Source organism: Amblyraja radiata, chromosome 1 (assembly GCF_010909765.2).
Source record: "Amblyraja radiata isolate CabotCenter1 chromosome 1, sAmbRad1.1.pri, whole genome shotgun sequence".
In the NCBI taxonomy this organism is placed as follows: domain Eukaryota; kingdom Metazoa; phylum Chordata; class Chondrichthyes; order Rajiformes; family Rajidae; genus Amblyraja; species Amblyraja radiata.
In genome coordinates, this window is record NC_045956.1 from 66,946,370 (window position 1) to 67,018,458 (window position 72,089).

General features: G+C 44.2%; 1 protein-coding gene across 1 annotated transcript; it reads left to right on the forward strand.

The window, feature by feature from the left end:
• Nucleotides 1–1,033: 1,033 nt before the first annotated feature.
• On the forward strand, nucleotides 1,034–29,597 carry myoz2 (myozenin 2). The gene is made up of 6 exons (XM_033023552.1): nucleotides 1,034–1,234; nucleotides 1,946–2,048; nucleotides 8,901–9,067; nucleotides 9,721–9,874; nucleotides 10,653–10,836; nucleotides 28,401–29,597. Exons 2-6 carry the CDS (start codon nucleotides 1,973–1,975, stop codon nucleotides 28,633–28,635), a joined length of 816 nt encoding a protein of 271 aa, XP_032879443.1. The 5' UTR covers nucleotides 1,034–1,234; nucleotides 1,946–1,972; the 3' UTR covers nucleotides 28,636–29,597.
• The last annotated feature ends 42,492 nt before the right edge of the window (nucleotides 29,598–72,089 follow it).

Sequence of the window (72,089 nt, forward strand, 5' to 3'; positions counted from 1 at the left end):
GACAGAGGGGAAAAGCCATGTTCCCAGAAGAATGAGAATATCTTGGATGTCCTAGTATGGAATACCTCATCTTGGGAGCAGATGCGGCAGAGACGGAGGAATTGAGAGTAGGGAATAGCATCTTGCGAGATAGACACAACATGCTGGAGTAACTCAGCGGGTGAGGCAGATCTCTGGAGAGAAAGAATGGCCGACATTTCAGGTCGAGACCCAACCTCAGACAAGAGGCCGTTATGGTCTGCTAATACATACCCATGTTTGCAAGCTGAAATGCATTATCAATACATTGGGAAGATACTGAATACCCTACCCCACCAAAATTGTTCATTTTTTTAATGTTTCCCCTCCTAAACTTAGAAGTTGTCCACCTCCCTGTTGGCTTTAATGAAGTCAGTTGATGATCACTGTTATTTTTAAAAGTAAGTTCAAAAGTTTACATCTTCATTATAAAGTGCAAGTAATATCTAAATGGATTAACCTGAACATAAAACATTCTTAATGCTAGGGAGCGGATTGAAATGAATATATTCCTGACACAGTGCTTTCAATTTAGGAAAAGAGAAGGCAGAACAGCATTGTAAAGGATTTTGAGACAAGTTAAGAACACAGGGTTAGTTTCCTCAGTGTCATCAAAAAGAAGCAAAACAATTGTTGAGATCATGAAAGCCTGCAGAGGATGTTAATAAAAAAGCTTTGGCAATTATGGATGACCATTTGGAATTAAAAGGCTAAATATAATAACTTGAAATTGAAAGGCTATATTTGAAATGAAAATTCTAAATACATAATCACAGTATTTATTTTAACTGGATACTGGTAGCTTCTGAATTGAAAAATTAAAGAACACTATCTGCATCTTTGCAATGTTTAATTAACTATCTTTTACATGATCGTTTTTGCCCTATTTATATATAAAAGCCCCGTAAAATTGTGATCAGACATTACTCCAGATAATTTCTACAGTGAATGTCCTCTACGTTCAACCTTTCGATGGAAGAGAATGGAGTGACTGAATTGCTGAACACTAAATATAGCTGTTTGATGTAAAGTGGATGCCCGTCCTTGAGACCAGTTAATCTCCACTTTGGGGGCTGTGCAGACCACGGCAGATGTGAGCCTGGAAAGCTTGAAAACCTGCTGAGCAAAAAGGGACAACTCCAACCAAGTCACTGGAAACTTATTTGAAGGGGACAATATTTAAGATTTCATTAAGGATCTGCACTCTTCATCACAGGTAACGTTATTTATTAATGGAAATGTTTCAGAGGCTTACTGTTTAATGATGAGGGCCATGAGAAGATATTGTTGTGCACTTGAAGAGATACCAAAATAAAGTATTTACTTTCTTACTCAAAGTACAGTTTGAAATTATATAACAATCAAAAAAAGTTATATTTCAAACTTTGCTTACTATTGTTATAAATGCATGGTTGGCTGGTAATGTGCATGACTTCAATGTTATTTGCCAAGAGAACAAGGCTTGCTTCCATAACATTCTTGCTTGTATGTAAGAGACAATGATACAAAGAATTCATAAAGTTTTAAATTAGCAGATCTAAAATAGGAAGATGGAATGCAGCAGAAGCATCAAGTTATGGGTAAAATGCACACAATTCCTGTGGATCAATTTCAATGCAAAAGTGATAACGACGGTAATAGAAAAATAAAGTAATAGGAAATTTCTGGTAGAGACGTATTGTCTCACTAATATCTGACAACACACTCTATTAACTTGCTTCTGAATTAGCATCTGATTATAGATTAAATTAAAGTACACATTATTTGACTTTATATTTGACTTTAAGGTACAGGTTGTATGACTTCATACTTAAGTTATTAAAATTGACTTGGTTACATTAAGTTGGTATTAAAAGTTGTAATTATTATTTTTGATAATGAAGAAATGGTAAATCAGATTTTCATCTGTGTATTGTGTTAAATACAGCTCTCAGTAGGAAGAAAAAGATACAACATGCAATTGCACAGCACCCTCACCAAAGAACTGAAGCAGCAAGCATCAGCCATTGTAAAAGAAATCCAAGGAAATGGTAGGAAGCTTCTGAAATGCCATCTCTAAAATCACACGTCATTAAAATGTTTTATCGTGTGATGCAGTCCAATATCAAATGCTAGTTAGAGTGTAATTTAACAATACAAATTAAAATAATACATTACAGCCTATGGTAAGTAATGCTTTTGTCATTACCACTGTCCTTCAAAAGTTATTTTTATCTTGAACAACTGTGTCGAGCTGATGTAGAGTACTGAGATCTTTGACAGCTGATGCACATTCCTAACACACAGTCCTTCTGACCTATGTTAGGAATTATATCAGCCACAGCCTCATTTGTAAAAGTAAATTATTTCGTGGAAGGGGTGGAACTCTTAAATGCTGTTTATATTTATATGTGTATGTCATACAGGAAGCCTTATCTCATTTTACATCAGTGTGCATATTCACTAAATTCTGGTTGTAAATGTGCAGTTTGAGGTCACCAATCAAAATCTGAACGACCCTCTCTAGGTTTCAAACAACTTCATCAAGATGTCATAGGAGCCACAGAATCCAACTATGTATCGAGCTACCAACATTAGTCAGTATTTTTGTGGTGGAGGATAAAGCCTTTGTTTCTTTCTGTAATCCTTGGTCCACACAATTATGAGAGTACCAGGTTTCTCGCCAGAAAAAAAGAGAGAAGAAAAATTGTAAGAAATGACTTCTTCAAAGCTCTTTGGCAAATGCATTGACGGATGAAACCCAAGAATTGGGATTTTTTTAAAAAGTTGTTTTTAAATTTACACTCAAAATATGTCTTTACTTTTGTGTGAATCATAAGACTGCCACAAATGTAAATTTATGGTCTAAGCAGGTTTCTTGGCTTTTCGCCATGCATTGTGATGTTCAAACAAATAAAAGTATTTCAACAATAAATTATTATGGCCTCTGTCAAAGAAAAGTGATAAAACTAAGCTAATTTCTCAAGTGTTGAACATTCAAATCCAAACAAAACTGCGTCTTAACTTTGGTTGACCTTAACATATCTGCAATTTTACTTTTAATCCAGTTCAGACAGATAAAGTCTTCCGATGACCTAAGGTAAAATAAAAATAGCTTGGACCATCACAACTTGCATTTAACTGGTGGAAGTTCACAACACATGTGTCCCCTTCTGTCCCAATTATTGAACCAATTCTTCCCTTATTCAGAGACTTATATATCTTGACATAATATGAACCGGAATAAAATCTCGGTATTATATATGATACTGTTCTGAGGCTGGATTTCAGGCATATTATCAAGGTAATTCATAGATAATTATATTTTTTATTTAACATGTACAAGAAATGTATGAGAACAATGACTGATCCTCATTCAAATACAAATGTTTGTATCTCTTCTCATTTAGGACTTAGACTTTGACATCATGCCACTGGTATGGTTTCACTGGTCATGAGAGAAACTACCTGATTTTCATTTGTATTCATTTTGTTTTCTCAAAGGATGTTACCAGAAGGTAGTTGCTACAATAAACAAAAACATATTTGAAATATTTATAAACTCAGACCACATCTGTTGAAAGACAATTCCCAATTTAGATATTGCTGGTAAATGTCAGTATAGTCCACCCTAGTTATTATGAACCCCTTTATAATGGATAAAGCCCTAGACCTGCCATTTTGTGCTCAATCGCTGAATGCGGGAACCAGCGGCAGGGGCAGCAGTTATTGCCGTTCCCCAGCTGCATTCGACAAGGTGATGCCAGGCGGCCTTCTTGGGCTGCTGTGGTGAGGGAGGTCCCACTTGGCTCACAGTGACAGTGCTCCAGGAATCTGACCCGGCGCCCGTGGTGGAGCCGGCCTTATTGTATTCAACCTGGTTGCACTTGAGTTATTCCTCTGGTAGGTGTTATATTCCACATGTTCCATCATCATCCCTATCTCCTTGTCATTTTGGGGTATTTGGATTTGATCCCCTTGTTTTTCCCTTTTTGGCCATGTACACAGCCTGTATCAAAGACAGGTCTTCCTTTATGAAATTACAGTTTTACCTGATTCTACTTTATCCTCTCCTGAACCTTTCTCAATTCACTGCCATTACTCTGCTTACATTTAGGAGGATTTTCTTTAAAAAAAATTACTTGCCTCTGTCCATTTAAAACAAAATCTTATGATCACAGTTTAATCACTGATCAACACTGATGCTTTATCCAGTTAGTCAACCTCATACCCCAGAATCTGATCCATAATCTCACGTTCCTGATGCTGGGTCATGACCCGAAACATCAACACTTCCTTTGCCCAACAGATCTTCCATGATCCACAATTTGTAGTTTGATCCCTTCTTCCTTGATCAAAAATCAAGGAAGTTCTCGAGCAGATTTCAGGAAATCTTCCTCGTTTGTGCCATCTGTTCTAATAATATGTTCATCTTCTAACTAGTTGTAACTAGCTGAATATGATGAACCTGAGGGGAAGCCAGCCATTAGTGCTTGTAATGCAACCATGAATTCCACGGAAGACTATTAGAACTCCTGCTTTTAATGTTCAAGTGCATAACTAACCAATCCACCTGTAACTCTTAGATTTATCTGTGTCAACCTCCTGCTGATAATAGCTCAAGCATGGGATTTTGTTCAAATCAAGGAAATTATCTATGTCACCCAAGCCTAGACCACTATATTGCTGATCAACTTGAAACAAAACCTGGCAAATCCTACGTCAGCCTTATACAAGGAATTATTAAGGGATTGGACACGTTTGATTCAAAAAACATGTTCCTGATGTTGGGAGAGTCCAGAACCAGGGGCCACAGTTTAAGAATGAGGGGTAGGTCATTTAGAACTCAGATTAGGAAAAAAATTTTCACACAAAGAGTTGTGAATTTGTGGAATTCTCTGCCTCAGAAGGAGTTGGAGGCCGGTTCATTGGATGCATTCAAAAGAGTTAGATAGATCTCTTTGGGCTAATGGAATCAAGGGGTATGGGGAGAAGGCAGGAACGGGGTACTGATTGGGGATGATCAGCCATGATCACATTGAATGGCGGTGCTGGCTCGAAGGGCCGAATGGCCTACTCCTGCACCTATTGTCTATGTATCTATGTAACTACAATGTAAATATAAAAGTTGGTTGTGAATTAGAACCCCACTCACGCTCTAACCTGGCTTGCCTAAGAGTGAATTTGGACCACACACTCTCTTATTAAAACAACCTGATAAAGATATGAAGTAATGCCAGTGCCCAAAACACTGTTATCTTAAAACTTGTAAAATGTTTTCTGCATTTACTCCAGAGCTAAATAAGGTTGTTGGGTATGAGAACACTCTGCTCTTGCAAAAAAAGATCCAAATAAATTGAAAATCATAATTGACTGCCATAGACTGTGAATATCAACATCCCATACATCCTTGCTGCAATAATCTGTGGCCTAGATCGGGGGGAGTTCCTCCCACCATGGGTACCCTGTAATCCCGTGCCACCTGCTCCATGGTTGGATAGTCGGCGACTAAACCATCTCCCCCACCTGGTTTGCCAGGTGAAGAGGGGGCTGTGGACCCCCAGCAGGACCAAAAACAAGACCTGTCAAAGGACAGATGAGCTTCTAGCGAGCCAACGGCCATCCACACTTCAGTAGGTTGCGATCACTATCGTACATAGCATTGTAAGGAATGATGATAAAGCACACACACCAAAATACTATACTTCCAGCGGCGGAAACCAGCACAACTGTGTCGCTAATGTTTTCAACGATGATGAAGCAAGGACGATGGAAACGGTGGATGCGAGACACCTTCCACATCATAGCACTGCAGAAAAGCAACTAAGGTTATGCAAGAGCTTTGTTAGGTCAACATGACTTGTCATCACTACTGTTCTGAGGAGTTGGAACAAATGCAACCTGTAGATCTTGCCAATGGGCTAAGCATGGGCATTAAAGTGACTGGAGGAGCCCCAAGAAGTAATAAACCACCCAGACGAGTCTGGTCACAATTTGACAAATTGAAATGAGGCGGTGCTACAATATTTGACTCGTGCTACTGTAGTGTATATTTGATCAATTTAGTTTGTACTAGCAGAGATACTAAAGTAAATGTCCAAGAAAAAAAACAATAGTAACCCATTGCATTACCTGAATAAGCTGAACACAGCTGTTGTTAAAAATGCATGCCACAAAAATCCAGCAGTAACTTGATTACATTGTCGAACACTAGTTAATGTCAGCCCTGGTATCTGAGTCTGACACCATAAGTTGGAATTCAATCCCCAGAAATAGATTGTGAATTTTTATCATCTCGCATGCGCTTCCTCTTTAAAAAAAACACGCACAATTTTCTCTTAACATTACCCCGTATCAATAGCATTGGAATGTTACTTTGAAATGATCCAGAACATTTTCAGAACTCTGTAATTTTTTCACGCATCAAAAGCATACTTGAAAAAATAATGAATGTTAACGTTAAAAAATAAATAAACATGGGATCACAAGAGAAGAAGCGCGAATGAAAGAGCAGAGAACATTGGTAACAACCCACAAAGAATGCATAAGCAAAACAAACCAGAAATAGAATAAACAGTGAACAAGTGGAGATAGAACAATAAACTCATCACTTAAACAGTGGCGAGTAAATTACTTCTGGAATGTTCCAATGTTGCAACAAATAACTGGGAAGAGCAAAAGGCATTATGACGTGATATGGATTCCATGGATTTGTTTGAACAAACCATTCTCCGGAGATACAACAAGGACTAAGAACACATGTAAAGAACCAATTTAGAACTGAATGAATTAGGAGGGTCTCATAGAAACATAGAAAATAGGTGCAGAGAGGTATTCCTGTATCTTATTTGGTTGTGGGCTGGGTTTTACAAAGACCTGCAAAAGGTTACTCACAGAGCTATCATTTTCTAACTGGTTGATGTTTAAATGGCCACAGGAACCTGCTGCTATAATAGAAACATAGAAACATAGAAAATAGGTGCAGGAGTAGGCCATTCAGCCCTTCGAGCCAGCACCGCCATTCAATATCATCATGGCTGATCATCCAACTCAGTATCCTGTACCTGCCTTCTCTCCATACCCTCTGATCCCTTTAGCCACAAGGGCCACATCTAACTCCCTCTTAAATATAGCCAATTAACTGGCCTCAACTACATTTTGTGGCAGAGAATTCCAGAGATTCACCACTCTCTGTGTGAAAAATGTTTTTCTCATCTCGGTCCTAAAAGACTTCCCCCTTATCCTTAAACTGTGACCCCTTGTTCTGGACTTCCCCAACATTGGGAACAATCTTCCTGCATCTAGCCTGTCCATCCCCTTAAGAATTTTGTAAATTTCTTTAAGATCCTCCCTCAATCTTCTAAATTCTAGCGAGCACAAGCCGAGTCTATCCAGTCTTTCTTCATATGAAAGTCCTGAAATCCCAGGAATCAGTCTGGTGAACCTTCTCTGTACTCCCTCTATGGCAAGAATGTCTTTCCTCAGATTAGGCCCGACCCGAAACGTCGCCTATTCCTTCGCTCCTATTTTGTCGACCTTAGAACTGAATGAATGTATGATTTGGCATGTGTTTGGCATTTACACGAACCAAAATAATAAATCTAAAAGTCAAAGAGAACGACCTAGACTTACAGATAATGTCCCTTGTGGTAAATGTGTATTGTGCAAATTTTTGGATTATTATTTTTCATCCATCAATCCTTGAGCAATGTTAGTAGCAGGATATGAAATTGCAAATTTACTGTATCATTCATTACAATACGTCATCAAGCTTGTGCGTTGTGTAATTGATGTGGGTGTGGCAGCATGTCTCTGCTATTAAAACTCTCTGCATAACTCTCTGTGGAAGAAAGTAATTTAAAAACATGTGATGAAAAAAAGTTTTGCAAATTTGGAACACTTCTGGTATAAAGAAAAAGCTTCCAAGAAGGAACTGCAGATGCTGGAAGCTCGAATGTACACAAAAATGCTGGAGAAACTCAGCGGGTGCAGCAGCATCTATGGAGCGAAGGAAATAGGTGACGTTTCGGGCCGAAACGTCGCCTATTTCCTTCGCTCCATAGATGCTGCTGCACCCGCTGAGTTTCTCCAGCATTTTTGTGTACCTTTAAAGAAAAAGCTTGTTATCTTCCACTAGATTCATCAATAATATGATTTATTAATAAATGGCTTTCTTGTATAAAATACATTGTTATTGTATGGTTCCAAACCCATATAATAATCTCCTTACTAACCATCTAAGTGAACAAGTATAACGGATAGAAGTAACCTTCCATATTGTAGCGGCAGATTTTTATATCGTTCAAGAGATTACTCCCTCTAGCCACTAAAGGGACTACATGGTTTTAGGAGAATGTCGTAATATGCATGTGAGCTCTCCGTGAGACCTTCAGAGCTTCTTCACAGATAAATCTTCATAACACAGTCTTTTGATTAATAGTTTCTTCATTGTAGAAGAAAACACAAGATATACATCCGACCTTCTTCTCCGACTCGTACACTTTAATCTTGTTCAAACTCCAGCATATCGCTTTAAACGTTATAAAACTCGGCGAGCCACGGTTAAACTTCACATGGTCGAAGGGTATTCCTTCCTCATGTAGCTCCAAAACTAAACTAAAACTAAGCTTCTGCGCAAGAAACCCAGCAGCAAACACGCCCTTGACTATGTAATAAATCCCACCCACATAATTACGGGCAGACTAAAATTTATAGACAAATGCCATAATTAATGACACATAAAATAAGCCAAATGGCCATTACACATATATTACTAAGAATGTTTTACTGGAAAAGAAAACTGGACAAAGATATGAGCAATAGCATTGTGATGCAAGAATATTAGAAAAAAAACAAAGGAATTGACTATTTGCATTGATGTCATTGTCTGTGGTATGTTTCAGAGATATACGTGGACTTTGGAAAAAAGATTAGTGTTCCCAAAGACATAATGCTGGAAGAGCTTTCCCTGCTTTCCAACAGAGGGGCAAGATTGTTTAAAAAAAGGCAACGGAGATCTGAAAAATACACATTTGAAGGATTCCAGAACTCTGCTAATTCACAAATGAATGTATGTATTTGTTCAAAATCTGCAGTAGATTTCGAGTCAACAATATGTCAAAAGTCAAGAAACAATTTTATTTTAATTAAATATTTCAATACTTAATTTGTTTGCATGATAAATATCATGGAATCACAGAGTTATACATCATAGAAGCAGGCATTTCAGCCCACCTTGTCCATGCCAACCAAGTTGGAATTGTAGGCTGTTCCCATCCTATAGTTAGAATCCTCTACCTTGGGGAAAAGACTGCGTGAGATCACTTCATCCATGCCCCTCATGATCATGTACACCTCAATAAAGTCACCCCTCAACCTCCTATGTATCAAACCCATACCGCAAGCCCAGGTATTATTATTTGGTTCTCTGGACATGTGACACATATGTATATTAATTGTGCTACCGGCACCTTTATGACTGCAATCTGCAATAAAAGCACTGGATATAATCAAATCAATATATTCATCTTCAACTTGTGACTGTTTTGAAAGGAAGGAATATTGAAAATAAAAATATTTTTCCCCAATTCTTTGTCTAAATTCATTTAGCCAAGATAACTTTACCAAGATTTGGCAATTCAAAAATGCTCCTTAACAAAATGTGTTCAATAAAAATCATTGCAGTTTAACAAATGTACTCTAATATTGCTGAATCTGTTCCAGAACTTTATTCCTTCAATAACACAAAACGATGATACAACAGAGAATTCCAAAAACATGGGAAATACCATGCAAGGTGGACAACAAAACATCCCTAAAACACCACCAAATACCCCTGATCCAAGGACTCCACCAAACCCAGAAACGATTGCCCCAGGTAAGAAAGGTTGCAGTTTTAAATTGCACATATACTGTATTGGAGTATTGAGCACTGGTTCATCGGAAAGGAGACTTTGCAGTCGCCACATGTTCGCGGGTGGTTGCCGGGGAGTTGCCTTCATGGTCGTGAGGATTTCCCACATTTTGGGAACTAGTCGCGGCCTCATTATGGTCACCGAGGATTTTTCAACATGTTGAAAAATTAGCGACGACTAGAATTAAGTCGCCATGGAGATTAGCGAGAATTCTCGAGCCGTAGGTGGATCGCAAGGAGGTCCTAATGGGTTGCCAGGGGGTCCAAGGTTCTCGGAGGTTCTCGTAGGTTGGGGCTGACCGGTGAATTTCATTGGCTCATTGGGGGGAAAAATAGGTAAGCAGTAGTTTTCAGAACCAAGGAACCGACCGTTAATGTTAAATGTCCGCCGTGTTTCATAGCCGTGTATCTCTGGCTTCTTAAAAGTTGTCTCCACTCCTTCTCCCTCCTTCTCCCACCTTCTCCCCCCTTCTCCCCCCCTTCTCCCCCTCTTTTAAAGAACTTACCGTCCACTGTGCTTTAGCTGTCTTTATTACAGCACCAACCTTCCTGTTCATCGAGGTGTGTGTCTGTATCACCTTGGCTTTGCACCCATGGAAAGCGATGCAGTCAACATTTGACCCCTTTTGCCAGAACTTGAAAATATCAAAAATAAATAACATCTTGCAAGTGTGCACCGATTGGTAACACCGATCATGCCAAGATTAATAAATATATTTATTTACTTTGGCCATCTAAACAGGATACACAGGGCCACTGAAGGAAATTCCACCTGAAAAATTTAATGCAACAGCTGTACCAAAATCTTACCAAACACCTTGGGAGGAAGCCATTGCTGATGATCCAGAACTCCGCTCAACTTTACATCCCAGAATGCCAGAGCTCACACCAAATATAGAAATGACTGAATACAAGACTTTTAACAGGTAAAGCACGTACATTCAGAGGAAACGTATAAATAAAGGTTATTATTTCAAATAATAATATTCTGCAATCTGTTGGTTCTTGGATTTAAATGAAAATCTGCTTGTTTCCCTAAAAGCTGTGTTTCTTAGTATATACTATGTGGCTGATCGATGAATGCCAATAACCTACACAGTGAAGTTCACAAGAACCTCAATGGGTTGCACAAAGACGTGTTGATCCGTTAGTGCATGGCACACCAAGAACTATTTTGGTCATTGGTCTGTCACAGTATGTTCTCGAGGCTTAATCCACTGTATCCCATTGAAGTAATTCTAACACATACCGCGTCAATGTAGAGTGTGCAAAGGAGCATAGGTAAGTCTCTGGCTGAAGCGAGCTCTGAGGGTCATGGTGGACAGAGACGTGAGGATTCAGATGACAGAGGATTGAGAAACATGCTTGGCTGCTGGCAATTGGTGAGAATGTGACCCACAAACTCTGGTCAAGGAGTGCAGTGTTAGAGGATAATTACTGTCCAGGGAGTTGGGGAATGGGGTGGTCAGTGAATCAAGGAGTGCATAACTCAAAAATCAGGAGAAGGCCAATGAAATAGGTGTCAGTCAAAGTTTGAAGCATGAGGCTCAGTTCCATGATGTGTGTTGCTAGGGTCTGTGTGACAATAGAAAGGATATGCCCAAGAGAAAGAAGATGAGCTTACAACTAATCGGGAAACAACTTGAGATGAATTCCCAATGCTATACTTGGACCATTGAGGAAAAAATGCCTCATTAGAATAAACAATATTCACAACAGGAAGTGCACAGTTTTGTTTTGGGGAATGTCTGATTCCACACAAAACCAATTCCCTCCAGAAATTATTAATTTTAGTACATGTAGTGTTTATAAAAACCTTGTCTAATTTACTGTGCGCATTACAGTCCCCAAAGAGAATTATTGGGATCTAATGTTTAAGAAAGAACTGCAGAAGCTGGAAAAATCGAAGGTAGACAAAAATGCTGGAGAAACTCAGTGGGTGAGGCAGCATCTATGGAGCGAAGGAATAGATGACGTTTCGGAAAGGAGGTGACATATGGAAAGGAGGTGGAGATGAGGTAAATGGGATGGGGAAAGGGTTGTGGTGAGCTCAGGCAAGAAGACTAGGTTGCAGGTGAAATGATGGATACCTATCTGTCGATCATTAAATACATCTGTACGGAACATGAAGCTGGAATCATTCTGGACACAATTCTAATGTATGAACAGTAGTATTCACACTGCTTCTACCCCATCTGATGTGCTGCAGTAACTATTCTGATCCAGCATCACTGGAACATCTCTGTTAATGGCAGGCTCTATTTGCAGTGCACACACCAACTGCTGCCAAGACTGAAAAAAGTAATTAACTGCAAGATATTTTGATCTTCAACTAACATTTTTGTAATTTTGTTGTTATAGATAAACAAAGTCACTTACCAAGATTTTAACATTCTTTGCATATATCCAAGTTTAGGAATGCACATTTGTGTAGCCTAAGGTGAAACATCATCAGTTTTTTTCTGTCTCTTGACATGTTTATAAGTTCAGTCCAAACCTAGTCAAAAGAGGACAAACAATTTGGGGTTTCAAGTTTGAATTTAACTGGCAAACAGTGTACATTATAAGGATGAAACCCTGCTTCTCTGCTGTTTTCTTGACTCTCCAGAATTCACAAACATTTAAGAGTAATACCCCTGTCCCACTTATGCCCATGTCCCACTTAGGAAACCTGAACGGAAACCTCTGGAGACTTTGCGCCCCACCCAAGGTTTCCGTGCGGTTCCCGGAGGTTTTTGTCAGTCTCCCTAATGGTCGAAAGTGGTTTCCGGTTCTTCTATGTTCTGGCAATTATTTTTAAAAATTAAAAACCGGCCGTGACTAAAAATAGGTTGCCGTTTTAAAAATCGGTCATTTTTTAGTCAAGCCGGTTGCGATGCTAGTTGAAGGTGGTTACCGGAGGTTGCAGGTGGTTGCTGGAGGTTGCAGGAAGTGGAAGGTAAGACCTTCGGCAACCAACTCCTATTCCAGAGTTTTAGCAGACTTATTACTTGGTGAGGTCAGCAGACTAAGATATAATCAAGAACATAGATTTTTTCACTAAATGATATAAATCTGCAGATATTAGGATAATGAAGTTCCTCATGAACAGCAATGAATTATTTCCTTTGATGGTTAGAACTATTTCGTGATTTATTGGAACATTCTGTTACTTAAACAATAAACAGATTTTTAAAATCTGGTGATATTGCTCCATTGAGGTAAAGGGCACTTTTATCTCCTAGACCAGTGGTTCTCAACCTTTTTTCAGTGATGTACCCCCTGTGAAATATTTTTTCAGCCAAGTACCCCCTAACCAGCGCAAAAATATAGGCCTACATATATGTAGGCCTATATTTTAAAATCTCACGTATCCCCTGGAGTGCCTTCACGTACCCCCAGGGGTACGCGTACCCCCATTTGAGAACCACTGTCCTAGACGGTCATTCATGCTCGAGGATGATTACAGTTCTGTTGGTTTCAAGACAATTGATGAGGCCAAATATGAGACACATGACAGGAAAAGCTTCATACAGCTGGCGGGTGGGTTGTTTTAGAAGTTGTGCACTCCATCCATGACGTGTTGCATTTCAGTGTGCTCCCAATGAAAGATCTTGAGCAGGTCCGGATTTACCTATAAGCTAGACAAGTTTAAGCTTAGGGCCTCGAAATCTAGGGGGCCTTTGGCCAAGGCAGGACACCTACCGTTCAACTCTGGGCAGGCCCCCCTCTCTATCTCTCTATCTCCATCTCCCCCCGCTATCCGTGTCCAGGCCGCCGGGCTCCACTCGCTCCTCATCCGCCGGCACGTCAGGCCGCCTTGCACATGCGCATTGCTGCGGCCTGCACGTCCTCCCCCCTGCACATGCGCACAATGACGGCTAGCACATCATCGGCCGCCCTGTGCATGTGCTCTGCAACGGCAACTGGTCGGCGCTGGGCACTTTCTCCCTCGCTTTGAATTGTGGGAGATTTGGCCGCCATGGCTGTCAGGTCGCTGCCTCGCCGCCAACGCTGAAAACCAACGCGGATGGGGCCTCACAAGTGGAACAGCTTAGGGCCTCTCTTCATCTAAATCCGGCCCTGATCTTAAGGTTTGCGATGTCAGGCCAAATGTTCTTCATTTTGAGCAATCCTGGGCCAGGGATTCCCATGAATCCATGAGGTTGTTTCACTTTTTCAGGAAGCTTAGAGAATACCCTTGAATTGGTTCCTCTGTGCACCTGGTAATCTCTTTGGCCATGTTTTGGGACTCAGGTGTCAAGCATTGAAATAAGGTCTGGAATTGAGAGCAATTGTCAACTCTGTATTGGGGATGGTGGCCTGGGAGAGAACATTAAAGTTTGTTTGATGATCCTGCCAGTGGATTGAAGATTTTGAGGATGTAGCATTGGTGGTATTTCCCCAGTGCTTTGATGAGATTGCCGAAGGCTTTGCTAGAGTGTATGATGGATTTAATCACCAATGTCTGCCTTCATTGAGAGGCAGATCCCACGGTCTCAATTTATATTAAATGATCCATGTTGTTCTGGATATTGTTACTTACTTTTATTGTTGGTTGTGGCATTGTGTATCAGGGACAAATTGGTATAGAGCCTTTGTTTTAGGAGATGTTATGTATAAGGTACTTCTCTTATGCTTCTGCGAGCTTAAACTCTAAGCATGCGCATTACTATGGTCGTCTGTTAATGGTGTTCAGTGAGTGAAATTGGGATGGCCTTGGCTCTGAATGGAGGTGACATAGGCTAAATTGTTTTCAACTTGTATTGTTTATTAGTTCCATTCCATTGGGAAGCTGGATTGAGATATATAAGTCTGGACGACGAAGCAGGCTTCCTTGAAACTAGTGGGCATTGTGATTGATTCGGTTTTGGACCTGGTGATTAAAATTGTGGCTCTCAAGCCATCACATTGTGAACTTAAGTTGGAGATACATTTCTGTGAACAGACAAATTCAAGGATGTTCCACAGTCAATCATGATTGAGGTTGACAAAGGCTTTTGTGAGGTTAAAAACGTCATGTACCATCATGTACAAGATCAGTTTTTGTGTCATTATTTTGTGTCAGGTTAATGGAAATAACAGAATTGATTAGATGGTGGCCAGTTATGGCGGACACTGATATGAACATCCTTGTTGGAAATTACATAATCTAATGTCAGTCCCTTAATCAAGGGTATTGCCATGTTCTTGTGCTGGTCTTCTTGCCCATATGGGGTGTTAGTTGTAACATCACCATTCTCCAAGCATTTTGTTATGTTGGAGTTATATTTCTCTGCTGCTAATTATACTCGTCACTCATCTTCTTTCTTTGACTGGATAGCACACAACAAAAAAGCTGTTCACTGTACCTTGATACATCTGGCAATAATGGACTAAACTAAAACTAATACTAATACTTGCCAAGCAATTGAATCTTAGGATCAGTTTGTCTCCCTCTGGGATGTGGTCCAAGGATCGTTCAGTTTAGAATAGAAGTCCACCCTGACCACATCCATACTTCCATGACTAGGATGTATGTGCTAAAAACCATACCTGGCCAGTTACGCACATATACACACACACAGATGGACTCAAGCCCATGTGTCCTAGTCCCTACCTCCTCGTTGCTTCCTCACCCCAGCAATCCATCCAGTGGTCTCTGTGACCTTCAATATTTCCTGTATCTTAATCTCATCTTCTTCACCTTTAACCTCTCTTCCTTCAATACACTCAAAGACGTTAAGTTTAAGTTTATTATTGTCATGTGTACCAAGATATAGTGAAAAGTTTTATTTTGTGTTCTATCCAAACAGATCAATTATAGCATACATAAATACTATCGTCAAACTCAAATACAATAGATAGTGCAAAGGGAAAGATAGAGTGCAGAATATAGTCCTCAGCATTATTGCGCATTATAGACAAAGTCCAATGTCCACAATGGGGTACAGGTGAATCGAACTGTACCCTAGCTCATGGAAGAACAGTTCAAAAACCTGATAACAAAGGGGGTGAAGCTTTTCATGAGTCTGGTGATGCATGCAGGGGTGGGACAAGTCTATTGTAGGGCTCCTTGTTGTCATGGTGTTCCAGAGATGAATTTAGGCCCAGGGATCTGGAGTTTGCTGTGGTCTTGTTGTGATGTAAAGCAAACTGGATGGGTGCAGGAGTTAATGTGATCAGTCTCTCATAGAAACATAGAAACATAGAAAATAGGTGCAAAAGAGATAAGGCCAGAACTAGATGAAACTTGAAATAATGTGATCAAGGTGATTGTGGATGCATACAAACAGAAGGGGTCTCGGGTCATCTCTGCTTTCTACCAAGCTCTGGTGGGAAGCCGGGGAGAATCAACGCTCTACATAAAAACAAAATGGGAAGCAGAATTAAAGATTCAAATCACAGAAGAAGAATGGTATCAAATGTGTGAAACACAATGTTCATCCACAAGCTCACTAGTATGGAGAGAATTTTGTTGGAAGAATCTATCTCGCTTTTTTATAACATCCAAAATAAAAAGCAGACAACTTGCTGTCCAACAACACTGTTGGAGGCTGTGTGGGAGTACGGAGGCAGACCATTTTCTGTAACTGTGACTGTGTAAAGATAAGGCCATACTGGGAAAATGTTAATGCAGCTGTAAAAAATATCTTGGGTTATAAAATCCCAAATACCTGCCCTGTGATGTATCTGGGGCGTATTAAAGATATTGTAAAAATAGAAGATACATATTTGATTAAAGTTTTGCTTGCAGCAAGTAAGAAGGCCATTACCAGGCAGTGGCTTAATGAAAAAAGTCCAAAACCGGAACAGTGGTTAGAAATTGTGTGAGATCTTTAATATGGAGAAATTTACATATTCCTTGAGAGTCAAGTAGAATTCATTTGAGAAGATCTGGGAAAAATGGACCGTTTATTTGAGCCATGACACCAATTAGATAAATGCCGAGCTAGATATGGGAAGATTGCGTTATATAGATGGTATGTTTGTATGAATATTGAATTATCTCCAGATAACTAATCAATGTAATGTTTTTTCTTTTTTAAATTTGATAAGTGAACCACACGGTCTTATTCCAATTTATTTATTTATTTACTTCTCTTTTTTTTTTCCCCCCTATCTACTTTTTTTTAATTTTGATTGCTGTTTTTCTTACTTTGTTTTATTTATGGTGATGGTGTTGCACTGTTTTGTATATATCTCTTAAAAATCAATAAAATTTAAGTGAAAAAAGAAAAGAAAATAGGTGCAGGAGTAGACCATTCGCCCTTCGAGCCTGCACCGCCATTCAATATGATCATGGCTGATCATCCAACTCAGTATCCCATCCCTGCCTTCTCTCCATACCCCCGATCCCTTTAGCCACAAGGGCCCCATCTAACTCCCTCTTAAATATAGCACTCCCTCTTAAATATAGCAAACATCTCGAAACATTTCATGATGGTGAATGTTAGAGTCACCACTGGACAGCAGTCATTAAGGCACGCCACCTTGATTTTCTTTGCACTGGGATGATAATGGTCTTGTTGAATCTGGTGTGGACCTCAGAATGTCGTGAAAGATTAAAGATGTCTGTGAATGCCTCTGCCATCTGATCTACACTCGGCCAAGGACTCCAACCGGACCAGTTACTTTCAGCAAAGTCACTCTCAGGAAGGTCAGATCTTGCATCTGCCACAGTACAAGCACACCTGAGTCCAGTAGGAGGGTGGCATTCCTCCACTGACCTTCTGTATAATACAGGCATACAATGCATTGATTTCACCAGGGAGGGATCCATTGTCGCCAACGATACTGCCCACCTAGCTTTGTCGCCCATTACAGCATGCATGCCATACCACAATCTATGGGTAACCATGTTGTGGCCTCAAGACTCCAGCTTAGTCCGGAATTCCCTCTTTGCATCTTTAATAGCTTTGCGAAGCTCATAGATGGATTTCTTGTTTGACTTGAATGCTGCAGACTAGGACTACATGGGTGTGATCCTCATGGTTCATCCATGGTTTCCAATTGGGGAACAAATGTGTTGTCACCTGTCTCCTTCTCTCTTGTATCATTTTAGTGATTAGCACCTTCGTTACTTCCCTGCTCCTGACACCTCTTCTCTTTCTTCTGGCTCCCTATTCTTCACCTTCCAGACTTTCTTTCCATTTAATTCATTTTTAATTGACCCAATTCCATTTAATTTACCCAATCAAATTATTTTTACTAACACTCTCTTCTGCCTGGCAGAACCTATCCTCACCCTCAACAACTCTCCTTTGACTCCTCTCACTTCCTCAATTTAAAGGTGTAGCCATGAGCACTTGCATGGGCACTTGCATGGCCCCCAACTCTGTCTGTCTTTTTGTTGGCGACGTCGAACATTCCTTGTTCCAAAGGTACACTGGCACCATCCTCCAACTCTTTCTCTGCTGTGTTAACAGTTGCACCCATGCAGAACTCGTTGATTTAATTAACTTTACTACTAACTTCAACCCTATCGTCAAATTAATTTGGACTATCTCTGACACCTCTCTCCTCTTTCTTGATCTTTCTGTCTCCATCACAAAGGACAGACTATTGTTTGATTTCTACTACAAATCTATCAACTCTCACAGTTATCTGTTTAAGAAAGAATTGCAGATGCTGGAAAAATTGAAGGTAGACAAAAATGCTGGAGAAACTCAGCGGGTGAGTCAGCATCTATGGAGCGAAGGAATATGTGACGTTTCGGGTCGAGACCTTCAGACTGATATGGGGGTGGGGGAGCGGGAAGAAGAAAGGAAGAGGCGGAGACAGTAGGCTGTGGGAGAGCTGGGAAGGGGAGGGGAAGGAGGGGGAAAGCAAGGACTGCCTGAAATTGGAGGTCAATGTTCATACCACTGGAGTGTAAACGACCCAAGCAAAATATGAGGTGCTGTTCCTACAATTTGCGGTGGGACTCACTGGCCATGGAGGAGGCCCAGGACAGAAAGGTCGGATTCAGAATGGGAGGGGGAGTTGAAGTGCTGAGCCATCGGGAGATCAGGTTGGTTAATGCGAACTGAGCGGAGGTGTTGGGTGAAGAGATCGGCAAGCCTGCACTGGTCTCACTGATGTAGAGCAGTTGACACCTAGAACAGCGGATTGAATAGAGGAGGTTGGAGGAGGTGCAGGTGAACCTCTGCCTCACCTGGAAAGACTGCTTGGGTCCTTGGATGGAGTCGAGGGGGGAGGTGAAGCGACAAGTGTAGCATTTCCTGCAGTTGCAAGGGAAAGTGCAAGGGGAGGGGGTGGTTTGGGTGGGAAGGGACGAATTGCGGAAAGCCGAAAGGGGAGGAGATGGGAATATGTGGCCAGTGGTGGGATCCGGTTGGAGGTGGCGGGATCACTCCCACAGCCTACTGTCTCCGCCTCTTCCTTTCTTCTTCCCGCCTTTCTGAGTTTCCTTTCTTCTTACCGCCTTCCTGAGTTTCTCCAGCATTTTTCTGGACTACAGTTATCTGGACTACACTTCCTCCCACCCTGCCTCTTGCAAAGACTATCCCCTCATCTTAATTTCTCCGTGTCTGCCCCACCTGTTCCCAAGATGAGTTTCCACTCCAGGACATCCAAGATGTCCTCATTCTGTGGTAAACGTGGTTTCCCCATTGCTGTCATAGATGAATCGCTCAGCTGCATCTCCTCTGTGTCACGTAATTTTGCTCTCGCTCCCTCTCCCCCCAGACGGTTTGATAGAGGTTCTCTGGTCCTCACCTTTCACCACACCAGCCTCTGCATTCAACACATTATTCCGACATTTCAATCACCTGTAAGTTGATCCCACCAGTTCTATCTTCCCACCCTGTTTTGCCTTCTCCAGAAACTGCTCCCTGCTCGTTCTTGGTTCATTCGTCCCTTCCCACCAAAACCATCCCCTCTTCCGGTGCTTTCTGTGCAAACGTAGGAGATGTAACACATGTGACTCTCTCTCCTCCTTCACCTTTATCTAGGGATCTGATATAGGGGGCGCTGACCTGTGCATGGCTGCCCAGCCAGCAGCTGTCTGTCTCTTCATCTTTTTATTTTTTATTTTAGTTAGTTAAGTGTTTTGTTTGGAGGTCTAGACTTTTTTATGTGGGGGGTGGGGGGGGAAGGTGGAAACTATCTTTCAGGGTCCCTACCTGGTCGGAGAGGCAGCTTTTCTCCGGGCTGCAGCTTCGACCCGTCCTCACGGCCTACCAGCGGGCCTGGAGCGGCGTTTCCTGTCGGGGACTGCCCAGAACCTCGGCTTCGGCGGCGGCACAGCGTTATCGCGGAGCGGGCGATGCCTTGCCCGGGTTGCCGCGCTAGAGCTCCGGTGAGATGAGGATCGCTGGGGAAAACATCGCGGAGCTGCGGGACTGTGGAGCGACCAGCTGCGGGCGGCGGCGCTGAACTTTACATCGGAAGCCTGGATCTCTAGATGAGATCGCCAGTTGTGGAGCTCCAACCGGCGCGGCCTTGTTGACTTCGGAAGCCGCGGCCTCCAGTGCGGAATCGGCCGTTCCAGGGTTCCCAGGCCGCTGGGAGGACTCTCCCGACGCCGGAGCAACATCACCCGGCGAGAACGGCCTGGAACATCGGGCCTCCGTAGAGGCAACTGTGGAGGCCTCAATGGGCCCGACTATGGGTGAACTGGGGTTGGGGACAGGACTTTGTGCCTTCCCTCATGGTGGGAGCCATTGTGGGGGGATGTTCTTTGTGTTTAAGACTCTTATTGGTGTTATGTATGTATTCTTTTTTTTGTGTGCTGCAAAATGGCAAGAAGCATTTCACTTCACTACACCTGGGTGTATGTGAATGTGACTAATAAAATACCTTTGATACTTTGATACTTTGAACAATCTTTCCAGGTGAGACAGAGGTTCATGTGCACCTCCTCTAATCTCATCAACTGCATCCGGTGTTCCCTCCTGTACATTGGCGAGGCCAATCGGAGACCGTTTTGCTGAACACTTGGGCTTGGTCCCCCAAGGCCTCCTGGATTTCCCGGTTGCTAACAATTTTAACTCCTTTTCCCATTCCAATACTGACCTTTCTGTCCTGGGCCATCTCCATTGCCTGAGTGAGGCCACACACCAGCTGGGGGGAACTTCATATTTTGCTTGTGTAGCTTACAATCCAACAGTACTTTGCAAAGGAGGATTCATGTGAGATTGATGGAGTGAAATGAAGGGGAGATGAGGTGCAATGAAGAGGAAATCAGTGGGAATGATACAAGCTTAATGGCATGTGCCAGTTTCTTTGCTGTTACCATTGTTTAGTTGCTTGAGCTTTTTACGCAGTCAAACATAGGTTTCATATGAGCTAACTGACATTACAATTAAATGGAGATATCAAGAGAGCAATGTTTTAATATGCCATGGTGTTATAAAAATCTAAAATTATTATCATTTTGGAGCTATGTGACGTGTAATATTTAGACAAAGGATAATTTTGTCTTTTCAGAGGTAAATCACTATTTCTTGACTGAGCTGATTAAGCGGTTAACTTCTCACTGGGTAGAAAATACACTAATACCATGGAAAATGCTGCACTCGACATGGGTGGTGGTTGAATGCCTTGCAAAAACATAAACTACAAGACACACCCTAGTGACTAAAAACCTAAGAATGACCCCAATTTTTATACAGCTGTCGGCCCACTCCATACTAAGGCCAGCTTAAAAATTAATTTGGTGGGTTGAATATATTGCCTTTGTGTATCAAAAGGTGGAAATGTCCTTCACTTATTTGCATTTATAAACATGGTGGTAAGGATTTCTCTAAAGGATCTTTGCAGTACTTTAACGAGCAAGAAGCTAATTTTAGAGAGTCTTTTGGGAAATGGTCAATTATGTGACTCGGCTCTTAAAACACTCTATTTGTTAACAAATAGAAACATTCTACAGAAATAGCAATTTACAGTACAGATATTTTCTACAATTTAAAGGATCACTTCATTATGAAAACATCAGTATCTGGAAATATATTAAAATGTTCTTTTGTAATATTTAATAGAAACCAAATTAGAATTCACAAATGAAATAATACTAGAAGACTATCAGCTCAAGTTTACATTGTGTCTTCTCATTGACAGTAGATCAATTTAAATGGAAATGAAAGAGTGAAAAAATATTAAGCATGTGATGAAGTAGTATCTGTTAAGAAAGTGATCGCACACGGTGGCGTAGCGGTAGAGATGCTGCCTTACAATGCCAGATACCCAGGTTCAATCCTGACTAAGGGTGCTTGTCTGTTTGTACGTTCTCCCCATGACCTGTGTGGGTGTTCTCCAGGATCTCCGGTTTCCTCCCACAAAGACGTAGAGCTCTTAAAGATAATTGGCTTGGTATAGAATCAAGTACACAAGACAAGATGTTAAGAAGTCCCTTGTGCCAATAGGTGGGGAGCATTTCACGACATTCGTTGATTGTTGAGAGTGGTAGACGCTCAACATCGGTGGGGGCGGGGGGGGGGGGGGGGGATACGTATATCTTGGCCTGGGTAACCTTCAGGACAGTTGGGCACAGGACACATCATCAGTAGTGTACCCTTGCATCACTGGGTGTTTCGACCTTTTAACACTATACACCCTCCACAAGGGCGGCCCGCTGCAGGATGATCAGTCCTCAGCGCGTGTCCCGTGTCAAACCGTCCCAAAGATTCACCCTGACGTACTTGGGGCACAGCATGGGTCTTTCTGCTTGAGCCAAATCCACCGGCTGCTTCTTTCAGCCGCCTCTGAGAGTGATCGTATGGTCTTCTGCAGAGCCTGACCTTGGATTCCAAGCTCCTTCAGCAGTCTGATGGTAGATGACGCAACAAATCCTCTGCATCCCACTTCAACTGGATAGACTTTGGTGTTCCAGCCACGCTGCGTTGCCTCTGCTGCAAGCTCTGCGTAGCGCAGCTTCTTACGCTCATAGGCCTCCTCAACAGAGTTCTCCCATGGAACTGTGAGCTCTATGATGTAAGCAGTCTTCTGTGAAGGGGACCAGAACACCAAGTCTGGCCTGAGGTTGGTGGAAGCAATTTCAGGTGGAAAAATTAGTTGTCGGCCGATGTCCGCCAGCATCCTCCAGTCACGGGCCCTGCATAGGTTTCCTTCTTCTGATCTGGTGGAAGGATGTTTAGATGTTTTCTGTCCTTCTCGGACAAAGGTTGTTGCCCTTAGGAGGGGGGGGGGTTGCTTGCTCTCGGAGGCAAGGAGTTGGTCGCACACCGCCTGTTCTCAAGGGCTGATGCCAGGCTTTTTAGTACCTGATTATGCCGCCACGTGTATCTCCCTTGCGTGAGGCTGGTCTTGCAGCCTACCATGATGTGTTTGAGGGTCGCTGGAGTTGGGCAGAGGGCACAGGTTGGATCCTCGCCGTACCACTGATGGAGGTTCTTTGGTGATGGAAGCACGTCATAAGTCGCTCTGATGATGAAGCTGATCTTGCTTGCTTCCATTTCCCATAGTTCTTTCCAGCTGATCTTCCTCCGCTCCACACCTTCCCACTGCATCCATTGCCCCTGTTTGGCAAGAGAGACCGTCTTTGCACTTCTTGCGGCCTCCTCCTGTCGCCGCACCTCCTCGACCACCAATGTCCTCCGCTCTGATGCTGTGGCCTTTCGCCAAGTTGGTTTACTTGTCGTAAGGCCAAAGCCTCCTCTTCCCTGCTGGACTTGCCCTACGATGTCTTTGTGCCTCAGGGCTGATGAAGCTTGCTGTACTGTATCAGATGGTGTCCACTTCCGGCCAGTTACTAGGGGCGGCGCAACAGCACTGATGGTCTTGTCTCTAGAGTCCCTCAGTGTCATCTGGAGTCTTACTTTAGAACACTTGTATTCCTCTGTTAGACTAGTGAGAGGTAGTTCCAGGACCCCTTTGCCATATAGGCCGATGTTAGTTAGACATCGTGGGACCCCGAGCCATTTCTTCGCATATGAAGTTATGGTTAGCTCCATCTTCTCCACAGTTGTTATTGGGGCTTCATAAACGGTCAGTGGCCACATTGTCCAAGGAAGGAGTCCAAACTGTAGGCACCAGAGCTTCAGTTTCCCAGGCAGTAGGGTCTGATTGATGTTCTCCAGGCCGTTGACAATTTCTTGCCTTAGTTGTTGCACCTGCTCTTTGTCCTTGAGACTTGCGTTGTACCATCTGCCCAGGCTTTTAACTGGCTGTTCAGACACTGTTGGTATTGGGTCGTCACCGATGCAGAACCTTGTGTCTCTAAGCACCCCCTTGACTATGGAGATGCTGCGAGATTTACTTGGTTTGATTTTCATTCGGGCCCACTTGATGTTCTCCTGCAGCTTTCCAAGTAGCCGCTTGGTGCATGCTGCAGTAGTGATTAGTGTTGTCATGTCGTCCATGTATGCCCTGATGGGTGGCAGACGGAGCCCAGCGCTGGTTCGTTCACCGCCCACCACCCATTTTGAGGCCCTGTTGATGACTTCCATGGCCATTGTAAAGGCCAAGGGTGAGACTGCAGCCTGCCATGATGCCTACTTCCAAGCGCTGCCATATTGTACTGAAGTCAGCTGTTGTGAAGCACAGCTGCAGGTCTTGGAAATAGCTCTTGACCAGTGTGGTGATGAGCTCTGGTACATGGAAAAAGGCAAAAGATTCCCAAAGGAGTTCATGGGGAACTGAACCAAATGCATTGGCCAGATCGAGGAAGATCACATGTAGGTCTCTCTTGTCCTTCTTAGCTGCTTGGATCTGGTGCCAGATCATGCTTGTATGCTCCAAGCAGCCTGAAAATCCTGGAATTCCTGCTTTCTGTACAGATGTATCAATGTACTTGTTTGTTACCAGATAGGTGGACAGCCTTTGTGATACAATGCTGAAAAAGATTTTCCCCTCGACGTTGAGGAGACATATTGGCCGGAATTGGCTGATGTCAGACGCATCCTTTTCTTTAGGTATTAGCACGCCGCCGGCCCTTCGCCACGCCTTAGGTATTGTTTGCTACTTCCACACCACCCTCATGAGCTTCCATAGAAAGCGTAACACATCCGGTGCGTTCTTGTAGAGCTTGTATGGAACTCCGTTTGGCCCCGGAGCTGATACTGCTCTTGCTCGCCGGACATTGTTCTCTACCTCTTTCCATCTCGGAGGGCTGGTGTCCAGGTTGAATTCAGGTGGTTGAATAGGCGGGATGTCATGTGGGATGACTAACTGCTCATGCCTTTTCGTGTCTTGGTGGGCCTTTTCCAGGTGTTCCTCCAATTCCCGTTTTGATGTTTTCAAAGTTCCACTTTTTTCCTTTGCGAAGAGGTCTTTGATGAACTTGAAAGGGTCTTTGTAGGACCGTGTTCTTGTGTGTTCTTTCTTCTTGCGAAGTTTCCTCAAGTTCTCTGCTTTTCGCAAGGTTGCCAATCGGCTCTTGATGTCCTCTTGGAGTAGCATGAGACCTTCTCTCTCTGCGTCAGTTGCTTTTTTCCATTGCATTTTCAACTGTCTCCTCTCTCTGATTAGCCTCTCGATCTCCTGCTGCCTCCTGGACTTGATTGGTATTGGTAATTTATTTCCACCTCTCCCTTTACTCACCCCAAACCATTCTTCTCCGTAGCTGTAGATTGTGTTGCCCATCCTTTCAAGCTTTTCCACTGCTGTGCCCGCTTGTTGCTCCAAGATATGTATAAGGTCACTGTTGACCGTCTCCCACTCTTTCTTTTCAACAGCTTTGGGCCATTTCACTCCAGGTTTGTGCCCTTTGATCTTTCCCTCCAATGGAGGTCTTTGTAGTTGTTGCGTGGGCTCCTCCACCGGCATTTCTGTGCTTGTATCACCCTCTTCAGTGACATGGGTGCTGATGCTCTGCGAACTTTGGTTTGAGTCCCGTCGCTGTGCTTCACTCGACTGATTTGACTGGTTGCTTCGTAAGAAGTACTGGTCAATGCGAGGCCCATGTCTCTGCTCTCTCAAGCACTTTGTAAATTGTCCCAAGTCTTTCAGATAGCATTATTGTACGAGGATCGCTGGTCAATGCAGAGACGATGGACCAAAGGGTCCGTTTCCATGCTGTATCTCTAAATTAAACTAAACTAAACTAAAAATAATAGTTGGAGTAACCTATATACTATTATTTACTGAGTACATTTAATAGTTGTTTATTTCCGTAAGTGTGATGCTGTTAAGCCAGAAAGGGTACAGAGAAGATTTACGAGGATTTTACCAGGACTTATGAGGGTCTAAGCTATAGGAAAAGGTCGAGCAGGCTAGGGCTTTATTCCCTGGAGCACAGGAGGGTGAGGAGTGATTTTATAGATGTATATAAGATCATGCAGGGATTAGATAAGGTAAATGCACCGAGTATTTTACCCAGAGTAGGGAAATCAAGAACCAATCAAGAGGGGGATGAATTAATAGGAACCTGAGGGGCAACTTTGTTTACTTATAGGGTGGTGGATAGATGGAATGAGCTACCAGAGGAGGTAGTTGAGGCAGATACTATCACGACATTTAAAAGGCATTTGGACAGATACATGGATAGGATAGGTTTAGAAGAATATGGGCCAAACGCAAGCAGGTGGGACTAGGGTACGGTAATGTACTTTATTTGTATGGTATGGAATCTCCATTCTGTCATAAAAATTTAACTTGACTAAAAATATTATAAGAATTAAAACGTTTAAGTTTCTGATTTATTAATTCTCTATCAGTATGGTATAACTGAAATAATATATACCTTTTCAAAAGGTATATTAAATATATTTGATCTTTCTCCTGGTAAAAGCTAGATATTGGAAAAATAGGATCTTTCTTGTGATAGAATATATGATCTAACACATTTATGAAATTTTAACTACATAACAGCTCCATCATTCATCCTGTTTCATTTTTATGACTTCCTCAACCACCTCTTCCCTTCCTCTTTTCTTTGGTCGGCTGGTCAAATTTGCAAATGTCTTCTGGCATTTCAGTTTTATCCAAACGTTGGAAGTTCCTTCCCTTCATCCAGAATTTGTTTCATTTTTTTCCTTTCACTATCATCTGGCAATGTTACCACCAAAAGAAAAATGAACCCAAATGACAGACTGAAATAGAATTTAAACATAAATAACTACAAGGAAAAAAGTGGGCACACAAGAGACTGCAGATGTTGTAATCTTGACCAAAGCACAAACTGGGGGAGGAACTCAGCAGGCCAGGCAGCATCTGTGATGGTCAATGTTTTGGTTTGCACCCTTCATCAGACTCATGGAGTAGAGAGGCGAAGGCTGGTGCAGAATGATGAGGGGAAGGGGTGAGGCAAGAAGTAGCAAGTGTTTTAGATTCAGATGAGATGGGTACTCAATTTAGCCCTCTTCACACAAATATATTTTTTTACCATAACTTGATTCTTTTCTTCGCTAACCGAAAGCTGTGATTGCCATCCCCCAAAGAAATCTCCAGTGACACTTAACCAATCTAATTTCCCTGAACCAAATCCATAAATGTTTCCATTCTCATTGAACTCAGAACAAATTGTTCAAGGAAATTCTTCAGAATAATTTTTAGAATACACTATTTGAAACCTTCAAGAATTATTCCATAGTGACATCATGTGCATGTATGGAATCCACGTGTGCATTTAATAATTATTTTATTAACCTATCACCTCTCAAGTGTTTCTCAATATTGACACATTGTGCAGTCAGTCATAATGGAGCCACAATTTCCTTCATTTAAACACTGTTTTTGAGCCCCATTGGAAAATACTGTACAGTTGAAGCTGGGTGAAGTTGAAGTCAATTGTTTGCATCCACAATGCAGTATCTGACCTTGAGCCAAGCTTACATCACATATCCTCTCCATTATTAAGCTGAATTATTTCCAATTCAGTCATCTTGCCTAGCAACGCCACTGCTTCCACTAAAATAACACTGAATGTTAACTGAAGCATTGCAACCTCCAAGCCTTATTAATTTGAATGTTGCTTTCATTAGTTTTCCATTATCCGACCTTGATAAACTTTAGGTCAGCAGAAGGTCTGTTGCTCATAATTTGTTCCAATTTACTCATTGAGATCACAAAACACTATTATAAAATGAGGATAAAATTATTCTACACCGAATTTCTCAAATGAAGTTTTAAAATCTGCTGATTACTGATAACACCCAAGGATCAAAAATGTGAAAATCAATTTTCAGACAGAGTAAGTGAACACTCTTCTGGTATATTTCTCACAGTCAGACTGAAAGGAAGGAAGGACTCAACAATAAAATGACATTTTTATGATCTCAGGATGTCCCAAAGCAATTTATAAACCACAAACTAGTTGTGAAGTGCATTTATCATTATGTTGTCATCTGGAATCTGAAATATGTATATAACTTTAACATTGTTCGACCTTTGGACCTATAATAGCAATACAATTGAGGCCAGTATGGAGAAGATAACAATACGATAGAACATTAAAGAATAAACTTTAAATTTAAAATAAGTGATTCTAGGAAAGGCTGTTTTGGAGAATCAGCTAAGTTACTGTATGTAATTTTCAGCTTTAATGCAACAATCTAGACAAAATGCTCCAAAATTCCGGTGTTAAATGTTGCCAGTTTATCTCTATAATTTTTCACTTTTACATCCACAGAGTTGCCACTCCTTATGGTGGTTTTGATAGAGCTTCCAAACTCGTGGATTTCAAGCTGCCAAAACTGGATTTTGCATTACTGGAACCAGAGCTCAGATTGTCTGTCTTTGAAGATGGGACTGCTGGCCGGCCAAGCTTCAACAGAACTGCCCAAGGCTGGACATCTAACAGTATTCCTATCATACTTAAAGATCTGTCTTTGGAAGTAACCATTCCCGAAACAGATGACCTCTAAAATATTACTGTGCTTTTGATTTTACTGACAAAGCATCTTCCTTTATTATACATATATAATGTGTTATCCGATTCAAAAAACTGTGGTGATAGTTTATAACAAACAGAAAATAAACTCAATAAACATCAATATCTGCATTTAGTATACATACAAATCTAGATCTGTTGTACACGTTTTCAACTAGACCCTGAATATCCTCAGATTCTACTACCACATTTTGGGTAGTGCAATAAAATCTTGATCAATGCATGTAAATTACATTTCCACTGTCCTTGTTGCAAAGTTGCTCTTGTTCTGAAAAATATCCAAACAAATGTTGGCTATAATTTTTAGACAGATATAAGAGAACCTTAAATGCCAAAACATAATGAAGGCCCAATGTTGAAAAAAAATGATCAAAATGTTGATTTAGCTGAATGACTTACATCCAACTTTTCTCTTTCTCAATCCTCTCACTGATTAGGATATGTTCCATTTCCCTACTATCACTCCAAATATTTAGTAATCACCTTTATGACAATTTTCAGTTGTGTAGTGGAAGAACTCATCTGAAAATTTAGTTGTTTTCCAGATCAACAAGCGATCCCAACCTTTCATCTTCTTGTAAATCCATTGCATAATGATTCACAACATTCAACAGTGTGCTTTAAAGTGCTGGTGAATATAACAAGTGACAGGCTATGTTACAATGTAGAGCAGTAGACACAGAATATTAGACCACAGCATATCACTTTCCAAAACCATCTCTTAATTATGCAGCTGCAGGGCACTATAATGACACAAATAAAAAGTTGCATAAATCAATAAAACAAAAATAACAACAGAACCTGTTATTGATTTCTGATGATTTCATGAGCAATATCATGTAGAAACTTGTGTCACTTTAATGGATATGCACATATTAAAACTTTAAATCAGAATCAATCTATCTATACATAAATAAAAATCTGATCTTGTGCTCTTCCGATTTGAGCGGTTTTTCTATTCGCGCAAAAACGGTACGTGATAGCGCTACGATTTTTTGCCAAGTTACTCACCGTTCTCCTGTGCTGTGAGTGCAATAGGTTTCATTCTGATCGGTGGCATATTGTAAAGAATGTGGCTGCAGGTGGGGTTCAGTGGAGGCCCAGTGGAGGCCCAGGTGCCTTCTCTCTCTCCTTCATCACTCACCCCTCTCCCCCGCCCGCCCTCTGCGGCAATGGTGGTCCCGTCTACCCATCCCCTCAGGTCCATCCCCTCAGGTCCATCTCCTCCTCCACCGCCGCCGTCACTCACTCTCACGGAGTTCTCGGAGGACATCTTCTCCACCAGCTCATCGAAACTCATGGTGCCCACCATGACGAACACCGACTCCATTCCCCACCCCCCCCACCTCCCGGCCCGGCGGCGGCAGCGAGCAGGCAGGCAGGTAGGCGGGTGGACGGGGCGGGGACAGGCTGAGTGGCAGCAGCGGACGGTGGCAGGCAGGGTGGGGATGGGCCGAGCGGCAGCAGCGGGCGGTCGGACAGGACGGGGACGGACCGAGCAGCGGCTGAGCTGGAGTGGGCACAGGGAGGGAGGGAGAGTTGGGTTGCAGGGTGGCCGAGCAGTTTGCGTGGAGTTTGAGTAATTCACACACACACACACGCACACGCACTCGCACAGGCACGCGCACTCGCACTCGCACACACACACACACACACACGATGCAAACTGGTCTAAACGTCAAGTCAACGGGATCTAAACCACAGCTAACAATGACCACCTACCACCCCCTGACCACCCACCACCCCCCCACCAGACATCGCCTCGGCTTCAGTCCACTCACCTGCCTTCCTCCAGCCCCAACCCCCATATCTGCCGTATGTTCACCATCCCCCCTGACCTCCCCCTCTCAGATACCGAATGGTCTGCCCTCAGCAGAGGCCTCACCTTTGTCCCCCTCCATACCCACCTCAATGTGTTCCGCGCCCGCCACGATGTGGAGCTCTTCTTCCATCGCCTCTGCCTCACACCATTCTTCCATGCGAAGGAGCCCTCGCCCCCATTGATGATCCCTTTTCCCGTCTCCAACGGACCCCCTCCTCTTGGACCCCATCATGGCCATTGGTACAATGAAATTTGGGGGTCACCATCCGACGTCGGAACGGGAGAAAATTCTCAGCGACTTGGACTTCCGAATTGGCCACTTCCTACCGGATCGCGTCTCCCGAAGTCCACAGGCTGAGCTGCGCGGAGATTCACGCTGGCGGCTCTCGGCAAAGGGATCCCAGGGCTCCGCGATATTGAAATCAGCCCGGCACGAGGCTGGGAGCTCTGCAAACCACAGCTCCATGATGGTGAAGCAGCAGGCCCAACACTCGTGAGTTTCTAACAGCGATCCAGGTAAGGCATCGCCCGCTCCGCGATGAATCCAATATGTATTTTTAAACCAACTGTTTAATGACAACATACAGTAGGATCTAAAAGTGCCACACCGTCACTGTCAGGTAGTCATGGTCCTCAGATGGAGTCACAGATGGAGCAGCAGGACACCAGACGCCTGTGGCAGGGGCAACGGATTGTAACCAACTACCGGAGCAGTCCCCCCCCCCTCAACCAGAATTGCTGGCACCACCCTAGCTGATGACCTGCTCCTTCTACGCTCGTTTAGAGACGGGCAATATCACACCAGGTCTGCCGACTAACGACAACACCGCCAGCATGCTGGCTAATGAAGCTGAAGGGAGGTCCATCGCTGGGGATGTGCACACATTCTCGTTGTCCGAGCACGACGTGAGGAGGGCCCTGACACGGGTGAACACGAGGAAAGCTGTAGGCCCAGATGGCATCTCGGGGCAAGTACTTAAGTCCTGTGCTACGCAGCTAGCCCCGGTGCTCACTACAATATTCAACCTCTCCCTGGACAAGTCCGTGGTCCCTGCCTGCTTCAAAAAATCCATCATTGTACCGCTACCTAAAAATGCCTCCCCAGCTTGTCTGAATGACTACTGTGGCCCTCACCTCAGTAGTCATGAAATGCTTTGAGAGGCTGATCAAGAAACCCATCTGCACCTTCCTCCCTCGCAACATGGACCCGTTACAATTCGCATACCGTCCAAACAGATCCACGGACGATGCGGTCTCCCAGGTTCTGCTCTCTCTCATCTTGACAGCCAGAAGGGGGGCTATGTGAGGATGCTGTTCATAGACTTCAGTTCAGCCTTCAACACGATAGTCCCCACCAGACTTGCTGAGAAGCTGCTGGAATTGGGGCTCAACACCCCCCTGTGTGCCTGGGTCCTGGACTTTCTCACCACCAGGCCCCAGGTAGTCAAGATGGGGGGGAATATATCGAAGTCCCTCACCCTGAGCACATGAGCCCCCCAAGGGTTGCGTCCTCAGCCCCCTACTGTACTCCCTGAACACACATGACTGTGTGGCTAGGTTCAGCTCCAACTCTATAATCAAGTTTGTTGATGACACTGTGGTGGTGGGCCTGATCTCCGATAACGATAGGAAGGCCTACCGGGAGAAGGTGGCTGATCTGGCACTCTGGTGTCAGGACAACAGCCTCCTCTTGAATGTCAAAAAAACGAAGGAGCTGATCGTGTACTTTAGGAGGGCACAACATCCGAGGACGTACACTCCATTGAAGATAAATGGGGATACTGTGCATAGGGTGAGCTGCTTTAAATACCTGGGAGTCCATATCTCAGAGGATCTGACATGGACATCACACGCTGCCGCAGTGGTGAGTAAGGCAAGGCAGCGCCTTTACCACCTCAGGCAATTGAGGAAATTCAGAGTGTCTCTGAGGATCCTCCAGTGCTTCTACTCAGCGGCTGTTGAAAGCATCATGTCCGAAAACATCACAATTTGGTTTGGGAACTGCACTGCTCAGGACAAGAAGGCTCTGCCGAACGCACTATGAGAACTTCATTCGCCCCCCCTGCAGGAACTATACATCAGAAGGTGCAAATGCAGGGCCAACAAGATCATGGGGGACCCCTTCCACCCCAGCAACAGACTGTTCCAGCTGCTATGGTCAGGCAAACGCCTCCTTGCCATGTTGTGAAAACGGAGAGGATGAGAAGGAGCTTCTTCCCACAGGCCATTAGGACTGTAAACTCCTATCTCACCAGGGACTAACTTACTGTACCAATTTACTGTTGTGTGGTGTCTTTTTAAAATTGCTGTTTTTTTCTCTTTTTTCCTCCCACAAATATGTAATATGTGAATATGTGATTCTGTTCCATTCTGTTTTGTATTTGTTTTTTTGCACAATCCGCAAGCATTGCCACTTTTCATTTCACTGCACATCTCGTATGCATATGTCACAAATAAACTTGACTTGACTTGACTAGTCGTGGGGGTGAGGGATTGGGGGGGGGGGGGGTCACAAGTGAAATAGCTTAGGGCCTCTCTTCATCTAAATCCGGCCTTGGGGAAAGGAGAGGGAGGGAGTGGTAATGGAGGGATTGGGGAGGGGAGGAGGAGAGGGGAAAGATTCTGGGGAGGTGAGGAGGGAGAGTGGGGAATTGAGGGAGAGAAAAGGTTAGGGAGGGAGAGGGGGAAAGTGGGGGAGAGGTGAGGAGAGTGGGGGAGGCAGGGGAATAGAGGGAGAGGAGGGGGTAGGGAGGGGAGAGGAGTTATGGAGGGAGGGAGTGAGTGACTGAGGGTAGGGGAAAGGAGAGGGAGGAAGAGGTGAGGGAGGGATTGGGGGAGGGGAGGAGGAGAGGGTAAAGAAGAGGGAGGGTGAAGAAGAGGGGTAGGGAGTGCTGGGGGATGAGGGGAAATGGTCCGTGCCTACACAGTTGGAGGCTATGAGTGAGTGGTGCAATATTGCGTTGGGGGAACGGGTTGCATTGGGGAATGGGTGAGTGGTGGAATATTGCGTTGGGGAATGGGTTGCGTTGGGGACCAGGCCTTCTGTGTGACTGGGACCCAATGGGTCCCACTTAATTTAGAGCTGACTAAAATAAAAACTTTCTCACTACTTTAAATTGTATTTCAGCACTCCAGCATCTGTGGTTTACTTTGTTTTCATTAATTCATGAACAATCTCTTCAGTCACTCCTTTTAGAACAATAGGAAGCACGTGATCATGTCCATTGGATTTATTGGTTTTGAACTTATTTTTCCAGCACTTTTTCTTTCCTAATATTAATAATAAGTTTATTACTGATTCCACCTGTGTTTCCCATTATATTTATAAACCTATGGAGCCGTCTACCGCATAATCAAAAGATTTGCCTTCTGCCATTAAGCCAATCGTCTATCCATGCTAGTAACCTTGCCTCTAATACCGTGGGCTGTTATCTTGTATAGCAGCCTCATATGTGGCGCCTTTTGAAAATCTTTCTGTATTTGAAAGTTTTAAGAAGTCATGCCTGCCGAATGACCAAGACTGGCCAATATTCCATGCTTTACCATGTTCCAAAAGAATATGTCAAATAGGAAAGGAAGGAGTGTAGCATTGTTAATCATGGATGGTATCAGACCAGTCTGGGGAAGAGAGAGGCAGAGAGTTATGCCGTTAACTAAAATTGGAGAATTCAATGTCCATACTTTTGAGTTGTTAGCCACACGAGTGGAATATGCAGCGTTGTTCCTCCAATTTGCATGTAGCCTCACTCTTCTTCTTCTTCTTGCATATGGCGTGCACAGCCTAAAGTTGTAGATCAAGGGTAGACATCCAGGCCAGGACAGTATCAGTTACTGGGTGGATGGCTTTGATGGCCCCATGGAAAAGCCTCAGTGGACAGTCATTCACGATGTGTGGGATGGTCTGGTCTGGATGTCCACAGTCGCAAGCAGGGCTGTCTGTCATCCCACACTTATGCAGGTGATGGGCTGTTCTTGCATGGAGGGTGCAGATTCTGTTCAGGGTTAGCCATTGCTTGCGATGGAGGTCAAATCCCGGTGGTTTCATTGTGGGATCTGTGATGACCTCTCCGTTGTTGGTGTTGGCATCTTTCCAGGCTCTGTGCCACTCAGTCTTGAAGTCAAAGTCTTCCAGGGATTTAACGGAACACCAGAAGGGTTTACGGAACTTCAGGTGCGTTTATGGCAGATTGTTCAAGTCAGCATGGATGGGAAGGTCAGGATTAGCCTCGATGATGCACCAATCTTTCAACATCCTCTCCCTTCTGCGTATGTTGGGAGGAGCGATATGAGAGAGGACAGGGAGTCACCGCAAAGGTGTTGACTTAAGCGTCCCTGTGATGTCCTGCATTGCAGAGTTAAGGACAGTGTCAACTCGTTTAGTGTGGCAGCTATTAGCCCAAGCTGTTGAGCAAAACTCAGCTTTTGAGTAGACTAGGGCTAAGCTTGCGGTATGGAGGGTGTGTGCATTGCATCCCCAGCTGGTGCCTGCAAGTTTCCTCATGATGTTGACCCTTGCTTTCCGTTTATCAGCCACCCTCTAAAGGTGTTCACGATAGGTGAGAGTGCGTTCCAGGGTGACTCCGAGGTATTTGGGCAATTCTTAATTCTTCACCGGCTTACCACAAAAGCACATCGGAGCATTGCATTGGCGAGCCGATTGCTGAGGTGAAAGGCAGTGACAGTTGTCTTAGATGGGTTGGGGCAAAGTCGCCAGAAGGTGAAGTACTCCTCCATCCCCTTCAAGTCTTGGGTTAGCACTCTGCTAATATCCTCAAGGGCAGCTCCCTGGTAGGCAAGGGCAAGGTCATCTGCATATGCAACCTTCCTGGACAAGGTAGTTGGCATGTCACTCACATAAATGTTGAACAGTAGCGGAGCTAGGACAGAGCCCTGGGGGAGACCATCATTCAGAGTCCTGACAGAGCTGGTCTGGTTCCCAAACAAAACCCTAAATCTATGGTTGCTGAGGATGGATGAGAGGGCATGCATGATGGTTTGGCACTTCAAGATTCTGGAAGCTTCCAGCAACAGACCATGTCTCCACACGGTGTCATAAGCTGATGACAGATCGATGAAAGCAACACCAGTTTTCAGGGCACGTTGGAAGCCAGCCTCTATATTGGTAGTGAGGGCAAGGACTTGACCTGTGCAGCTTCTACCAAATTCACCTTTGGGTGGTGAATCAATAACAGGAAACAAAGAAATGGCAAATATGTTAAACATTTGTTTGCATAATCTTCACCTGGAAAATACTGCAAATGTTCCAGATATAACAGATGGACTAATTTCAACATGGAGAAACTTGTAAAAATCACCATCACAAAGGATAAAATATTAGAGAAATTAATAGATTAAAATGGTAGACAGATTGTCTGGGCCTGATGGATCTGTAGCCCATTTAAAGTAGTTTCAAAGGAGATGAACGCAGAGATAGAGGATCCAAATTCCAGGATGGTACCAGCCGATTGGAAAATATCCAATGTGTCTCCCTTATTCAAAAAGGGAGGAGATGAGAAACTGTAGGCCAGTTAGTTGAAATTCTATGGGTGATTCAATCATCAAAGAGGAAATCACTAATCATTTAGGAAAACTAAATATAATTAATCAATGTGGCTTTGAAAAGTTCAATCGTGTTTGACAAATTTGTTCAAAATCTTTGAGGATGTGACAAGGAGAGTTAATAAAGGAAAAGCTGTAGATGCAGTGTCTTTAGATTTCTAAAAGGCATTTGACAAGATGTTACCTATGAGGTGGATGTGTAAATTAAAACCCCATGGTATTTGTGTTAGCATTGACTGAGAACTGATTGGTCCTTTTCAGGCTGGAAGGATTGCAAATACTGAACTACCACAGACATTGGTTTATGGACCTCCATTGTTTACCATTTACCTAATGACCTGGAGGAGAGAACAAAATGTAAGGTTTTCAAGTTTGTTGATGATACAAATATAGGTGGAAAGGCATATAGCGATGAGGACATTGTGTTTCAGCAGCAGGATATAGATGTATTGAGTGATTGGGTAAAAACATGGCAAAGGGAGTTCAATGTGGTAATTGTGAGTCGAATTACTGCTCTGTGGCGTAACTTTCAAAACCTCAAATGACTTTATGAGAACACAGTTTCTCCTGTTCTTCTGGATCTTTTTTTCTAATATTGAGGTAATTTTTTGGTAATATGCAAATAAACAATGTGCTGACAAGATACCTTCAAATACCTATGCATCTTCATATGGTGTAACAAAAAAGAAATCAGTGCATTCCTGACAAATGGAGCAGATAACGTTAATAATTGCACATCTGCTGCAAAAATGCATCTGAAATCAATGTTTGTTGACTCTTGGTAAACAATGTAATATACAAGCAAATAATTCATGTATTTCAAATCTTTTTCATAACGGAAAATATTTTAGGCTCTTGTTTTGGCCATATAAAATTGATCAAAACTATAAAAAATTTAATTTGTGATAAACATTGAAATATGGTCTGGAAAGTCAAAGATTGAACAAATGTTACTTGTTGTAAGAACATGAACATACAAGAAACCATACAATCCATGACTGAAATTCCAGAAATGTTTGAAGTTTGACCTTAGCACAACAGTCACACAGAGAGAAAATCCATGCCATGGTTCTAACATCCTCTCTGCATCATTTGCTTTAATTGGCTCAATTTTATGACAGAAATCCAAACAATCAGATCAGTATTCCCTTAGTCATTATTGCTTTACTCCCATCACTGTAACCTTTCCTGGTGGCTGGTCGTTCATAATAACTGAGAAATTATCTTAAACACACCGTTGATGAACACAACCATGACATTTCCTTCCTGTTGATGGTTTTCAGCAAAAGTACCACTAGTCCAATCTCTTGGGTGAATGCATTTAATTCAAAATGATTCATTAGAATGATGTTAAATTGTCCCATGCAAGTATTGATGCTAATACAGTTTAATTGCTAATTGTGTCTCGTGTGATCCATACTATTATTGACAGCGTAGAATGTCCACATCTCTAGCTACCACTTAACATGTTGCTTTAACAATGGCAACAGATTAACCCAACACGTTGACTACAAAGCTGTTTTGATATACCACATAATCAACATTTGAAAAGCTGATCAACAGAAGAAATTTCTGCCATGAAGATTTTGACCTCTCAAAATAAGTAGCAGGTGCAATCCAAACAGGTAGCCATCACTGAGAGGACCATGGTGGAGTGACATCACATTGAGGCAAGTAGTGCATTCAGTAAGTAAATTGTGTTTTTTTTTTACGATCTCTCTCTACATGCCAAACACAAAGGTTTTCAGGGGAATACAATTTGCTGCACAGTTGCAAGAATAACTCCTGATGAGTACTTGTGCAATCTCAAGAATATCTTTCAGAGTTTATGCCAGAATAGTTAGTTATTAAAAAAAAAAAAAGTGCTGGGAAGTCTTTGAAGTTTCTCCATAATCTCTTCTCAATAAGATAAAGATAGTTGTTATAGTTTTAAGTGTCAATGAGTGATCTGGAAACAATAATACCCTGCCACTGATAGCACCCTCTCATAGTGCCTCCCACCATTGTAGTCTTACACATTCACTTGTTGTATTTGCTGCTGTTAGTCCAGAAGCATACACATCTGCTTCCTTCTTCCGTGCCTTCATCCTCATCTTCTTCCTGTTTCTTCTATCTTCCCTCTTGCCCCTACTCCACTTATAGGGCCTCAAACTATGGATCTGAATGCCTGTTTTCTAAGTTGTGCAGCAAGCAGCAGATTACCATGAAATGAGAGGTTCTGTATGGTAAGTGTTGCAGTTTTTAGTTTTAGTTTGAGACAAGAATAGTCTCAATCAAGGTCCAGGGTTCAACAACAAGCATGTGATAGCATTTACCTGCCAAATCCACCCATCAGAGAACTTTGAACCCTGCAACTTGTCACTGCCTAAGAATGACTACCTACAACTGAAGAAGTTGGTGTCTGGTATATAAAGAGAATGATTGAATGTTGACTGAATGAATGACTACTTTATTATCAGTGAATTTCGTTGTTTGCCACATAGAAGGAGCTTACAAAGATACAAATCAAGTTTCGGAAAGAGCAAATAGCCTCCAGAGTGCTGTGGTACAGAGTGCAAGAGTTGCAAATGAAAATGCAACTAAATTGTACAGCTGCACAGCGAACTGCATTATAGAAACTAAGTTTGTCCTTGAATGACTAGCGATGAGGGATTTTAGAATAATGTGCCTGAGTTTCACCTGATGAGGCTGGAAAACAACATCACACCAGGACGGATAGCACTGGATATGCATTCTGCATTGAAAATGCATCGTCTACAGAAGCTGGAAATTGTTATTACTGCCTTTCACTCCAGAGAAAACAAAATCAATTCACAATCATATACTGCTTGAAAAAGTAGTATACAGTGACTGTGTAGCCTCATCTGATCTTTGCTGGTGATCCGTCATGCATGGAAAAAATAAAATTCCAGAAAGAATGGATTTCAAATTAGCTATCAGAGCCAATGACCGAAATAATTATTGGAAAAAAACAATTTCCACACATACTTCTTACATTTTTCCTTCACAGTTTTCAATCTACATTATCCTCAGCTGTGTTTATTTTACAGAAATCGAAAAAGCACTAATTTGTATTTACTGCTGTATTTACCAAACAGAACATTATGTTAAAAAGCAACTTTGGATGAAAGTTCTTATAGTTGTTTTAACATCTTTAATTTCCAAACAATATTCGCCAACTGGGATTAGATCATGGAATAGTTGAAACTTATACATAAATGCTGTCACTATGGGAACTGTATGGCTCCAGCCTAAAGGACCTGTCCCACTTTGGCGATTTTTAGGTGTGACTGCCAGCGACTAGGCTGTCGCCACACGGTCGCCAGGGTGTCGCCTGTATGGTCATGAGTAGTCTCCTAATGCCCCTGTCCCACTTAGGAAACCTGAACGGAAAGCTCTGGAGACTTTGCGCCCCACCCAAGGTTTCCGTGCGGTTCCCGGAGGTTGCAGGTGGTTGCCGGAGGTTGCAGGTAGTGGAATCAGGTAGGGAGACTGACAAAAACCTCCAGGAACCGCACGGAAACCTTGGGTGGGGCGCAAAGTCACCAGAGGTTTCCGTTCAGATTTCCTAAGTGGGACAGGGGCATTAGTCGCCCAATGAGTTGCAGCGTTTTTCGGGTCGCTGCTGGATTTTGCAATGTTCAAAACTTTTCGGCGACTGTCGGCGACTGTGGGCTTGTCATTGCTTATCTTCTCCTGACGTGGGTGCTGTCGTAGGTTGTCGTAGGTTGTCGCCAGGATGACGTAGATCGTCGCCAGGTGACGTAGGTTGTTGCTGGTGCTGACCTCCGTGAATTCCATTGTCGTAGTTGCTGGCAGTTGCCTAAATTATCGCCTACGTTGGACAGGCCCATTAGTCTAGTCGCCGTTTTTTTGGCGACCTGCTACGACTATGACAGTCGCCGGCAGTCGCCTAAAAAATTGCCTGGTGGGACAGGCCCTTAATAGCCCTGTCATACTGTGCGAGCTGAACCACGAGGTACCCCGAGCGAAACGTGGTTGTGTACAAGATTCCAAGTGTATGATCAAGAGTTTAACCGAGTTCCCACGGGTATGATAAGTTTGCCGTTTACTTGCCATTTCTGCGATGTTCCAAGTTCCTCTCCCGAGTTACTCTTGAACCACCGTGAATGAAGGTCTGTTTTAATAAGCAAAGTGTTAAAGGTGTTAACTGTGATAAAAATATATGATTCTGTTATTATTTGTGGAACTGCTGCACAATTGAGACACTGTGCAGATTCTTCAAAATAGCTTTTCTATGCAGTAATCATTCAATCAGTTACCCTTTTGCTGTTTAAAAAGATTTTTTAAGATTTCATTTTTAAGCTAAACAGGTAGAACAAGCTATATAAGTGGTAGGTACACAAAATAGCTGGGGAAACTCAGCGGGTGCAGCAGCATCTATGGAGCGAAGGAAATAGGCGACGTTTCGGGCCGAAACCCTTATAAGTGGTGTTTGGTCTCCAGGAATTCGGCTGGTTCGGTGACAAATATTCATTACAGCCAAACGTCGCTTTACCCTACCTCTCAACACTGTCGGCTCACCTGAAAACGGACAAAAGAGAAGCCGTTTCTGAGCTTGTACTGAAAGGTGTCCGTGGGAAAAGGTGTTACAAACGGTGAAGGCGGTACAATCGGCTTGTCGCGGAACAAACCAGTGCAGTTTCGGGGCACCCAGATCTCGCTCCACCAACACACATATACAACTTTAGGCAATATCCCACTGTGTATCCGAACTCATTCTGCATCTCGTCCTTATCTGGGAAACAAATAGTCATTTTCTGCAGTGAACCGCCCGCGTCCAAGCAGCGAAAGGCTTCAATGCGGTTGGCATTGTGAAGATCTGAAATGAAGCTTTGCACGGTAGATGAAATATAATTTCACGTTCCAATATTTGGAAAGCGATTAGGCAACATGTGAACATCATTAGAGCCGCCCGCATGTCTATTTACTGAAGATGATCAGGGGGAAAAAATTCTCACAAAGGGAAATAGAAATAAAGACTGTATTACAGCGCCGTTCAGGCTCAGGGTAGGTATGTTGCAAAGCCTACCTGAAGCGTCGCTGAAAATCTGTCGCTGCGGGTGTGCGCGATTTTGGCGCCGTTTAGAGGGGGGGCGGGTTTAAAACGCGATTTTCTCTAGGCTGTTCAAATCGAAGATGTTCAGCCTAGTTAATTATTAACGAAAAATCGCTGGAAGACCCCGTCCCAAAAGCTATTATTAGTTTTAAAGGCCTCGTATAATAGTTATAGTAGTTTAAAAATCAATCTCTAAACCCGCGACCACCGGCAGCTGTCAGGGTCTCATAGAGCAAATAATAGAAGGTATGCTGCATATTTTTACATTAAAAAGGGCTTCTTAAGATCCCTTTATACAAAGTTTAATATTGCGAGTAGCTCATTTTGGGCCCATTATATCCCGCAGTATTTTTCTGGGCATTTGAGGGCACAAATCTAGCGCAATGTGAACGTTCTAAACCAGCGCATTCACAGGATCCCACTAGAAAGCTGATTTAAAATGGACTTTAATTTACAGCAATTGAACACCAAATTCCTTCCATTTGGCCTATAAATTAATGTAAATGAGATTTAAAAATCATGTTTTATTGTTAATTATTTATGAATATTATTTGGACACTTAGGCTATTTAAAAATGTTAATCATTTATTAAGAAATGGATAGATGTTTAGATCTAGTAATTGAAGTTTGAAATTAGCTACACTTGGGTAACTAACTAATTATATGCTTTAATTTCAGGTCATCCAAGTAAGATTATTTTATATTTGTTTCAGAATGGTTCAATCTACGATAACTGAAAATTTCATTCAGTTCTCTTAATTTTTAAGAAAGTTATGGGCTTTTGACTGCACACGATCACAGCTTTTTTGTTATGTCCATAGAAAATCAATAGGGAACAAGATGATAATTTCCGAGTAAAAAAATGGCCATTACTTTTTAAATACTTGAGATATGAAAGTGAATTAGGTGTCAAATTAAACTTCTTTTTATGCTTTATCTGATGGGATAAATTACAGACTTGATTTTTTAAATCTCAAAATTTTGTAACATTGCTACTCAGTGTGGCCAAAACACCTAAATAACGATACAACCAGTGGTATATGGAGGAAACAACATGTGGATACACGTGTATTAGTATGGAGGCAGTGGGTGTAAACTAAAATGCTACTCGGTAGATTTAAACAATTCCGAATAAAATTATTACTATCGGTAAGAACTTCACATGGAACTAATTAACGCTCGCTTTCCAGGAGCTGCATGTATCTGTCATCTGTCAATGGTTGGTTAGTGCTTGTAACATGCATGTTTGATATACAAACCATATTTTGAGTTCAGTTCGGCCGTAAACTTTTGAGCAAGTACGCTGAAGTACAAGGTTAACTCCAATATATGAAATCCATTGTCCTTTCATTGCGAGGTTCAATAGAAATGTCATCCTGTCACCCATTCCTTCTCTCCAAAGATTCTGCCTGCCCGCTGAGTTAAAGAGTTCCCACGGTAGACTCACGAGACACTAAGGTAAACGCACGGGCCACTACGTTCTTAAAACGAGTTTAAATGTTTCAATTTTTAACTTCAGCAGTACATTTTACTAGTGGAAAACTTTAAACATGTTTGAATTTTTCCAAGAGTTAACAAGTTTCACGGGTACCTGCCCTTAGCGCCACGAGTCGCTAAGTTGCGTCCAATAGTTCCGACGTTCCCGCTACGTTAATTGTACCTAGTTACCACGAGTTAAATTTGTTTTAAACTCGAGGTACCTCGTGGGTCAACTCGCACCGTGAGACAGGGGTTTAAGGCTGTCTCCTTTTGGGAAAGGTGGAATTTTCTCTGTATTAGTCCTATTCAGGACACCTTCCTTAATGATCTGTCCCACTTTCACGACCTAATTCGCAACCTCCGCCGAGTTTGCCCTTGATCATACTCGCAGCAAGGTTGCCACGGGGTCGTAGGAGGTCGTAGGATGTCGTAGGAGGTCTTCATCATGCTCGTGAGTGGTCCTCGCGTACCCGTGGCATCAAGTAGGTCACAGCTTTTTTTCTAGCCTGATAAAAATGTCCATGAGTAAAACAAAGGTCGGCATGGAAAAAATCAATACTTTTTGAATTGAATTGAATTGAATTGAATTGAATCCTTTATTTGTCATTCAGACCTTTCGGTCTGAACGAAATGCTGTTGCCTGCAGCCATACATGTAATAATAACAACACACAATAAACACAAATTAACATCCACCACAGTGAGTTCACCAAACACCTCCTCACTGTAATGGAGGCAAAAGTCTTAGAGTTACTGTCTCTTCCCTCCTCTTCTCCCTCTGCGCCGAGGCGATACCCCACCGGGCGATGGTAAGTCAGTCCCGCGGTTCAAGCTCCGCGGCCCGGGGGTGGTCGAAGCTGCCGCCCTCCAGTCCAGCGGACGCAGCTGTTGCAACGGGTGCTCCGGAAAACAGGCATCAACCTGTGACCTGCGAGCTCCCGACATTGTCCTCCACTGGCCCGCGGCCGAGCCCCGGATCCAGGTCGCCGCCGCCAGAACGCCGCCTCAGCCACCGGAGCACCGTCTCCGCCCCGCACCGGGCCGCCCACACGGCAACGTCTCAGCCCCGCACCGGGCTGCCCCCAGGGGAGCACCTTCCAGCCGGAAGCCGGTCCGCCCCCACTGGAGCGCCTTCCAGCCGGTAGCCAGGCCACCCACACGGCAGCGTCTCAGCCCCGCACCAGGCTGCCTCCACGGGAGCGCCTTCCAGCCGGTAGCCGTGCCGCCCGCACGGGAGTGTCTCAGCCCCGCGCCGTCCGCCCTCACCGGAGCGCCGAGTTGTGCCGCTGCCCGAACGCTGCCGCAGCTCGAAGACGGCCAGCCTCGCGTTGGTGAGTCCTGGCTGGCTCTAACTCCGGACCCTCGAGGTCGGTCGCAGGTTGGAGGCCGCCAGCTCCGCCATTAGGCCTCAGCGCAGACGGGGGAAGAGAAGGGGGATACGACAAAAAAGTCGCATTCCCCCGAAGGAAGAGACAGAAAGCCCTGTTTCACCCTCCCCCCACACACATAACACCACCTAATAACCAAAAAAATTACTAAACTAAACAAAAAAAACAACACAAAAAAGTAAAAACAGACAGACTGCAGGCGAGCCGCAGCCGTATCACAGCGCCGCCACTTCCGGATTTTTACTCGTAGGTAGGTCGAAGGTAGGTCGTAGTAGGTCGTGATGCTAGTCGTAGGTAGCCATAGGTAGTCGTTGGTGGACGGAGGCAGTTGAAGGTAATAGCTCCGGGTGAAAAAAAGGTCAGTAGATAAAAAAGGTTATTTAAACAGCTGAACGTCACCTCTGTCACTCCAAGGCATGTTCATTCATAGCTGGAGAGTTTTTTGGAGAGGAGACTTGTGTTTTAGAGATGGCACCAAAAAGGCAGCAGCGCAGGGGGAGGGCACAACCCTAAAAAAAAACGGCCATGCAGGTGTTGCCCAGCCAAGAGGAGCAGTGGCAGGAGGTGATGCCACAGGAGGTGAGAGTGCAGGAGGAGGTAGCCCTGCATGAGAGAGCCCTGGAGGAGGAGACCAGGGTGGTAGTGTATGTCCCCACCACCACCCCATCCTTCACTGCCTCATTTGAAGGCAGCAAAGCAGTCCTTTCTCCTGCGTCTGACCCAGCATCAGAGGCAGATGCCCCATTGGTGGTGAGGGAGGGCTGGAGGAAGGTAATACCCCACACCTTCACCAGACAGCAGGAGGGGGACCTTGAGGAATGGTTCCAGCAGAATGCCATCCTGTACGAAAAGGAAAATGAGGGGTACTGGGACAGGGACAAGAATGGCATGCTTGCCATCCATTGCCCCACATGTGTGCTTAAAGTTCCATCTTTTGTCAAAGCCCAGCACCACTCTCTTCAAGTCATCTGGCGTACTGGGACAGTCCATCACATCATCTCCATTCACTATTTGAGACCTCTGCTTGTGCTTCCTCTTCACCCTTGCTCTTCCCCTTCTGCCTTTCTTAAAAGGCTGCTGAAGCAAAAGGGCTACTGCAAACAGCAGTAAAAGGCACATGGTTTAAGCCAGTCTTCAACATAGTCAAAGGAGGTCTTCTTCATTGTCATGGGAGGTCTTCAACATAGTCGTAGGAGGTCATAGACATGGCTGTGGAAGGCCGTAGGAGATCGTAGGTTATCGCGACCTCGATTTTTTTTAAGGTCGTTTAAGGTCGTCAGAGGTCGCAAATTAGGTTGTGAAAGTGGGACAGGGGCTTTACTTTTGTTTTCTGACGCAGTGATGTTTCCAGCTTGTGGCCTTGAAAATGTCATCAGCTTTTCTACACATTTCTGACCCAGCCTACAGACAGGAAGTGACATAGCTGGTATCCTGGTGCCATCACAACAACCTGGAGCTCAATGCTTTTAAGACAGTGGAATTGATTGTAGACTTTAGGAGAGCTCCCCCTCCCCTCACCCCACTCACCATCAACAACACCGGTCACATCTGTGGAGTCTTTTAAGTTACTGGGAACCATCATCTCCAAGGACCTTAAATGGGGGGATACCATTGACTCCACGGTCAAAAAGGCACAACAGAGGATGTACTTCCTGCGGCAGCTGAGGAAACACAATCTGCCACAGGCAATGATGGTACAATTCTATACGGCCATCGTAGAGTCTGTCCTCACTTTCTCCATCATGGTCTGGTTTGGCTCAGCCAGCAAGCACGACAGCTCAGAAGGTTATTGGCTGCAACCTTCCCTCCATTGACAAACTGAATAATGCAAGGGCCAGGAAGCGTGCGGGTAAGATCATCTCTGACCCCTCTCACCCTGGCCACAAACTCTTTGAATCACTTCTCTCTGGAAGGCGACTCTGGACTGTCAAAGCTGCCACAACCAGATATAAAAACAGCTTTTTTCCACGAGTAGTAGCTCTACTCAATAACCAAAAATCTGTGGCCTCCTTTTGCTCTGGTATTTTATTTAATTCACATATTTAATCAATAATGTTTTATTATTAATGTTTAATGTTTTATGTGTCATTCCTAACTGTCACTGTATGTCATTGTCATTAGCGGGCGGAACGCCAAGACAAATTCCTTGTATGTGAATACTTGGCCAATAAAGTTATTCCTGTTCATTTGGCCAATCTGACTCTTTTGTTATCCAACCTCTACCTTCATTTCAGGAACTGCTAGTAACCGTATCCTAGACTTGCCCACTGACTTCCATGGTTACCTTGACTACAATTCAATGCATCCTGCTTTCTAAGCGGACACATTTTCAATCTCCTAGTTTCTCTATCACTGTTGCATCAGTTCTCCCTTACAGTACTATTCAATGTTCAATGCTTATAACATGTCTCAATTTTTGTTCCTCAACTATAAAATAATAATAATAAACTTTATTACTGACTCGAGGTCCAGACAAGGGGCAACATTACATTTATTAAAAAAAAAAAATTAAAATGCATTGCATATTAAACTCCCCTCCATGATAATTATTAACCATCCACTCCTAACTGTTATCCATTCCATTCATATTTTCTTTCTTTTTTGTTTCAGCCCTTCGTTTATACCAGCTCTCAGTCCCATTCTCCACTTATTTCCCTGCAAATTAATCTCTTTCAAATACCGTTCAACTCTCCCTGATTCTCCTGTCCCCCACCTTCCTTCAAAATGGAACTAGAATCTTTGAATATTTGAGGTAGAAAGATTTTTGATAAGCTTGGGAGCGAAAGATCACTGCCTTTGTAATATGAGGCTTGAAGGTTACAATCAGGTCAACCAGGGTCTTACAAAAGTGTGGAGCAGCTTGAGAGGCTATGATATCCCTATTTTTTTAAAGGGCAAAGAGAAAAAAATGTCTGAGGTAAAAGAAAATAAGTGGAACATTCACAGAACTGTAGCTGTGGAATATCCATTACCTAATTTATTCCATGAGTCAGAAAACCCTGCAACTTCGTGATCGAGAGTCATCTCTTTGAAAAAAAAATCAGAAATACTTTCAAGCTGAATAAGTTATTATTTTGCCATTCTCAAGAATCTATACTTGCATATAATACTTTAAAAACATGTTATTAATGTTGACTACATCATACATTAACTCCCCAGATTAGGACTATTTTTGTTCCTGCAAACTGTTCATGGACCAAACTGTTCATGTGGTAAATGAAAAGAAACAGTGTGTGGGAGAGGGTAGATGAAGGAAGAGTGAGCTGGTACAGGAAATGTAGCCAGCGGCTGGCTTCACTGAGTGAGCGAGTCTGCTTGTAATGGGAATTGTTTCTAATCACTAGACCTCCTTCCTGCCAATGTACAGTATGTTGGAAGATTACAAAGTACATTCCACAATTTCCCAATCAGTGCTTTCAATAAGTAAAGACAGAAAAAAATCACCCTCAGTTAGTTAGCAGATGCTGGTCTCAGGCCACCTACATTAGTTTGTAGTAAGTCTATGATTTACTCAGTGGTAACACGGTACTGTTTCCACAATATCTGGTAACCACCACAGTCAAATCTGAGTCATTTGTCTTCAGTAAAGTATGTGAATGTGTCATTATTTTAGCTATATACGAGCAGACAAAAAAGATCAGCTGTATACCAAGTTTTCTGACAAATCTGCTCTCTAATTTGTTCCGAATACAATGTATTTTTAAGAAGCTGCTTGTGTCAGTTAAATTAAATCTACATTACATAGATTTTAAAACAAAGTATTCTGAGAAGTTGTATAAAAAATGAATAGGCCAATTGCTAAGCCTACAAAAAAAGGCCACAAATGTGGGTTTTTTTGGGGATGATTTATTTTTCTTAGCAAATTGCAGGAACTTATTGTGTGATGCATAATTTCCCCTTTTTAAATTACTGCTGGTGATTTACTGCCATAAAGAATGCATGGATTTATGAGAACCGGATGGAAACCTAAACAGGAAGACACTTTACAGGTTCATTTTGTATAATTTGTAAAAACACATTGCAAAAACACCTAATTGTTCTCAGTTCTTCCAAATTATTTTTCTTGTAACAACTGAAACAAATAGAGAATTTATGTTGTATTTTCAGCAAATTAAGAAGTGAATGCAAAAGCAAAAAAGCTTCTAAGTGAAAACCTAACTTCCTCAATTCTTCCTATTAATATTTTTAAAGTACACAGTTTGAATGAAAGATATTTAAATTTAATCACCTGGAAATTTCCAGGGTGCTGCTTATTTACTGCCGTAACTTGACAGGATACCAAGAATAGTAGATATATATATCTCCTGCAACATCCCGTCCTATTGATGAACTTGCCCTTTGCCCCTAATCATTCATGCCTAATGGTTTGTGTTCCCCATTCACTGTGAATAACATTGTATTAGAAAAATAACAATGAGTTTGTGATGAGACTTTTTGTTGGCAAGGATTTGTTGTTTCAATTGTTCCTATTTTTTTCTACCTGGGAAGTTACAATTAACCCAGAAAACAATGGCCAGCTGACAGTTTTTGTAGATAGCCATAACTTCACAGGCCCCTTGTATCTGTCATTTAGCTCGGTGTTGACAGGTCCTTTTTTTAGTCAATGTTCAGATCAGGACCAATTACAACAGAAAATAAGAATCTTTCTGATATTGCACAGGACAGTCAATTTCCTATTTAAATGTGGGGCATCCTGTCCAATATGGAACTGCTGGCATCCCCTACCTCACCTCTCCCTATCTCCTTCCACTTACATCTCCTTCCCTTGTCCTGCCCCCTCTTCCTCCAGGTATTGCTTGCAGCATCAGAACCGTCAACCTACCTGACCACTGGCAGCACTGATGGGCAAGAGGTGAGATTTAAGTAGTCACCAGCAATTATGAATACACCATTTTGGAGAACTGAAAAAGCTGCCAGTTTGTGGTGGGGTGTTAATCTCAATACCTGGAGTATCATTGGTCTCAAAAAAAGAATTCCATCTGTTGTTTTAAATATTCGCAGCAATCTGGGTTAGTTAGTATTTGGGGATTAAATCTCCAGAACGATTTTTTATTGTACATTCCTTCTAGTTTTAAGAGGGAGTTAGATGTGGCCCTTGTGGCTAAAGGGATCAGGGGGTATGGAGAGAAGGCAGGTACAGGATACTGAGTTGGATGATCAGCCATGATCATATTGAATGGCGGTGCAGGCTCGAAGGGCCGAATGGCCTACTCCTGCACCTATTTTCTATGTTTCTATGTTTCTAATCTGCAGGGGAAACTGGCATTTGATGTGTGGGGGATGGCTGAGTTTCTAACAGTACAATATAGTAAGGAACTTGTCTAATTTCATAGGGAAATAAGCTGACCCTGCTCAATCAATAATGGATGCCCTATTTTCTTCATGTTTCAACCTTGAGCACTCAAAAACCAGATGGTTATGATGTAATGTCAATGTCCTTAAACTATGTATGTGCCTCCCTGCACAGTTGCTTCTTGACATGCTGAATATTTCTCGCATTTTCTGTTCTTACTTTAGATTTTCAAGATCTGCTAGTTTTTGTTTCTTGATTAAATCAGGTGAACCAGCAAAAATACCAGACTGGTGGAAGTCAACCAACTCATTCAGAATTAGCCAAAATAATTAATGTGCTTCTGACAGGTTTTATACTTAATCTTCCTATTTTTATTATCAAACATAATGTAATGCCTTGTTTTTTTGAGGATCTTGACCAGGAAGTGTTTTTCCTACCCCGCCACTCACCCCCCACATTCCCAACTTTAATTTCATTATTTCAATCGTCAAGTCAAGTCAAGTTTATTCGTCACATAGACATACGAGATGTGCAGTGAAATGAAAAGTGGCAATGCTCGTAGACTTTGTGCAAAAAGACAAACAAACAAACAACCAAACAGAATGGAACAGAATCACATATTCTGTGTGACGCAAACCTCCCCCCCACACAACCGCAATTTGAATGGATGGGACCCTCTCTCCTACCCCTCTCTCACCCCCCTCTACCCCCCCCCCCCCCCCCCCCCAACCACGCGTTGGGGGAACAGACCCAGCGGGTCTGCACTTGGTCTAGTATATTTTTAATCTCTGGTTTCGTGTACCAATCCTATCCTATCTTTCAATTGTCTGACCTACCCCCATCGCCTAATCGCCTATGGGCTTGTGTGACGCTCGAACCTAATGCTTCAAATACCCGTGCCTCAATTAATTCAGATCCTGATTTATGACTCGTGAGTCGCCAAAATCTGCCTTGCTCTCAATTTCCATATCTCTTGGTTCCTATTGTTTGGTTTAAAAGCTGACAACCCCAATGGAGGTTCCAAAATATATCCACCAGCTCCAAGTAAATGGCAATACCCCATTCAGCAGGACTCAAAACTTCATGTTCCATAGTTTCCACTCTCAACATGACCCAATCCTCTACCAGGCCCTAAATGAACCTTCAACTGCCATCCTCCTCTCCCCATTGACCATCAGTTCCGGATGGTTTATTAACATGCTTCTCAGGATACACTAACATTTGTAGGTCAAAAGACCGAACATGTGAAATTGAGACCGAACGGGATTATGAAAATTATACGTAGTTTTTCTACTTTTCTACAAATTACATAATAGGCATCCTTCAGAATATTGCCAGAACTTGGAGAACTATGATCGCAAACACATTACATTAAAAGCAACTGAAATGGGTAAGAGATGTATCCAAAAATGTTGACAGAAATAATTAGAGAGTAACATAATAGTGATTATGTGATATCATAGTGAGCAATGTTCTGTTTTAATTGTTTCACATTCCTTAGTCTCTAATTTTTCTTACTTGAGTAAGTTTGTATTTTTTTCATGCAAAATTCCTTGCCTGGAAGGGTTAAATTAGCCAAGTAAAGCCAATCAGTAAGGGTGGCACAGTGGTGTAGCTGGTAGGGCTCCTGCCTCACAGTGCCAAGGACCAGGATCAATCCTAAACTCGGATGCTATCTGAGTGGAGTTCGCAAGTTCTTCCTGTGAACCGTGTGTGTTTCCTCCAGGTGCTTCCGTTTCCTCCCACATCCCAAAGATGTGCGAGTTTATAGGTTAGTTGGCAATTGTAGATTACCCCGAGTGTGAACGAATGATCAATTGTCAGCATGGACACGTTGGGCCAAAGAGCCTTTTTCCGTGCTGTATTTTTAAACTAAACTAAACTAAACTAAGTGAACATGCATGCACTACCTCCCAAATGCTATTTTTTTCCCCGCAAAATATGGAAAAGGTTAAATTTTTGGTTTCAGAATAAAACGTTCCAAGATATGCAGGAGTGCAAGGAGTGCAGTGTAGGTTTACAAGGTTAATTCCCGGGATGACGGGACTGTCATATGCTGAGAGAATGTAGCAGCTGGGCTTGTACACTCTGGAGTTTAGAAGGATGAGAGGGTATCTTATTGAAACATATAAGATTGTTAAGGGTTTGGACACGCTGGAGGCAGGAAACATGTTCCCGATGTTGGGGGAGTCCAGAACCAGGGGCCACAGTTTAAGAATAAGGGGTAAGCCATTTAGAACGGAGACGAGGAAGCACTTTTTCTCACAGAGTAGTGAGTCTGTGGAATTCTCTGCCTCAGAGGGCGGTGGAGGCAGGTTCTCTGGATGCTTTCAAGAAAGAGCTGGATAGGGCTCTTAAAGATAACGGAGTCAGGGGATATGGGGAAAAGGCAGGAACGGGGTACTGATTGGGGATGATCAGTCATGATCACATTGAATGGCGGTACTGGCTCGAAGGGCCGAATGACCTACTCCTGCACCTTACCATCACCCGGCAGGGGCCCAACATCGAAAGCCTGGATCACCTCAACGCAGAGGAAGAACAAGGAAGGAAGAGACAAGGACTTTAAGACTTTTGCCTTCCATCACAATGAGGAGGTGCCTGGTAGACTCACTGTGGTGGATGTTATACTTTGTTCATTGTGTGTTCTGTTATTTTATTCTCTGTTATGACAGCAAGGTTTTTAATTTTGTTCAAACTAACAAGTTTGAATGACAATAAAGGATACTCTATACTTTGAGATTCTTGAGTACTATTGGAGCTGTATATATACAGGCAAGTGGATAGTATATTATCAAAATTCTAACTTGAGCCTTACAGATAGTGGAAATACTATAGTGTCAAAAAGTAGGGCAAGAGCCACAGGACACTCAGCCTTTGACGAGCACATAAATCCACAGTGGCTGGTCCAGTTAACTATCTGGTCAATGGTCTGTTGAAGATGCTGATGACATGAACTCAGTAATGGTAATGCCATTGAATATTAAATGTGATTGGTTCCAGTTCTCTCATTAGGGGTAGTAATTGCCTGGCATTTGTGTCATTAAAGTTACTTGTATTAATCAGCCCAGGCCTTAATGGAGAGTGAACCCAAAATGTCACACACGTGACCAGGTGTCATCACATAAAATAATACATTAAAAAATTCTTGTAAGAGATTAATCTTATTCCTTGCTATTTTCCTACCTACAGAACTATTATGCATGTCTGCTAAAGAGAGGAACATTCTTGCTTTTTGAAATTCAGTTTATAAGATAAAACTCAAGTTATTAAAAAAATGCTTCCATGTGAGATCACACACGTGACCGGTCATATGTGACCTCTGACCCTAAACCAAATTGTCAGCATAACATAAAAATTAACGATAAATTTTGAAAAAAATATGAATCCTATATACAGTACAAAACAATATACCTGTAATGCTTTCAGAATTAGAAGAGATGTATTCTATAATTTTTCATATTGTTGGTCACACATGAGACTTATGGGCCTGTCCCACTTAGGCGACTTTTTAGACAACTGCAGGAGACTATGCAGTCGCCACATGGTCGCCACATGTTCGCGGGTGGTTGCCGGGGAGTCGCCTTCATGGTCGTGAGGAGTTCCCGCATTCTGGGAACCAGTCGCAACCTCATTATGGTTGCCGCAAATTTTTCTTCATGTTGAAAAATTAGCGGCGACGAGAATGAAGCTGCCATGGAGTAGTGAGAATTCTCGTGCCATAGGTGGGTCGCCAGGAGGTCCTAGTGGATCGCCAGGAGGTCGAAGGTTCTCGTAGGTTGTGGCCGGTGCTGACCGGTGAATTTCATTAGGTCATTGGGAAAAAAAAGTAAGCAGTAGTTTTCAGAACCAAGGATAACCGACCGGTAATGTTAATGTCCACCGAGCTTCACAGCCATGTATCTCTGGCTTCTTAAAAGTTGTCTCCACTCCTTCTTCCCCCTCTCTTAAAGGACTTACCGTACACTGTCTTAGCTATGTTAATTACAGCGCCAACCTTCCTGTTCATCTGTATCACCTTGGCTTTGCACCATGTGAATTTCACTCAGACAGCGCTCCTCCCGCTTGCCCTGTCCCCCGCCTGCATAATGGGCTGGTGAAGGAAGCAGTGTGTGTGTGTGTGTCTGTGTCTGTGTCTGTGTCTGTGTCTGTGTCTGTGTCTGTGTCTGTGTCTGTGTGTGTGTGTGTGTGTGTGTGTGTGTGTGTGTGTGTGTGTGTGTGTGTGTGTGTGTGTTCTCGACTCTGACAGTCGCCGTTCCAGTTGCCGGTTTTTCAGGCAACTGCCGGCAACTTGACAGTCGCCGGCAGTCGCCTGAAAATCCGCCTAAGTGGGACAGGCCCATAAGAATGGGTCAATGTTGATTCGATCTTACTGCATTCATGTGAATGGAACTGCACTTTATGCAACCATTTGTGAGTATTTCCATTCCTGGCCTTGTGATGTAAAGAATGTCTGATGTTCTGATGATATCCTGTTGTGATGTCCTGACTTACAATTTTTCGTTGTTTCAATATTTGGTCAAACTCCATGATGTCAATTCAGTCACTGTCAACTTACCTCTGAAATTCAGCTCTTTGGAAACAAATCTTTGATGATTCTGGAACCAATTCATCTGTTGAAGTCCAAACCGTGGATTAAGGAGTTGGTAATTTGAGCATTGGTGCAGCTTGATAACACTGTTCATAAAACTTTGAATTTTTTCAAATTATACGAATGGTCTCAAGAAGAGTCCCGATCCGAAGCATCACCTATCCTTGTCCTGCAGAGATGATTACTCATGTGATAGGATTAGAATTAGGCAATTCAGCCCATCAAGTCTACTCTACCATTCAATCATGGCTGGTCTATCTCTCCCTCCTAACCCCATTCTCCTGCATTCTCCCCATAACCTCTGACACCTGTACTAATCAAAAATCTATCTATCTCTGCCATAAAAATATCCACTGACTTGGCCTCTACAGCCTTCTGTGGCAAAGAATTCCATAGATTCACCCCCCCCCCCGTCTTCTAAACTCCAGCAAGTACAGGCCCAGTGCCGATAAACGCTCATCATAGGTTGACCTACTCATTCCTGGGATCATTCTTGTAAACCAGCTCTGGACCGTCTCCAGAGCCAGCACACCCTTCCTCAGATATGGTGCCCAACATTGCTCACAAAAAATATTCCAAATGCAGCCTGACCAGCGCCTTATAGAGACTCAGCATTACATCCCTGTTTTTGTATATAGGCCTTCTTGAAATAAATGCTAGCATTGAGCTTGCTTTCTTTACTACTGATTCGATTTGCAGATTAACCTTTTGGGAATCCTGCACCAGCACTCCCAAGTCCCTTTGCACCTCCGATTTCTGGATTTTCACCCCATTTCGAAAATAGTCTACACCTTTATTCCCAGTACCAAAATACATTACTCCACGCTTTGCTACACTATATTCCATCTGCCACTTCTCTGCCCGCTCTCCCAACCTATCCAAGTCTGTCTACAGTGTTCCTGCTTTCTCTACACTACCAACCCTTCAACCTATTTTCGTATCATCCGCAAACTTGGCCACAAAGCCTTCAATCTCCTCATCCAAAACATTAATATACAATGCGAAGAGTAGCGGCCCCAGCACCGATCACTGCAGAACTCCGCTCGTCACTGGCAGCCAACCAGATAAGGCCAGATTTATCATCTAAATGGTGTCAAGTTGGGAAAAGGGGAAGGAGAAAAGGAGAGTCCTTGTTCATCAGCCAATGAAAGTAAGCATGCAGGTACAGCAGGCAGTGAAAGAAGCGAATGGCATGTTGGCCTTAATAACAAGAGGAGTTGAGTATAGGAACAAAGTGGTCCTTCTGCAGTTGTACAGGGCCCCAGTGAGACCACACCTGGAGTATTGTGTGCAGTTTTGGTCCCCTAATTTGAGGAAGGACATTCTTGCAATTGAGGGAGTGCAGCATAGGTTTACAAGGTTAATTACCGGGATGGTTGGACAGTCATATGCTGAGAGAATGGAGTGGCTGGGTTTGTACACTCTGGAATTTAGAAGGATGACAGGGCATCTGATTGAAACATAAAAGATTATTAAGGGATTGGACACGCTAGAGGGAGGAAACATATTCCCGATGTTGGGCGAGTCCAGAAACCGGGGCCACAGTTTAAGGGGTAAGCCATTTAGAATGGAGATGAGGAAACACTTTTTCCACACAGAGGGTTGTGAGTCTGTGGAATTCTCTGCCTCGGAGGGCGGTGGAGGCCGGTTCTATGGATACTTTCAGGAGAGAACTAGTTAGGACTTTTAAAGATAGCAGAGTCAGGGTATATGGGGACAAGGCAGGAACGGGGTACTGATTGGGAATGATCAGCCATGATCACATTGAATGGCTCGAAGGGCCGAATGGCCTACTCATGCACCTATTGTCTATTGCCCCCTTTATTGCCACTCTTTGGCTTCTGCCATCCAGCCAACCTGCTATTCATGCTAGTATCTGCCCTTTAATACCGTGGGCTCTCATCTTCACAGCAGCCTCACGTGTGGCACCTTATCAAAGGCTTTCTGAAAATCCAAGTAAACAACATCTACTGACTCTCCTATGTCGGTCCTGCTATTTACTTCTTCAAAGAATTCCAGCAAATTTGTCAAATTCGATCTGCATCTGCAGTTCCTTGTGTTTAATATATATAAGGCATACTAATTTTGCTGTATGTTCAGCTTCAATGGGTTGGCATCTTGTTTTTAGTCTATCTGGTGCTGCATCTCATTGAATCAAGATTCATGTTCCTGCTTATTTGTATTGTAGAGTGAGGTGTATACAAGGTTATAAGGTTAAAGATTGTAATGGCATACATTTCTCTTGCTATTGATGGACCACACTGCCTTTTTGATGCCCAATTAAGAGGTGCCAGATCTGCTTTGAGTCTATCCCTTTTAGCTTGATTGTAGTACCGCAAGGTCAAGTAGGGTTATCCTTCATGTTAGACATACCAAATGGCTTTGTTTATTGACAGTGAAGTCCACCTTGATAATTTCAATAATTCTTTGTGATGTTATTTAACATAGAACATTGATACATCACCTGAGAGACAATGCTTTGTGGCCATAGGAAGATACTTTATTTTTTGTCTGTTTTCATAACATGGGACTGTGGACTGGAAGTTAATATTGAAGGTTGAGATTTTCTTCATACCTTAACACCACATCTTTAGTAATTCTATCCTGCTGGTTGGACAAAACATACTCAGTATATGTATGGAATACCAAGAAAAAGTGCTGGAGAAATTCAGCAGGCTAGGCAGGGAAAAAGACAGATATCATTTTGGGAAAGGGCTAGGAGGGGAACCTGAAGATAGTGGTTTTCCCATTATCTGCTGCCTTTTCTTCTCAGGGGTAGTGGTTGGGCTATAGGAGATGCTATGGGGGGTAATCAGGGTGATCTACTGTCGTGTATTTTTAACATGATACATACTGCAGCAATGGTGTGCTAGTGATAACGGGAACGAATGTTTAGAGTGGTTGATGGGGTGCCTGTCATGTCAGTTGCTTTGGTGTTGAGCTTCTTGAGTATTTTTTGGACTGCACTCATGTAAGCAAACAGAGTATATTGTATCACACTGATTTGTGCTTTGTAGATGAAAAAGTGTTTGGAGATGAGTTGGTCACCAGAGCATATCTAGCCTCCAACTTGCTTTACTTGACTTTCTGGCTAATGGTGACTCACAAGATATTGACGGTGGGAATCTCCACAATTGCTTTACTCCACCATGAATTTCACGGATGCGGAAAGAGGAATAAAGTTTCTAGCTTGGGCCCTAATCATTGGCATTCCTTTTCAAAAGCGCTCTACATTTTACCTCTCCTTTCAGATGCACTTTAAAATTGATCTCCATGGCTATACTTTTGATCACATTAAATACCATCTCACCAGATTTGGTATAAAATTGTGTCCGATAATGCTCTTGTAAAGGATGCTGCAATGCTTAATTTTATTAAAAGATCTAATATCAACTAAATACCTGCACCCATGACAGAAGAACATTTCATTTAGGCCTAAAGGATTGCTCAAAGTCATGAAGGCCAGTTCACATTCTTAGATAGGACAAGATTTGCAAGATACAATAATTGGTATAACATTTTTTCCTAAATCACAAGAGACAAGAGCATGTATAATATTTATTTAAATTATGCATGCAACCTAATTTTAAATTCTCCCAGTGCGTCCCACAATGAACTAACATTGGGGAATTAGTGATCAACAACTTGTTTAAAGCAAATGATCAAAGGGGTATTTCTATGGCAAAAGCAAGCTACCAAGCTGTATCATCAAAATATCCATAGCTAATATGACAACAGATATTTGGAGCAATATACTTTATATAACAGGAGAATAGAAAGACAGAACATTCTGACCTTGTTTCACATAATGTGCTTTTCCAGATTATTGGGCAACTGGGAGCAATAATTTTGTTACCATATGAAAGAACGAACTTAAATATTAACCAAAACAACGTTCTTACATGGTCCTATTGCAATCATCAACAAAAATGTTCAGCTTCTGTCGCATAATATTGTAGCATAATTTTGAAAACTCACTTCATAAGTTTTGTGGAAAATTAAATATATTTCCTGTGTATTCATTCATCTTGCTTATAGTTCAGTTACTTACAACCATTGAAGACTACACAAATGTTTCTCCCATCTATGCTGCTTTAAGGTGGTCCAAAGATGGGAGAAACAGATGTGTAGACCTGCGCAATGTAACAAAAGACCAAACACAAGCTAACTCAGGCACTTAGTTTGGAAAATCTTGCATGTGACTCAAAAAATAAATATTTGTGCTATTGAACATTGACTTAACACAAATTTGAGCAATTTTATGCACATATCTGGGTGTCTGGGAGTTCTTCAGGAAAGTGAACTCATGACATTTTAAATGGGATATTGTTTCTTCTTAGTCCTAATCTTCCTATGTAATCTCTCCAAAATGCAACAACAGTCAAAATGCAAACTTCATCCGTGGTGAGAGCAGTCTTTGACGATGCGCCCTTCACAGACATCGCTTGCTCTGGACAGCCTCAATGGAGGGGAGTGAGGAACCAGTGATGCTTCGGGCAGTTTTCACCACCTTCTGCAGTGCTTTCCGGTCAGAGACAGAGCAGTTGCCATACCATACTGTGATACAGTTAGTAAGGATGCTCTCGATGGTGCAGCGGTAGAAGTTCACCAGAATCTGAGGAGACAGATCTTTATTCTCCTCAGGAAGAAGAGACGCTGGTGAGCCTTCTTGATGAGAGTTGAGGTATTGTGGGTCCAAGAGAGGTCTCCCGAGATGTTGACATCCAGAAAATTGAAGCTGGCAACACGCTCCACCTCCCACCCGTTAATATGGATGGGGGTGTGTGTGCCACCTTTAGTCTTTCTGTAGTCCACAATGAGCTCCTTGGTCTGCTTGGTGTTAAGGACCAGGTTGTTGTCGGCGCACCACACTGCTAGCTGGACCTCCTCCCTGTAGGCCGACTCATCGTTGTCGCTGATGAGGCCAATTACCGTTGTGTCATCTGCAAACTTGATAATGGTGTTGGAACCATGTACAGATGTGCAGTCGTAGGCGAAGAGGGAGTAGAGGAGAGGGCTCAGCACACAACCCTGTGGAACGCTGGTGTTCAGGGTGAGGGTTGAGGAGGTGTGGTTGTCTAACCTAACAGACTGGGGTCTGTTGGTTAGAAAGTCCAACATCCAGTTGCAGAGGGAGGGGTTGATGCCCAGGTCTTTGCGTTTGGTGATCAGTTTGGATGGTGTTGAATGCTGAGCTGAAGTCGATGAACTGCATTCTCACGTAGGTGTCTCTGTTGTCGAGGTGGGAGAGGGTGGAATGAAGTGCCGTGGAGATGGCATCCTCCGTACTCCTGTTCTGGTGGTAGGTGAACTGGTGGGGGTCCAGTGTGGGAGGTAAGCAGCTATTGAGGTAAGCCAGGACCTGCCTCTCGAAGCACTTAGTGATGATGGGGGTAAGTGCAACTGGGTGGAAGTCTTTGAGGCTCGCTGCAGTGGAGTGTTTTGGCACCGGCACGATGGAGGTGGTTTTGAGGCACGCGGGGCCAGCTGATTGGGCAAGTGACAGGTTGAAGATGTCAGTCCAGCCCTGAGGACGCGCCGGGGGATGCCTTCAGGGCCAGCAGCTTTCCGTGCATTAGTCCTGCTCAGTACAGGGGAAGTGTGTGAGGGGCTGGTGATCTGCAGGGAGTACTAGAGGTATGAAAAGATACAGACCAAACCCCAGAACAGAATGATCTATTCTCTACCTTTTCTCACCACTAGTTTTCCTAATAATATGGAAACCTTTGAACCATTGAAACAAAGATAGACGCAAAATGCTGGAGTAACTCGGCGGGACAGGCAGCATCTCTGGATACAAGGAATGGGTGACGTTTTGGGTTGAAGCCCTTCTTCAGACCCTTCAACCATTGAACCAGCGCATTGGAGGTTTGTTAAACAGTGCAGGGCAATGACCTTCTAGTTTTGTCCAGCACACTGGGGAAGTGAGTTATGCTTTACTCTAAAACCTTGGCAACAAAAGTCAATGAACCCCCCCCCCCACCAACAGAAAGGAACCGCAGATGCAGCCGTCACTGCAAAACGTCAATGATTCCGGGAATGCCGAGGCGACAGGGTGAGAGAGAGGGAGTGAGAGAGCATGAGAGAGTGAGAGAGACGAAATGGGGAGCGGGGGAGAGAGAGAAAGAGAGAGAGGGAGGTAGAGAGAGAGCGAAAGACAGAGAGACACAACGTGGGTGACTAACCTGCACACCAAGAAGAAGCTCGCGGTCTGAGCCCCCAACCATGATGATGAGTTTTAAGCAAATCTCAATGTGTCGTCAATGCATCGATCTGCATTCCTCAGTAAATGTAATTGTGTTTTGACCAAGTATTAATGACGTCGCATTGCTTTGAATAAAATTCACAGGGCGTCATTAATACTTGGTCAATACATTTACACTTACTGAGGAATGTGGATCGATGCATTGTGTGGGGGCAGGGGGAGGGGTGTGGGGGCAGGGGGGGGCGGTTGCGGGGGTAGGGGGGGGTCGTGGGGGGAGGGATTGTGGGAAGGAGAGGTGTGGGGGTGGGAGGTTGTGGGGGGAGAGGGGTGTGTGGGTGGGGATTTGTAGGGGGAGAGGGGTGTGTGGGTGGGGGGTGGAGTTAGGAGAGAACTCGGAGAAAAGATAGGGGAAGAGCCATGGGGGAGAGGGGCGTATCGTGGGTGAGGGGGGCAGGAGCCAGCGAGGGGGACCAGAGGGGAAGGGGCTGGAACTGGCGGTGCGATGGGGACTCACAGCAGGCACTGGTCGCTGGTCGTTCTTCTCCGCCGGGATCAGAGTCTCCGCTTTCCGGTTGGCAACATCGGCAACATCTCCGACTCCGCGCCACCTACAGTCCTTCCGAAAATTGTGTCCGGTTAGAGACCTCCGCCAGCCATCCTCAGCTCCAGTAAAGACGCGATGGCGCGGGAAGAGGCGGACCATCCCGGGGAGTGACAGGCGAAGAGACTTTTACTATATACCACCACTAACTTTTACAATATACCACTGATCAGATCAAAACTTTTTGCACTCGCAGCACAGGAGAACGGTGAATGAGCTTGCAAAAAGTCGGAGTCTTATCGTGTACCGTTTTTGCGCAAATAGAAAAACCGCGCAAACCGGATGAGCACAAGATCAGAATTTTAGTTATGTACTGAGTGGGACCGGTTGGGTCCCAGTCACATGGGAGGCCTGGTCCCCCCCAACGCAACCCAATCCCCAACGGAATATTCCACCACTCAACTGTTCCCCCAACGCAACCCATTCCCCCAAAGCTATGTTCCACCACTCTGGGGAGGGGGGGGGGGCTGTGGGAGAAGGGGGGGGGTGGGAGAGGGGGGGTTGGGGGATGGGGGGTGCGGAGGAGGTGAGTTTGGGGGAAGGGAGGGTGTGGGGGAAAGGGTGTGTGTGTGGCGAAGGGGTGTGTGGGGGAGGGGGTGTGTGGGGGAGGGGTGTGTGGGGAAGGGTTCAGTGTGAGGGAGGAGGCGGTGTGGGGGAGGGGTGGTGTGAGGAAGGGGGCGGTGTGGGGGAGATGATGGTGTGGGGGAAGGGGGGGTGTGGGGGAGGGGGGAGTGTGGGGGAGGTGGTGTGTGAGGGAAGGGGCTGTGTGGGAGGAGGGGTGTGTGTGGGGGGAGGGGGTGTGTGGGGAGGGGGGATGTGTGAGGGAGGGGGATGTGTGGGGGAGGGGGATGTGTGGTGGAGGGAGGGGTGGGTGTTTTGCTTTAATAGGAAATTTAATGAGGTCCCAGGTTTTAAGGGCTCATGAGCCTGCCTAATTAAAGGGTCAGGACAGATCCTCTGGGTTCCCCCGTTTACTGAACCCTACTGACTGCCATAGTGGGGAGAGTGGGGGTAACGGCCAAGTGGGACTGGGGCAGTACCAGGCTGGGTGACAGACCTGTAAGAGACCTGTCTTATTTCTGAAGTAAATGTCACATCCTGACCAAGAATCGAATGCTCTGATGTTTACTCGATGAGTATTCATTTTAAGCTACAATGAGCCTATATTTATGTTAGAGACCCCCCAAGATGGCGCCTTTGCAAATAAGGGCTATTACCTTTAACCTAAATTAACACTAAAAGTGTTGCATTGTTTGAGTATCTGTAGTTTGTGTGTGTGTCTGTGTATACCTGTCAAACGTGTATCTGTGGATGTAAGTGTGTATGTATGTGTGGATGGATGGATGTGTGGATGCATGTGTGTGATGTATGTGTGTGCATGGATGTGTACATGTATGTCTGCGTGCGGATGGATGTGTGGATGTGTGTGTGTGCGGATGTATGTGTGTGTGTGCATGCATGGAAGTGTGCGTACGGATGGATGTGTGTAGGTACACAAAATTGCTGGAGGAACTCAGCGGGTGCAGCAGCATCTATGGAGCGAAGGAAATAGGCGACGTTTCGGGCCGAAACCCTTCTTCAGATGTGTGTATGTATGTATGTGTAGATGGGTGGGTGGTCGCAATGTCATTCACCAGCACGCCATTATCATAAGTAATTCATTCATTGTTTAAATAATTTGACCAAATAAACAGTGAAAGGATCGACATTAAAATAAAACTTTATATAATCATTTATTTCCCCAATTTATTTACATTACATCTGATCTTCATCAGATTCCGTCTTTTGATAAGTTTTGATAAGTCCATTGATAAGTTAGTTCAAGTTCATGTGAATGGTCAGTCAGAGGCTACAAAAAACCCCATCTCATAGTCATTAAGTCTGCATGGACTTCAATTCATAAAATTTCAACCTCTTCTTAATGTTAATGAGAATAACATTGTTACTACCATAGATAAATTAGTTCAAGTTCACATACACCAATTCATTTCTACATAAACATCAGCCATTTCTGACAATTTCTCACTCCAATGGAAGCCTATAAAGTGCAGTGAATAATTCCTCCGTTTTTCTCCTGTGGTCGGGGCCTGGAAACGGCCGCTACGGACGGCACTATGTACAGCCTTCTTTCCCCCCCCCCCCCCCCCCCCCCCCCCCGCGGAGATGATCCAAACACACTCGTTCGTGAATCGGCCGCTTCTTAATTGAGACCGCAGCTACACTATGTTAAGTACATAGGCCCCGCGGTTGGAGCACTTTTTCCCGGTAAGTTATCGCAGGCAGCTCCGAGAATAGATGTTAAAGAAAACTTATTAGACTTCAACAAGGTGGCATTAGTGGAAATGTTTAATTTACTTTGTTATGGATACACATAGTTTAGGCCTTCAACTTCATGAATGAGTGAATGAGTGAATGAGAGAATGAATGAATGAATGAATGAATGAATGAATGAATGAATGAATGAACGAGTGAATGAATGGATGAGTGAATGTACAGCCTCCAAATCTCATTTTTTCATATTATAAAAGGGTGCAATTAAATTAATTAAAGTCCATACAGATTAATTTTCATAAATTCAGACTTTAGATCTTACCTTTCAGTTCCAGTTGATTCACAAAGTTTGACTGGTTTCACGAATTGGCTGTCCTCTTTGTGTTGCAGCACCTCAGCAGGGACTTTGCTTTCAAGGCTTTGTTCCACTTAGCTGCACATGCTTCAGACTTCTTAATGCTTTTCTCACTAAATTCAATTACACTGCTGCAAGTTTCCACGACATGTAATCCACAGAACAACAAAGAACCTTAATCGAAATCTCCAGTAAAACAAGCATCAGTAGAAGAACTCTCAGCCATGTTGTGTGTGCCCTGCCTAGCTAGCCTGAAACAAAGCGCGTGATTGGCCAACTGGCGTCCGACTCAATGTTAAATGTGCTTTAATTGGACTAAAAATACCCGAAATATTTCAATTTTTTCTCTAATTTAATAAAAAATGTGCAAGTTCTGTTCTTGACGAGTTTCTGGGATGATTTATATAATATTTTTACACAATATGTGAACATTTCATGTAGTCCCGTGAGTTGGGTCACAAAACTGTACAGAAAAGCTCCTCGTCCCACAGCCTAGATGGTAACATAATGGGATGAAGTGGGGACCTCAGCTGATGGCTGATTATTCAGTATTAAAAAGGGAAGGAACAATGAAAACACAGCAAGCGATGTTGTCGGAAGAAAATGAAAGAGAAGAAAAGTCCAAAGTGGTATTAGAATTAAAGGGCTGTTAACAGCTGTGACCTTCAAATGCTTAAAACGAAAAGTTTTTGGTTAAAACATTCAATGTCAGTATAACTTAGAACTGTCAATCAGCTTTGAGATAGATTATTAAAACCAATTTTGGACCCTTTATCAGACTCTGTTTGGGACCCTTTATCAGACTCTGTTTTGGACTCTTTATCAGACTGGTGGATCAGAGGGTAGATAGCTAGCAGAAAGAGGTGAGGTGAAGGAGTGGAGCAAGAGCCATTGAGAGTCTAGGCCCAAAACAATATCTGTCCATTTCCAGATGCTGTCTGATCTACTGAATTCCTCCAGCAATTGGTTTCTGGCTTGAGATAGAGTAAGTCAGCGCTCCAGGATAGAGAAGTCAAGGGCATTCATATATGAAATTAAGCATGAAGGTCAGGATGCGACCAGAACTGAGTAACCTAAAAGCAATTTAAAAGCACTTAGTGATCTGTCACTTTTATATTATAGAACACAGATGCTGATAACTGTTGAAATTAATTAAAACATTGTCAAGACATATAAATGGAGGAGGGTATGGAAACTTCAATCTGAGAAGCTCCACAACAGTGGATAAAGGGCAATTCATTGCATTAATTAAAATGGAATCGGCAAGTTAAAGGAATCTTCAACTGCCACTCAATTGAGAGGTCAGTTACTTAGAAATCACAACCTACAATCAGATTTCAAAATTGACTATCTTGCACCAAAATCATCAGCACATCATAAACTCCAATTGAACCGTAAATCAATTCATGTTCCAAAGTGTATGCTGTTGGCTCACACGAACTGCTTCGCATTGATGTACTCCAATCAGCTGTGTGGAGCACTCAGGCTACCAGCTGAGCTAGTCTGTCAGGTGTAAAGTGACGCCAGTCTAAGCCAACTGCCTGATTTACTTGGGCCCTGAACAAGTACGCACAGTCGGATAAACATGCGCCAAGCAGCAACAGCTGAGCATGCCTGCTGATTTGTTTCCCTGAATTAGCAATGAACAAAACCAAAGGGACATTCCAATTCCATGCTGATTTGAAGTTAAAGTAAAACTGCTTGACGGGTAACTGTAAACTATTTCAACAATTTCATTCCTTTAATCAACAGTCTTAATTAAACAAGAAAAGAGAGAGATTAGGATGCTTGAATAATAATAGAAATATAGCATCCTGACGATAACGCAGCACTCCACATTCCACCACTCACCCATAGCCCCAATTGCGCAGGCGCGGCTCATTTCCCCACCACTCCCTCCCCCGCCTCTTCACCCTCCCTCCTCTCCCCTCTCCTCCATCACTCTGCACCCCCTCCCTCACCTCTCCCCTACCATCGGTCACTCCTCACCCTCAGTCACCCCCTCCATAACCCCTCTCCCCTCCCTACCTCCTGACCCGTTGGGCCCCGTTCCCCCAATGCAATATTCCACCACTCACCCGTTCCCCCAACGCAGCCCATTTCCATCTCTCACCCGTTCCGCCAACGCAATATTCCACCACTCACCAATAGGCACCAACTGCGCAGGCGTGGCTCATTTCCCCTCATCTCCCAACACTCCCCCCTCCTCTTTACCCTCCCTCTTCTCACCCCTCTCCTCCTCCACTCCCTCCCTCAATTTTAAATGGTGTCTCTAAATGGTGTAGTTGGGGAAAGGGGAAGTACAACGGGATCTGGGGGTCCTTGTTCATCAGTCAATGAAAGTAAGCGTGCAGGTACAGCAGGCAGTAAAGAGAGCGAATGGCATGTTGGCCTTAATAACAAGAGGAGTTGAGTATAGGAGCAAAGAGGTCCTTCTGCAGTTGTACAGGGCCCCAGTAAGACCACACCTGGAGTATTTTGTGCAGTTTTGGTCCCCTAATTTGAGGAAGGACATTCTTGCAATTGAGGGAGTGCAACGTAGGTTTACAAGGTTAATTCCCGGGATGGCTGGACTGTCATATGCTGAGAGAATGGAGTGGCTAGGCTTGTATATTGGAATTTAGAAGGATGAGAGAGGATCTTATTGAAACATATAAGATTATTAAGGGTTTGGACACGCCCTCGCCACCCGGGAACAAACAACACTCACATACGCACACAAATACGATTTAAAAAAAATTTTTTTTTTAAATAAAAAAAAATAAGAAAACAAATAAATAAATACTAATTAAAAAAATAAATAATAAATTGTGGGGAGGGAGGGGGGGTTGGGGAGGGGTTGAGGGGACAGCAGCTGCAATAAGACAGAGCTGTGATAGAGGGCACTCAGTCCTCTTCCGAGTCCGGAAACAAGTTAAGAGAGTTAACAAGTTCCAGGAAAGGGTTCCATGTATCTAGGAATGTCTTGGTAGAGCCTTTGAGAGAGAACCTAAGTTTTTCAAGCTGTAAGTTGTAGAGCACCTCCTTGATCCAGCGGGCATGTGTCGGGGGACAGGTAAGTCTCCAGTTAAGCAAAATCAGTCTCCGGGCTAACAGGGTTGTAAAAGCCAGGACCCGCTTCAATGCAACAGAGAGGTTGGTGTTGGGGGGAATACCAAAAATAGCTGACAGTGGGTTTGGAGGAATAGTCTGGCCATAGGCTCTGCTTAGCACGTCGAAAGCACTCCTCCAAAAGGTTGCTAGCTTAGGGCAAGACCAAAACATATGACTATGGTTGGCAGGGGATTGATTGCATCTGTTGCAGGTGTCTTTAACAGCGGGGTATATTCTAGATAATCTTGCGTTTGTGTAGTGGACTTTGTGAAGGACTTTGCATTGGATTAGGCCATGACGGGCACATATGGAGGAAGAATGGATCAAATCCAAGGCAGAGTCCCATTGCTGGTCTGTTAGTTTCGTATTCAGCTCGCCCTCCCACGCAGCTTTTAATGAGGTGTAAGGTTTCAATATAACCGACCCTAACAAGTTGTACAAAAAAGAGATGCATTTCTTCCGGTTGGGATCTAGAGCTAGGATGGAATCGGTCAGGGTTTCAGGGGGACGATTTGGGAAATGGGGGAATATCTTCTTCACAAAATTCCTAATCTGGAAAAAACGAAAAAGGTGTGAGTTTGGGAGGCTATAGTTGTACGAAAGCTCCGCAAAAGACGAAAAAATACCATCCTTGTATAGGTTTTTGATACTACTGATGCCATTACTATGCCAGGTTTTGAATGCGGAGTCTGTACTTGAAGGTTTAAAGATGTGATTTTTAAGCAGTGGGGTCAAGATGGAAGGGCCTTGTAAACCAAAGTTTTTCATAAATTGACTCCATATCTTGAGCGAGAGGGACGCAATTGGGCCTGCACCCGCAGATGTTATAGAAAGGGGGAGTTGAGAGCATAGGACAGACCGCAACGGGAGATGTGAACTCGCCTTTTCCATGTGTACCCAGGTCGGTAGGTGGTCGCAATCATCATTCATCCAGTACAGGATTTTTTTGCAAGTTAGCAGCCCAGTAGTATCGCCTAAAGTCAGGAAGTGCCAAACCGCCGTCACTCTTAGGAGACTGTAGTAGCGTCTTTCGAATTCTGGCCGGTTTGCTACCCCTTAAAAATTTAGATATTCTCCTTTCTAATTTATCAAAAAAAGATTTAGTGATAAATATAGGAACATGCTGGAAAAGATACAGGAACTTGGGTAGGACGACCATCTTGACCAGATTTATCCGGGCCGCGAGGGATAACGGTAAGACTGACCAGCGGTCAAAGTCTCTTTCAGCTTCCTCAACCAGAGGCAGGAAGTTTGTGCGGAACATATCAAATATAGGTATTGTGATAAAAACGCCGAGGTAGCGAAATCCGTCCTCCGCCCATTTGAATGAGGTTAAAGAGCGAGGGAGCTGCTTAGCCAATGAGTTAATCGGTAATAGTTCACTTTTTTGGTAGTTAAGTTTATAACCAGAGTACACCCCAAACCGTTCTAAAATATTCATAATCACAGGGAGAGAGCTGACTGGATTCGAGATGTACAGGAGCAGGTCATCCGCATACAATGAGACTTTATGAATTGTGTCAAACCGTGTGATACCTTTAAAGCCCTTCTCTGAGCGTAACCAAACTGCCACTGCAACTTCAAATGATTTTTCTCAAACTGGATTTTGTAAAGTTGAAAATGTGAATAACTTGTAAAATATACCATCAATCTGAACGAAATTTGATACAACACCCCACAGGACAACGGTGAGTAAGGTGGTCCAAAAATTCTAGCACTATCGTGTAACGTTTTGGCATAATTCCGGGCATCAGGGCATGACTCACCGGCAGACATGCAGACTCACAAACAAACAAGATGAGAGTTTTAGTAATACATACTAGACGAAGTGGGACCTGTTGGGTCCCAGTCACATGGGAGGACTGGTCCCCCAACACACCCCACTCCCCAACTCAATATTCCAACACTCACCAGTTCCCCCAATGCAACCCATTCCGCCAAACAAATATTCCACCACTCACCCATAGCCCCTAACTGCGCAGGCGTGGCTCATTTCCCCTCATCCCCAGCACCCCCCCCCCCCCCCCACTTCCTATTCATGTGTGGGAGGGGAGGAGGGTGTGCGGTGGGAAGTGAGGATGGGAGTGGCAGTGTGTGTGGGCAGAAGGGTGGAGGTGGGCGGGGGAGAGCATGGTGTGGGGAAGAGGAGTGGGGAAGGGGAGTGTGTGGCGGGGGGGAGTGTGGGATGGCAGGGGAGGTATGTATGTGTTGCGTCTTTTGTTGTGTTCTTCAGGCGGGAGCCGTCGTGGGCCGGTGGGGAAGGGGGGAGCATTCTGCACCCGGGGGAGGGGGGATGGCCTCAGGTGGGGCCTGTCGGGGGCCAGCGCTGCCATGGCCTAGCGTTGTAAGACCCTTCCCCCCCCCCTGGCAGCCCCCTCGTGAAGCCGTCCCCTTCCCCCACTGCAGGATTTCCCCCCCACGACCACGCCTGGAGTCATCCTATCTCCAGCTGCAGGACGCTCCCCCGCCTGAAACTCTCCCCATGGGAGAGGGGTGTGTGGGGTAGGGGGGGGCGTGGGGGAGGGGGGCATGAGGGGGAGCATGGTGGAGGGGAGGCTGGTGGAGGGGGGAGGGGTGTGTGGGGGAGGTGGGTTCTGGGGGTTGTGCTGGGGGGTGTGGGGAGTGGGGGAGGGGTTGGGGGGTGTGGGGAGGGGTGGGGAAGGGGTGTGTTTTTGGGGAGGGGTGGTGTGTGGGGGAGGGAAAGGGGTGTGTGGGTGGGTGGGGGGGTTGTGGTCGCCGCACTCTGCACTCTGCTCACCGCACATGCTGCTCTCTCTGCACGCTGTTCCCCCAGCGCAACAGCTGGAGCATTCTGTAGCCAGTGGACGGGGACAGGGGAGGGAGTGTGTGGGGGAGGGGGTATGTGGGGGAGGGGGTGGTGTGGGTGAGGGGGGAGGTGTGGGGGCGAGGGGGGGGGGGATGTAGGGGATGGGTGTAGGAGAGAGGGGGTGTAGTGGAGGGGGGTGTGTGGGCTCACCAATTCCCTGCCCTGGCTCCGACCACACCCCTGGCTCCAGGACCCGGCTCTGGACTCACTAAGCTACTCCTGTCCACAGCGCCTGTCGCGCTCACAGCCCCCACCCGCGAACACAGCCTGCCCCGGCCCGCGGTGCACTGCCCACACTCCGCTGCTTCAGCTTTATTCTCGGCGGCTTCTGGAGGGGCGTCTTCTGGACACACTCACGGACTGGTGTGGGGGGGGGGGGGTGGGGTGATGCGGGGGGGGGGGTTGGGGTGGGGGGGGGGGGGGGGTTGGGGTGGTGTGGGGCGGGACTCCATTCAGCGGCCACCGAACACGGCATCACACAGCAGCTCCCGACACCACACAGCGACTTTCCCAACTCCACACAGCGACTTTCCCGACTCCACAAAGTGGCTTACCCGACACCACACAGCACCTCCCGACTCCACGAAGTACCTCCCTACTCCACACGGCGACTTTCCCAACTCCACACAGCGACTTTCCCGACTCTACACAGCGACTTTCCCGACTCCAAACAGCGACTTTCCAGACTCCACTTTTGAGGACTCAATCAGGACTTGTGGACTCATCCCTGCCTCCAGGGCTTTATTCTCCAGCGGGTGCCGGAAGGGGTGTTACCTTCATGGTGACTGACAGGCGAGGAGACCAATCTGCTGATCTCACGATCTTTTAAACCTGCATAACTTTTGTATAATTCCACCGATCGGAACAAAAACTGGTGTGCTTGGAGGAGAGAACGGTGAGTGAGGTGGCGAAAAATCCTAGCGATAAAGGGTACCGTTTTGCGCAAATTTAAAAAAATGCAACCCAGAATTAGTCAAGATAGAGTTTTAGTAATAGTATAGATAGATAGAAGATAGATAGATAAATAGGTAGATAGATAGATATAGATAGATACCAGACCAAGTGGGACCCGTTGGGTCCCTGTCACACGGGAGGCCTGGTCCTCCAATGCAACCAATTCCCCCAAAGCAATATCCCACCACTCACCCATAGCCCCCACGGGAGGCCTGGTACCCCAACACCACCTGTTCCCCAACACAATATTACACCACTCACTCGTTCCCCCAACTCACGCGTTATTGTAACGTCAGCAGCTGGGCAGCGGTCAGATTGATTAAAAAAAGGTCAGATTGGTCAACAATTCTAACTATAAAGTCAGTAAAATAATGTACCAAAGGTACAGAGTAGTGGATTTCTAAACTCACAGGGAAAATCTCTACTGAAATATGTCGAAATGTCCTTGTTTCGGCATCTGGTTTTCGAGGAGATACGTTTCACATGCTAAATGACACCCACACACACACACAGTTTTAAAAGTATACTAGACCAAGTGCAGACCCATTGGGTCTGTTCCCCCAATGCGCGTTTGCGGGAGGGGGGGGAGGCGAGAGAGGCGAGAGAGGGGAGGAGGGAGAGGGGGGAAAGGGGGGCTGAGAGGGGGTGGAAGGGAAGGGGGAAGAGGGGGTGGGAAGGGAGGGGGAGAGGTGAGGGGAAGGGAGGGGGGAAGTGGAGGAAAGGCTCTAGGGGAGGGGGTGGAGGGAAGGGAGTAGGGGAGGGGAGGGTGGGGAGGGGGGAAGGGGGTTTAGAGGAGGGAGGGTGTGACGGGTAGAGAGCAAAGATCCTATAGTGGTATAGGATCTTTGGTGGAGAGGAGAGGGGAGAGAGGGAGGAAGGAGAGGGGTGGAGGTGAGAAGAGGAGGGTGGGGGAGAGAGAGAGAGAAGCGGCTTCTGATTCTGGAAACCCACAGCTGGAATGAGCGCGCAGCTGGACGGGGCTTCGCCGACAGTGAGAAGGTTCAACGTGTGAGGCGCCGCTGCGCTGAGATCCTAAACACAGATCCTATAGCGGAACGGAACTGTAGAATCTTTTCTGCAGAACTTTCTCGATCTTTCTGCACCCACAGCGCCGGGGGGGAGGTGCCAGGAGGCAGGTGGGCCTGGATTGGTGGGCATGTGGGCATTGTTTCAAAGACAAAAAAACCCACACACACACACATTTAAAAGTATACTAGACCAAGTGCAGACCCGTTGGGTCTGTTCCTGCAATGCGCGGTTACGAGGGGAGGGGGCAGCCTGAGGCGTCACACACACACACTAACCACCCCTCACACACACTAACCACCCCCATTGATATTATATTAAGAAGGGAGGGAGGAGAGGGGTAGGGCCGCCCAGCAGCCGTCGGCCTCAGAGTGAGCCTCAGCTCCATGGCCTCGCATCCTCGGCGCATCAGATCCCGAGTGAGCCTGCGGGCCGCCAGCGAGGATGGCGAAAAGCAGCGGGGGAACAGCCGATCTGTGGATTACGCCTGCGTGACTGAGCCGGGCCGGGGGGGTTGGGGGAAGTGGAGGAGAGCCGGGCGGCAGCTGAGCGCGTGGGAGTCCAGATGCGGGAGGCGTGGCGCGAGCGTACTTTGAGCGGGGGGGGGGGAGTGGAGGAGAGCTGGTTGCCAAATGAAGAGAGAGAAGCGGCTTGGCATGTGAGCATTGTGACGTCAGCAGCTGGTAAGAGCTGTTTAGATTTTTAAAAATTATTTTGTTTGCGTTTTGTGATCAATTTAACTAAAAATCTGGGGAAATAATTGACCAAGGAGTGGATGTGCGAATGTAAAAGTAAAATTGCTAGTGAAATGGTAAAAATGTTGGCGTTTTTGCCTCTGGTTTTTGCCGAGTAACGAATCAAAGGCAAAATTCCGTACACCGACAC

Excerpts from the sequence above, each read along its gene's own strand:
- myoz2 (XM_033023552.1), top strand. The coding sequence starts at position 1,973 with ATGCAATTGCACAGCACCCTCACCAAAGAACTGAAGCAGCAAGCATCA. Across the intron at positions 9,068-9,720 it reads CTGCTAATTCACAAATGAAT|AACTTTATTCCTTCAATAAC; the intron begins GTATGTATTTGT and ends AATCTGTTCCAG. Across the intron at positions 10,837-28,400 it reads GAATACAAGACTTTTAACAG|AGTTGCCACTCCTTATGGTG; the intron begins GTAAAGCACGTA and ends TTACATCCACAG.